We start from the raw sequence: 72,089 nt of genomic DNA, 5'->3' as shown, positions 1-72,089 counted from the left end.
TGAGAACAATTTTAAATCAGTGCCACTAATTACAAAACTATCAACTTTGTTTCTATTCAAGTACTATTTGAACATGTTTTTGTGAAATGCAATGCCCCTGAAGAAAATGTGCAGCACTTGATGTTAAAAAATTCCCTCCTGCCTTCTTTTAATTCAATTCACACCCTTCACCCTGGGGACCGTTTAGTGCCACACCCCAAAAAATGCTATAAAAAATTTATATATTCATATATAATGTGAAACGTCAAATGTGAAACAAGGGCGCCACTTGGTGGACAAATAAAAAATTTACAACTCAAGGCCCCTAGTCCCAAACGAAACCTAAAATGAAATCATGACGATCACTTGAACGGTAATTATTTTGCCGTGAAAAATAGCGTTTATAATGGAAGTAAATTGGCACAAAACGGTCCCTAGGAAGGAGGGTGTGGGGATTTTTGCTGCTCAGCCATTTTAGATTGATTTAAGATATTCACCCTGAAATATTAAAATTGACAGTAAAAAACTATCTTTTGGCAAGTTCGGTTATATTCCACTGAACACAGTGGAAATGGCAGCCATTTAAAACATAAAAGTGGCACAAAAAGGTCCCAAGAAGGCAGGGTTTTTTATAAGCCATAGCCTGTTAGCAACAGATGTGCCTGTTATAGAACACGTGTTAATTAATTTCTGCGGTATGCTACAACTTTCCCTGAGTCCTGTGCGCAAATCTTTTTTTGTTTTTGCTCATAGCGAAGCCTGTTATCGAAAAAAACCCCAGTAATAATATGGTGAAATAAATGTAAGATTAAGTGTTACACATAAGAAAAAAGACATTTTTACAATCAGAAATAAACTAGCTAATATCTTAGGCTAGGCTACAAGACTTGATCACTCAATTACATGTAATTGGAGATGAACTACTTAGTTAGCAAATTTTAAAAGTTAATATTTAAAGTTTATACGTAAAAAACGAACTCACCCCTTCTCCTTCTTCGGCATTTTTTCTGCACAAGACTGTTATGTTCAAAATGACATGTTTTCACCTCTAGTTTTTGGAATGTCGACAGAGTCAGACACTCAAAGCACGCATGTCCAGTAGTGTGCGGTATAGGCTCTCCAACAGATTTTGTTTTTTTTCAAGTGGACCATTATGGCTTTGCAATATTGCTCCACTTGATTAAAAATTTAAAATATCTCTATTTAATCAAACATTTTATTGTAAAATTTAAATTTGCAGTAAAAATCAAAGGAATAAACATAATTGGTTGATAGGAAATATTAAGAGTTAGACAAGAGACGTTCAAAAGACGGGAAAAAACAGAGGGGATGTGGGACGGTGACACAAGACAGTAAATTCCATTGGATTACCTACTGGAAGAAAAATGCAGAAAAGAAAACAAGCAAAAATATAACACAGTACACAACAGCAAGTATCACATCCACAACCTAGATAAGTATAAGTAACAGTAGATAATAAATATTGGTGTCAGCACAGCCCCTGCCAACAAACATTACCATCTACATGTATTTAAAACTGAGACGTGGGCACCGGCAACTTAGGAGAGGTTGAATACACAGACCATCCCTTGGACGCCATTCAGCATGCCCAGCACAAGTGATGTTGATGTATAGATTGTGGAATAAAATTGAGGTACAGGTGGTCAGAAGGGGACACAGCAGGAATGTCTCACACCCACCTCAGTGAAACAACTGTACGCCAAAGCCCTGCATGTGTGACGGTGTGATGGAGTGGGGATGAGGAGGGGAGGAAAGTGAAGGCAAAGTACTCTCTCGTGGGGCCAGGTCCCCCGCTTACCCAAGTAGTCACCCCTGGAAGCCACAGAGGCCCATCCGGACGGGGGCCTACATTAGCACCACCACCAAGCCCCACGGAGCCTTGGGTGGTGGGCGCACATCGTAACCCACCACAGAGGAAACTACATCCACCCAAACATTCAATAATCTCTCTGACTGCATAAGACAAAAGACACCACGGCTGAGTTTATTGTCCACCTCTGTACTAATTTTAAAGTTAAGTATTGGCTTTTTTTTGTGTGTTTTAAATGTGGTTAATACTTGACAAACAAAGTAAAAAGAAAAAACCAAAAAGAGAATTATAAATTAAAGGGCCTTGGAGATGTCATTCAAACTAACACCATTGCACATCAAAACATACATGTGAGTAACAGAAAGAATAAAAAAAAAAACATTTCAGAATAATTATAAAGTGGAATTACCCTTTGGAAACAGCAAAATTCTATTTAAGAGCATTTTGAAATCACTGAAAGTTAGGTCAACTATGGACAATTTGAAAAGTCTTTTATTTTGGAAGGCATAATCAGAATGACTTGATATTGATATGGTGTCACTGTGGGGTTGTATACTGTTGATCTAAGGTGGAATTACCCTGTGGAAACAAGAATTTTTCATTTTATAGCATTTTGAAATCACAGAAAGTTAGGTCAATTATGGACAATTTGAAAGGGCTTTTATTTTTGAAAGCAAAATCAGAATGACTTGATATTGATATGGTATCACTGTGAGGTTGTATACTGTTGATCTAAGGTGGAATTACCCTGTGGAAACAGGAATTTTCCATTTTAGAGCATTTTGAAATCACTGAAAGTTAGGTCAATTGTGGACAATTTGAAAGGGCTTTTATTTTTGAAAGCAAAATCAGAATGACTTGATATTGATATGGTATCACCGTGGGGTTGTATACTGTTGATCTAAAGTGGAATTACCCTGTGGAAACAGCAAAATTCTATTTAAGAGCATTTTGAAATCACTGAAAGTTAGGTCAACTATGGACAATTTGAAAAGTCTTTTATTTTGGAAGGCATAATCAGAATGACTTGATATTGATATGGTGTCACTGTGGGGTTGTATACTGTTGATCTAAGGTGGAATTACCCTGTGGAAACAAGAATTTTTCATTTTATAGCATTTTGAAATCACAGAAAGTTAGGTCAATTATGGACAATTTGAAAGGGCTTTTATTTTTGAAAGCAAAATCAGAATGACTTGATATTGATATGGTATCACTGTGGGGTTGTATACTGTTGATCTAAAGTGGAATTACCCTGTGGAAACAGCAAAATTCTATTTAAGAGCATTTTGAAATCACTGAAAGTTAGGTCAATTGTGGACAATTTGAAAGGGCTTTTATTTTTGAAAGCAAAATCAGAATGACTTGATATTGATATGGTATCACCGTGGGGTTGTATACTGTTGATCTAAAGTGGAATTACCCTGTGGAAACAGCAAAATTCTATTTAAGAGCATTTTGAAATCACTGAAAGTTAGGTCAATTATGGACAATTTGAAAAGGCTTTTAATTTGGAAGGCATAATCAGAATGACTTGATATTGATATGGTATCACTGTGAGGTTGTATACTGTTGATCTAAGGTGGAATTATCCTGTGGAAACAGGAATTTTCCATTTTAGAGCATTTTGAAATCACTGAAAGTTAGGTCAATTGTGGACAATTTGAAAGGGCTTTTATTTTTGAAAGCAAAATCAGAATGACTTGATATTTATATGGTGTCACTGTGGGGTTGTATACTGTTGATCTAAAGTGGAATTACCCTGTGGAAACAGCAAAATTCTATTTAAGAGCATTTTGAAATCACTGAAAGTTAGGTCAATTGTGGACAATTTGAAAAGGCTTTTATTTTTGAAAGCAAAATCAGAATGACTTGATATTGATATGGTATCACCGTGGGGTTGTATACTGTTGATCTAAAGTGGAATTACCCTGTGGAAACAGCAAAATTCTATTTAAGAGCATTTTGAAATCACTGAAAGTTAGGTCAATTATGGACAATTTGAAAAGTCTTTTATTTTGGAAGGCATAATCAGAATGACTTGATATTGATATGGTATCACCGTGGGGTTGTATACTGTTGATCTGGAGTGGAATTACCCTGTGGAAACAAGAATTTTTCATTTTAGAGCATTTTGAAATCACTGAAAGTTAGGTCAATTATGGACAATTTGAAAGGGCTTTTATTTTTGAAAGCAAAATCAGAATGACTTGATATTTATATGGTGTCACTGTGGGGTTGTATACTGTTGATCTAAAGTGGAATTACCCTGTGGAAACAGCAAAATTCTATTTAAGAGCATTTTGAAATCACTGAAAGTTAGGTCAATTGTGGACAATTTGAAAGGGCTTTTATTTTTGAAAGCAAAATCAGAATGACTTGATATTTATCTGGTGTCACTGTGGGGTTGTATACTGTTGATCTAAAGTGGAATTACCCTGTGGAAACAGCAAAATTCTATTTAAGAGCATTTTGAAATCACTGAAAGTTAGGTCAATTGTGGACAATTTGAAAGGGCTTTTATTTTTGAAAGCAAAATCAGAATGACTTGATATTGATATGGTATCACCGTGGGGTTGTATACTGTTGATCTAAAGTGGAATTACCCTGTGGAAACAGCAAAATTCTATTTAAGAGCATTTTGAAATCACTGAAAGTTAGGTCAATTATGGACAATTTGAAAAGGCTTTTAATTTGGAAGGCATAATCAGAATGCCTTGATATTGATATGGTGTCACCGTGGGGTTGTATACTGTTGATCTAAGGTGGAATTATCCTGTGGAAACAGGAATTTTCCATTTTAGAGCATTTTGAAATCACTGAAAGTTAGGTCAATTGTGGACAATTTGAAAGGGCTTTTATTTTTGAAAGCAAAATCAGAATGACTTGATATTGATATGGTATCACTATGGGGCTTTATACTGTAAATACAGAGTGGAATTATCCTGTGGAAACAGGAATTTTCCATTTTAGAGCATTTTGAAATCACTGAAAGTTAGGTCAATTATGGACAATTTGAAAGGGCTTTTATTTTTGAAAACAAAATCAGAATGACTTGATATTGATATGGTATCACTGTGAGGTTGTATACTGTTGATCTAAGGTGGAATTACCCTGTGGAAACAAGAATTTTTCATTTTAGAGCATTTTGAAATCACTGAAAGGTAGGTCAATTATGGACAATTTGAAAAGGCTTTTATTTTTGAAAGCAAAATCAGAATGACTTGATATTGATATGGTATCACTGTGAGGTTGTATACTATTGATCTAAAGTGGAATTACCCTGTGGAAACAAGAATTTTTCATTTTAGAGCATTTTGAAATCACAGAAAGTTAGGTCAATTGTGGACAATTTGAAAGGGCTTTTATTTTTGAAAGCAAAATCAGAATGACTTGATATTGATATGGTATCACTATGGGGCTTTATACTGTAAATACAGAGTGGAATTATCCTGTGGAAACAGGAATTTTCCATTTTAGAGCATTTTGAAATCACTGAAAGTTAGGTCAATTATGGACAATTTGAAAGGGCTTTTATTTTTGAAAACAAAATCAGAATGACTTGATATTGATATGGTATCACTGTGAGGTTGTATACTGTTGATCTAAGGTGGAATTACCCTGTGGAAACAAGAATTTTTCATTTTAGAGCATTTTGAAATCACTGAAAGGTAGGTCAATTATGGACAATTTGAAAAGGCTTTTATTTTTGAAAGCAAAATCAGAATGACTTGATATTGATATGGTATCACTGTGAGGTTGTATACTATTGATCTAAAGTGGAATTACCCTGTGGAAACAAGAATTTTTCATTTTAGAGCATTTTGAAATCACTGAAAGGTAGGTCAATTATGGACAATTTGAAAAGGCTTTTATTTTTGAAAGCAAAATCAGAATGACTTGATATTGATATGGTATCACTGTGAGGTTGTATACTGTTGATCTAAGGTGGAATTACCCTGTGGAAACAGGAATTTTCCATTTTAGAGCATTTTGAAATCACTGAAAGTTAGGTCAATTGTGGACAATTTGAAAGGGCTTTTATTTTTGAAAGCAAAATCAGAATGACTTGATATTGATATGGTATCACTATGGGGCTTTATACTGTAAATACAGAGTGGAATTATCCTGTGGAAACAGGAATTTTCCATTTTAGAGCATTTTGAAATCACTGAAAGTTAGGTCAATTATGGACAATTTGAAAGGGCTTTTATTTTTGAAAACAAAATCAGAATGACTTGATATTGATATGGTATCACTGTGAGGTTGTATACTGTTGATCTAAGGTGGAATTACCCTGTGGAAACAAGAATTTTTCATTTTAGAGCATTTTGAAATCACTGAAAGGTAGGTCAATTATGGACAATTTGAAAAGGCTTTTATTTTTGAAAGCAAAATCAGAATGACTTGATATTGATATGGTATCACTGTGAGGTTGTATACTATTGATCTAAAGTGGAATTACCCTGTGGAAACAAGAATTTTTCATTTTAGAGCATTTTGAAATCACAGAAAGTTAGGTCAATTGTGGACAATTTGAAAGGGCTTTTATTTTTGAAAGCAAAATCAGAATGACTTGATATTGATATGGTATCACTGTGAGGTTGTATACTGTTGATCTAAGGTGGAATTACCCTGTGGAAACAGGAATTTTCCATTTTAGAGCATTTTGAAATCACTGAAAGTTAGGTCAATTGTGGACAATTTGAAAGGGCTTTTATTTTTGAAAGCAAAATCAGAATGACTTGATATTGATATGGTATCACTATGGGGCTTTATACTGTAAATACAGAGTGGAATTATCCTGTGGAAACAGGAATTTTCCATTTTAGAGCATTTTGAAATCACTGAAAGTTAGGTCAATTATGGACAATTTGAAAGGGCTTTTATTTTTGAAAACAAAATCAGAATGACTTGATATTGATATGGTATCACTGTGAGGTTGTATACTGTTGATCTAAGGTGGAATTACCCTGTGGAAACAAGAATTTTTCATTTTAGAGCATTTTGAAATCACTGAAAGGTAGGTCAATTATGGACAATTTGAAAAGGCTTTTATTTTTGAAAGCAAAATCAGAATGACTTGATATTGATATGGTATCACTGTGAGGTTGTATACTATTGATCTAAAGTGGAATTACCCTGTGGAAACAAGAATTTTTCATTTTAGAGCATTTTGAAATCACAGAAAGTTAGGTCAATTGTGGACAATTTGAAAGGGCTTTTATTTTTGAAAGCAAAATCAGAATGACTTGATATTGATATGGTATCACTGTGAGGTTGTATACTGTTGATCTAAGGTGGAATTACCCTGTGGAAACAAGAATTTTCCATTTTAGAGCATTTTGAAATCACTGAAAGGTAGGTCAATTATGGACAATTTGAAAAGGCTTTTATTTTTGAAAGCAAAATCAGAATGACTTGATATTGATATGGTATCACTGTGGGGCTGTATACTGTAAATACAGAGTGGAATTACCCTGTGGAAACAAGAATTTTTCATTTTAGAGCATTTTGAAATCACAGAAAGTTAGGTCAATTGTGGACAATTTGAAAGGGCTTTTATTTTTGAAAGCAAAATCAGAATGACTTGATATTGATATGGTATCACTGTGAGGTTGTATACTGTTGATCTAAAGTGGAATTACCCTGTGGAAACAAGAATTTTTCATTTTAGAGCATTTTGAATCGTTAGAAGATTAAGTCAAATATCGGCAATTTCAAAGGGCCATTACTATGAAAAGCAAAATCAGAATGACTTGATATTGATATGGTATCACTGTGAGGTTGTATACTGTTGATCTAAAGTGGAATTGCCCTGTGGAAACAAGAATTTTTCATTTTAGAGCATTTTGAAATCACAGAAAGTTAGGTCAATTATGGACAATTTGAAAGGGCTTTTATTTTTGAAAGCAAAATCAGAATGACTTGATATTGATATGGTATCACCGTGGGGTTGTATACTGTTGATCTAAAGTGGAATTACCCTGTGGAAACAGCAAAATTCTATTTAAGAGCATTTTGAAATCACTGAAAGTTAGGTCAATTATGGACAATTTGAAAAGGCTTTTATTTTTGAAAGCAAAATCAGAATGACTTGATATTGATATGGTATCACCGTGGGGTTGTATACTGTTGATCTAAAGTGGAATTACCCTGTGTAAACAGGAATTTTCCATTTTAGAGCATTTTGAAATCACTGAAAGGTAGGTCAACTATGGACAATTTGAAAAGTCTTTTATTTTGGAAGGCATAATCAGAATGACTTGATATTGATATGGTATCACCGTGGGGTTGTATACTGTTGATCTAAAGTGGAATTACCCTGTGGAAACAGGAATTTTCCATTTTAGAGCATTTTGAAATCACTGAAAGGTAGGTCAACTATGGACAATTTGAAAAGTCTTTTATTTTGGAAGGCATAATCAGAATGACTTGATATTGATATGGTGTCACTGTGGGGTTGTATACTATTGATCTAAAGTGGAATTACCCTGTGGAAACAAGAATTTTTCATTTTAGAGCATTTTGAAATCAATGAAAGTTAGGTCAATTATGGACAATTTGAAAAGTCTTTTATTTTGGAAGGCATAATCAGAATGACTTGATATTGATATGGTAACATCATGAGGTTGTATACTGTTGATCTAAAGTGGAATTACCCTGTGGAAACAGGAATTTTCCATTTTAGAGCATTTTGAAATCACTGAAAGGTAGGTCAACTATGGACAATTTGAAAAGGCTTTTATTTTTGAAAGCAAAATCAGAATGACTTGATATTGATATGGTAACATCGTGAGGTTGTATACTGTTGATCTAAAGTGGAATTACCCTGTGGAAACAGGAATTTTCCATTTTAGAGCATTTTGAAATCACTGAAAGGTAGGTCAACTATGGACAATTTGAAAAGGCTTTTATTTTTGAAAGCAAAATCAGAATGACTTGATATTGATATGGTATCACTGCGGGGTTGTATACTGTTGATCTAAAGTGGAATTACCCTGTGGAAACAAGAATTTTTCATTTTAGAGCATTTTGAATCGTTAGGAGATTAAGTCAAATATCGGCAATTTCAAAGGGCCATTACTATGAAAAGCAAAATCAGACTGACTTGATATTGATATGGTATTACTGTGAAAAAGACTGCGGTTGGAAAGTGTTGATACAAAGTTCAAATAGTATTTGGAAATACGACTTTTGCTTTTAAGAGCATTATGAATTCATTGAAAGAGTAGTTCAAAAATGAAGATTCACAGGGCTTTTACTTTGAAATCCAAAATAAGATGGCCTTGATAGTGACAGGGCACAATTAGGGTACAAGGCTGTGTCATGTAGATGTAACATTAGAGTTTCTAAAAAAAAAAAAAAGGCCTAAATTATATGTTATTATGTTCTTAACATATCTGTTAATTCACTCGAAGTTGGCTTTTATTTTGAAATCCGGTTTCCACATCCATTCCCGTAATACTTTGAATACACAGGGAACGTAAAATCAACTGGAGGCTGGCTTGACTGCAAGTCTCGAATTGGAGGCTGGCTTGACACAAGTAAAGTGGGGGATGGTTCTTGTGAGAGTTTAGAAGCATCATGGACGAGGAACTTGAAAGTACCAGCTCTCAGGTATGAAGCCTAAAGTTCAAAAATTCCATGAATTAAGGTCTATCCGATTGTTAAGTGATGACGTGATATGGCTTTTGTGTTGTTAACATGTTTAATGTTATGTATTTTCTTCTATTTCATCTCAAAAAGCTCCTAAAACAGTCAGTGATCACTGTTGACCTCCCTCGGCTTTTATTACTGCTAATCATTTATTTAAGCTCAGTTTTTAAAACCTTACGATGTAACTACAGCCCAGCCCATGCAGCAGTATATGAATGACTAACCTCGTATTGTGGATGGATTATCTCAGTTGTTCTCCTGGCTGAAGTTTGGTCCTTTTACAGCATCCTGCCATGCGATTACATTTGTTCCTGACCACCGAGAACACTCACGTTAACTTTTATCGAGTGGAAAAAAGTTAGCTTGTTTATATTATGCTAACATAGCTGTGTCGCTAGCGGTCACGTAGCACATCATTATATACCAGCTAGCCAAACTTCAGTAACCCTACAAACGTCACTGCTGTTTAGCTTTCTGTCTTCATTCATGTTGGAAGTGATAGCGGAGCTGTACGTTTTCATTTGTTTCCAAAACCCCGCAGTCAGGACATGCTATATTGTATTTAGATAGAAGCTAGCGAGCTAACTTCCTGCTAACTTCTAACTCCGTTAAATGTCATAAATTCCGTTTTCATGGATGCCTGGATGTTAAACTCAATTGTTACACCTGGTAGAGCAGAACGCTGATCATTTTATTAAAGATGAAAGACTATAGACAGTTTTTCAACTCTCAGTAATGCCATAGTGATCATTTGATATAGGGCTTTGGAGTTGACGTCACGCCGCAATGCATTGTGGGAGCGCAGCGCCATTTTCGGGGTCTACGAATCAAAACAAACACACTGTGTTGGAACAACGACTACAAGTTCATTTAAAGACAAGAACTATGAGCCAAGGCCGACACAAATGTGTTTTATCTACTTTATCATAAATGTAACAAAGTGTTTAGAAAGTTAGCACATACATGTGATTTTTCATTTCTTTATGTGTCCATCTATAGAACGCTGCAGGTTATATTCTAAATCTGCCCGTTCTGTCAGAAACCTGCCTGCAGAAAATGAACCTAAAGTATGTAATCAGAATCAGAATCAGAATGCAAGGATGTAATCACTTTCAAGATGGAGAAAGCATAAAGTGACAATTATGAATCACTTAAGGAGATTCTGCAGGTCATTAACGTATAAAAGTAAAATAAAATGTATTTTTAGTGACACAGGACACAAACATGGAAGCAAGATGTATAATTAGGATTATTTATAATAAATATGAATAAATTAGTGCAATTTCTTTAACCATAAAGAATAACTAAATCCTTTAGGACAGTGTCTCATCAATGCACTGAACTCACTATGTTATCCACCTAACAGTCTCCACATGTTCTCACTGTAATTTCCCCTCATGAATGAAGTTATGCTGCACTAATCTGAATGTTTGCAGGGAAATCAAACGCATTTCACACGCAGTACTCGAGCTGACTTACCTTTGTTTGAATGGCTGACTCCACAGACAAGGCATGAAAATATGTCAGGCTACGTCAATAGCGGTTGGTCTTCTGGGTTTCTACTCCACGGCCGTATTTCATACGGGTCCACATTTCCAATGCACACTATTTTCTGCAAGTACCGCTGCTTCGCCTCTGGACGCAATCGGTCTCTATACAGTTCATTCTCTTTTGAGAGGCTCTTAAGAATCTTTCTTGTAGTCGTTGTTCCAACACAGTGTGTTTGTTTTGATTCGTAGACCACGAAAATGGCGCTGCGCTCCCACAATGCATTGCGGCGTGACGTCAACTCCAAAGCCCTATATGGACCTGCAGCGGAGTTTAGGTACAGACACGGCTAGTGACGTCAGACTGAACAACCGGATACAGACACGTATACATGTGTGTGTTGATAGGCCACGTAAAACCAGAATTATGATAAAAAAAAAAAAAAATACACCCCATGTTTTTTTTTCTCTTAATAAAACGGTGGTATTTACAGCGGGAAGAAACGGCGTTTTCTGAGGACAGCACGAGCAAACACTCTGCTCTTGCCTTTCCTGTTTGTGTTATGCTCCAGTTTGCATAACTATCTTTAAATCCCAGCAGAAGTGCAACCACATAAGCTAGCGCTTTTTTTTTTTTTTTTACACAGGAAACCAGAGGAGTTGTACTTACATCTTATGCCATCAGCTTGTCCTAGGTCACGGTTATCTTCCACATATGGTTTAGCAAAAATTGCAGAAAAAGCACTTGCAGCAACAAAAACATAAAATTGCAGAAACACGCTTTGCTAATCCGATCAGCTGTTCATAATACTTCCTATGCTAGCTCAAGCGTTCACGGTCTGCAGCCCTAAAGTACGCAGCCTTAACGGCCGGAAGTGCGAGGCTTGTAGGCTTGTGAAATGGGACGGTCTAGCTTCCGTTGCACTGCCCAGGTTGCCTAGCAACCATGATACCAACCGCTGGAAACGTTTCATACAGCTTTGTTTGACAGAAATGAAGGAGAAATTTTGTTCATTTATTTGTTTGTTCATTTGTTTCTACATGAGCTCTGTGTGATTTAATAAGTATCTGAGGCTGAGGCCACAGGATTGTAAAACATGATTATTGGGCTTCATTTCTGTACTGAAGAGTCATTTAAGATTAGCTAGTAAATAATAATTAGCTAATGTTGTTCATGAGACTAAAGTCATCTCACCTTGGTAATGTAACTATAATATGGCCAATATTATAGTTATTATATTAATCATTATTAGTTATTACAGCAGTGAGTTTGAACTCTGTGTCAAACACTGAGCTTCAGTAAAGATTCAAGTTGCAGTCATTTATATTTCCTATCACCTTAAATCTTCACTCAAATACAAGTATCTTTGACAGTGTATATAGATGTATTACAGCAGTGAGACAAATATTGCTCTTTCAGTATGTTGGCATTACTAAATTTGGCTCAATGCTTACATATATGTGTAAAAAGAAAATGTACAAGCTGTAATAACTGTCTGATAGAATGAAGAGTAGACTGATATATGAAATATTCCTTTATTGGGTGAGAAAATCAAACCATGTCATAACTGCTTTAAGTCATACAGAATAGATATCAGAGCCTTAGACAGGCTGACTTGTGCTAAATGGGTCAAACTGGGCAGAAAGTATACAAACATAGAACATCCTCATAGAATATGATGTAACACTATAGATCAACTTACCTCAGAATATATAAAGCATATAAACAATTACAGCAATATGATGCAACAAACACAGCAGTACTACTAATCCAAAATACCCCAAGCTTCATAGAACTGAAACAAACATTTATTTTTAGGTCCATTCTGCCGCTGATACATACTTTAGGTTTCTGAACAGTAAACTTGTTGCTGCCTTTCATAGTGTGTAACTTGAAGGCCCTGAGTACTTTCTCCCACACTGAAAACACTGGAATGATAACATTATTTGAACAGTACCTAATAAGACTGATTCTGGACAGACAATTAGTTATTTTAAACTTTTCTAGCAGTCCTTCACAAACAGGGAACAGTCTGTCTATTCTCTCCATCTGTCAGCTGCTGCTGGCTCTTCCTCCTCCTCTTCCTCACACCCTGCTGAGTTTGTCCTGGTGGATCATCAGGGCTGCAAAGCCTCACAGATGATGTGCAGCAGTGGGTCCCTCAGTCTGTCCTCACTCTGGACACTTGCAGTTGTCACACATGGAAATCAAATGTGTGATAAGCTGCAGGATTCAAACACAAGTGTAACTTATAAACACATGTTCATAATTTTATTCCACAATCAGAGAGAAAGAAAAAGAGAGAGAGTGCAGGACAGACAGACAGGTGACAGTCTCAGGTGTATACACTGCTACAAAACAGCACCAGAGAAGGAGGATTTAGTGTTTGTGTTATTACGAGTGCTAAACAAGAAGAGTTCCCAGATGGTACAGTGGACACATGTGTGACTCCTGTGATTAAAGCATCTTTCTTTCAGCTTAACGAGTGAACCGTCAGCTCGTTCAAACACACGTTAAAGTCCGTTTGGCTCGACACCACCGAACAGAGGCAGCAATATAACATAGCTAACATTAACAGTGCAGTGAATCCTGCTTGTGCCGTGATATTCAGGACTGCAAACCGAGCAGCATTCACTGAGTTTCAGCTTGTTGTGTTTGTGGATATATGACTGACTTTAATTATCCACAAAATCATCACATTCCCTGTAAGATTAAGGTCGACTATTGTATTATTATATGTTAAAGGCTTTAAAACCAAGTTAACGCTGAAAGTACAAACATCGCTAATGTCAGATAACTTTGCCGACATGTGGCCAACAGTAATGTTTTAATGTTCTTCATTATTAAACATTTGCACATAAATAAGTGACATAACATTCAGTACTTACTTTTAACAGTTTACTCTTCGGCCGCTCCGCGTCTGCGGCGAAATGATCCACACCAACTGCCGCGCTATGAATTGTGGGATATGTTGGGCCACGAAGTCTACACCGCCACAGCCTTAAAATTCAGGGAAATGAAGGACGCATTTGAGGGCCGCATTTCGAGCAGCCTTTGAATTGGGACAGCCTTCGGCGCGCCGCTGTGACGTAATCGGCCTTAAAATACAGCCTTCAAGGCTGCAGACCCTGAATTGGGATATAGCCCACATCTGCCGTCACCTGCCGAAACAGGAAGTGACGTCATATCTCGTGGGAAAAGTAGTTTTCCCTCTCAGTGCCTTTATAAACCTATACTGGTATTTTTAAGTCGTGTTTGACGTTGTGCTTTTCTGTATAGCTTCTGGAATGCTTTAAACTCATATTACACTGTTGGAAATAGTTTTGTAGGGGGGTGGGTGTCTTTTATTTTAATGCACATGCTGTTTGGGTTTTTTTGGTTTTGTGCAAATTAGCATTGTAATATTTCTTTTCATTTATGCTGCAGTATATAAAAAAAATGGTGTATCTCAATCTCAAGAATAAAACTATAAGGACACACAACTTTGTAATTACAGTTTTGAGGGATAAACCTCTGAAATTTCTCTAACTAGAAATATTTGTTTCAAAAAAAGTTTCATTTTTTTGTAGTTTATTGCACTTTTCTTCCCGATTTATGTGGTTACTATGGTCTTAATACATACATATTATTAAAACTTAGGATATCACCGTTGTATTGATGTATAGTAACTTCAAATGCCCCCAAAAATGGCACTACAGCACGAAAATAACTTTAAAGATAAGCTCTGGCAGTCTTGGTTCTATGGTAGGTCTTAAAGGGATTAAAGTATACCATGTCGACCAATAAAATATTATATTGCAACATGCGGTATATGGTTGTTTAGGATGAGGGGGAAGCTTTAGGAGTGACGCTGGCGAGGCAGAGTGAGCGAGCGGAAGATAGAGAATGAGCTTTCACATGTGAGAGATTTGTGACGTTTAGCGTATTCTGAGTCTAAATTAGGTTTGGAAACAGGAGGGATACAACTCATGTTGTCATATCTGCAAGGGTTAGGCCTGTCGTGTTTTCCTCTGTCTTATATTGAACAAACAATTTTTTTGGAGTGGCACAAATAATTTGTGTGCCTTCTTACTTGAGACAGAACACCTGATTGTTCTGTAAATAGTTATATAAAAAACGCCTGAGGCCTTGGCTGCATTTTTAGGTAAATAGTATGATATAACTTTGTTGTTTGCAAAACTTATGCATTATTTTTCAGAAATGTATGTATTTCAAGTTGTAAAAATGATTTGTTGAACACGTTTGTGGGTTTTACAGTAAGAAATAAAATCTGAGTAGAAAAAAAGTTATGTTTTTTGTCTGTATTTAGATCACTTGTGCTAATGCAGTATGTCAAAATGAAAAAAATAACTCCAAATTCAGATATGTCAGGTTGTGCTGAAAAGAATGATACCAAACAAGGCAGAATGAACAGTTTTTAAAGGTTAAATATATAGAGGTAAAACCAAAAGTAGGCAGAATTACTAACAGTAGTGCAGATAATTCATTTTTAAGGGCATTTGTAAATATTAAGTAAGAGTAAGACAAAAAATACAACTTTTTTTAGTAGTTGTATGAATCTTGTTTTTGTGTACAGGTGGTGTTTGTGAGCAGCGAAGAGCCAAAGAGTACAGAGGAACAGCAACAGGTTGCTGGCATCTCCAAGACTCAAAGGCAACACTATATCAGAAATGGACACAAGTGTCCCATATGTGGACATGTATATGCTGATATTGTTCAGCACCTAAGAGTCACAGAGAAGGTGGTAAATAAAACTGAGCTGACTCTATTGAGCCAATTTTCTCATCGGCAGTAAGTGTCTTAATAAATTCTAAAAGAGACTAAATTTACATGTATTTGTCCGTACACATGTTTTCGAATCACTGCATTTATTTAATTGCTAACTTTTATATTAACCCAATTTCTATTTCATCCTACTCAGCATTTTATTTTGACTATTTTTACAGCTTTTCTGCAAATCTGGACTGTCCAGTCCGCTTATGTCAGTCAAAACATCTTAATCGGCTTGATAAGCACCTGGAAAAGGTCCACAAATTACAGGTATGTTATTAGTGTGAATGCTTGAAAAGCATTCACAGTATTGTTCTTCTAATCTTTATTATTAGTGTGAATGCTTGAAAAGCATTCACAGTATTGTTCTTCTAATCTTTATTATTCCATTTTATTAGTGTGAATGCTTGAAAAGCATTCACAGTATTGTTCTTCTAATCTTTATTAGTGTGAATGCTTGAAAAGCATTCACAGTATTGTTCTTCAAATCTTTATTATTATATATTCCGTACGTTTTTTGGCATCTAACTCCTTCAAAACCGTTCAACTTAGAAAAACCATTCAAACATCGTTAGATTCCTATTCTTTTGGACATGACTGCTTCTACTTTTCTCATTTTTAACATTTATATTTTTAATTTTATTCAACTTTATTCAACAAAAATTTCCCATGTATTTCAATGGGGAGACCCTTCAAATTCTCATTCAACTTACTCATTTTTAAACTCTTACTACTTCCACATACATTGACATAGAGCCACCATTCAAACTTTAAAACGAAGACAAGACATTCAACTATTCAACTTGTATTTATCTTTTCAATATCTATTAAACTTTTTCTTCAGTTCCAGTTTAAGTTTCATGATGTTTTTTCACCCGTTTCAGAGTTTATAATGGGTGTGTATGGGACGGAATGTTGGGGCTAGAGTGAGACAGCTCAACTGCTAGAGTGAGAGGAGCAAAAAAATTAATCTTAAAATATTTTTTAAAACTGCTGCTGTGTCCGCAGCGTTTGCTCTACAGGTATGATTTTACCCTCAAAACGTAGCCATGGCTGTCCTCTTTCATCCAATGTGTTTACTATTGTACTAGGTGTTATGGTTCTTTCATAAATGTCACCAATGCACAGCCTCCTCCCTCCAACTCTTCCATAGACTCTAATGTTAAAATGGCTCAGAAGGTTCGTTTGAAAATCAGAAGAGCATGGTGTCTTTCCACTGTCACCACGTCCATATAATAAGCTCCACAGGCATGAAAACTGAGAATTAGGTAGACTAGACATTGCTGTCGCTCACAGTGAAAGAATTTTGTCAATACGACTTTTACTTTTCATTTGGGAGCGATTTGTTTCGGCCTGACTTTTCTGTTCATTTTAAGCAGCAAAAGTGAGGTGCATGTCTGTGTACGTGTGTATGGAGCCATTGGGTGCGGTCACTATAGCAACCAGGCTCACACCTGCCTGCTTAACGAGCTCTCTCTGCCACTCTGCCAAAATTCATCTTAAACACTTCTCTTTCAACTGCTGCTGTGTCCACAGTGTTAAAGCCATCATTTTACCCTCAAAACGTCGCCATCGTTGTTCTTTTTCCAACATCTTGTCTTTCAAAGCTCAGAGATGTAAACTTTTTAAACTGTGTGGGTCCAAGTGGAGGGATCACATTTTAGTCATTCAGTGATTCAAAGAATATGACCTTTTAATATTCTTTCAGATGTTTTCTGACTCTAAATGTTCTTTTCTCATTTCTTAGGTTTTTCTAATTTACAATTAAAACATTTTCAGCTTTTTTCCAACTTCTTCTTCTGTGTAACCTTCAGCTTTTAGCAGTTCAGCACTTTTGTTTTTAGGTTAAATTCGGGTTTTTTTTTTATCTCATTCAAGATTTTTAACTTAAATTCAGTAACTAATTCATTTCAGTGCATACATTCAGATTCAAGCATTCACACTGCAGTTTCTTCAGAAAATGCACTTTCTAGTTGACTTGTGGTGTCTCTATGTGGTTTTTGTGTGTTGGTGAGGCAGCCTTGATCTCTGGAATCAGATGTTTATGTTAAAGGGACTTACATTTAGCACCTTGCATTTTACATATTTGTTACTCTGGTGAAATGAAAGTCTTCCAGTTTCCATAGAAGAATACGGTGGTTCTTTCTTTGTCCGTATGCTGTATTTATATAATGTTCCTCGAGCTCTAGAAAGCATGTTGTGTGCATAGATAAAAACATGAAGGATGCCCAAATAAGTAAAATACTGACAGTTTTGATATATGGTTACACAGAAAACTGTTTAAATTTAATCCTAATCACATCTAATACCAACTTTTTCAGAAACCTATGATTAAACTTTACATGCAAAAGGCCAAGGACAGACACGTTGCTAAAGAACTGGCACTTCTGAGGGCATCAAATCCCACACCGCAAATGGTCTCACACATGGATGAAGTGGATGATGCTGTAATTGAGGAGGGCATCTTTAGGGCACTGGAGGAAGGGTCAAAGGTTGCTTCTGCTATAGCCTCTTCCAGCGAGGCTCCCAGTGACCATGATACACTGATCCACCAGCCTGCTCCTCCCTCTGACAGCGAGGCTCACAGTGACCATGCTGCACTGATCCACCAGCCTGCTCCTCCCTCTGACAGCGAGGCTCACAGTGACCATGCTGCACTGATCCACCGGCCTGCTCCTCCCTCTGACAGCGAGGCTCACAGTGACCATGCTGCACTGATCCACCGGCCTGCTCCTCCCTCTGACAGCGAGGCTCACAGTGACCATGATACACTGATCCACCAGCCTGCTCGAGACGATTCCGTTGACTCTGACAGCGAGGCTCCCAGTGACCATGATACACTGAACCATCGGCCTGCTCCTCCCTCTGACAGCGAGGCTCCCAGTGACTCTACCAGACCAAACCTACAGCCTCCTCTCTCTGCCAGTGACACTCTCAGTGACCACACCATCCCAATTATGCAGCCTCCTTCTATCTCCAGCAGCAAGGTTACTTGTCATTCAACAGTGGTATCTCCTGATGTGTTAATCCCAAGCAGTGCACCTTACTATGCAGTACAGCAATGGAGGGGAAGGCCTCTCCTGAGGACACCTGCTCCTGGTTGCAAACACTGTCAGATACTGTTCACTGAGCTACAGGTGGTGAAGCAGTTGCTAGAGTGTGAAATTGAAAGGAATCATGAGCTCAAGCAGATACACTCTTCAACCAAGCGTGCAAATGTGAGTATTGTTTACCTCGTATGATTGTACACCTCATTGTAAAACATTCTTTCATTTACTTTTGATAAACAAATCTGCTTAATGATCCTTTTTATTTCAGGTTAAATATAGCAGATGTAAACGGTTTTCACCCAGCAAAGCCCCTCACTATGGTAAATAATATATCTTATCAAACTTACTACTGTAAAATGTATTAACTGGAGATAATCTTACATAGTATGACTGACCATCCTCGGATAGCAATCCTTACTCAGTTCATTTGTGAAGAGTGAGTTCTTCTAAGAATTGCTCTTCATTGAGGTTTTCTTTATGCATTGAGAAGCTTGAAAAAAGATTTGTCTTTTGTCAATAAAATCCCCCTGATGTAAAAGACCTGAGGCCTAAAAATGAGTGCAATATAACTTTACTTTGATATGATGTCTGTTCTTGCCTCATCAGTAAGACTTGTGGAGGAATTTAGGGCCCATGCAGAAGGTGTGGACCCTAGCAGAAAACTATGTCAAAATGCAAGGCAGCGAGCCACTCATGTCATCCATTTTCTGGAATTCATGGCAGACCCAGAAATTCCAAATGTTGACCTTCTGTTTCTGAGGAACCATGGAAAAGTCCGTGAGTAAGTGCTTAATTTGAATGATTATTAGTTTCTATATACATGTGTGCATATACAGTTTAACACATGAACTAATTTGTATTTTTGACTTTGGAGTTTTCTAGCACACCTGCAAGCAAAAGGGTTTAAACCAACAACTCAGAAAGCTTATCTCATGGATGCTGTTGCTTTCACGAAATATATATTAAACATGTCACCACCACAAGTCAGACTTGGAAAAAAAAGGTTCAACGCCCTTTTGGTCGAACTGAGGGCACGTAACAGAGATGTTGGCCGTGAAGTAGTCGTGCACCAGCTGAATGTGCAGAGATCTAAGTCTAGTATGTCTATAATACATATCTCTACCTCTTTTATTAACATTATGTCTTTAAAGTAGGTAAACTGTCTAAGGGATTGTGCTTACATTTGTTTTCAGACAGACTTGTCCAAGCAGAAAAACATGCTTTGTTCATTGAAGAGGCTCCCCAGAAGATTGCTGCCGCACTGGGTATGGATCACTGCAACGCTTAAATCTGTAAATAGATTGTATAATCCCTCTTAAGTAAAATTGTTTGTGGTCTGGGTTAAGACATAGCCCCTACAGTTCTTTACATCACCGTGATTCAATTCAATTTTATTTATATAGCACCAAATAACAACAAAAGTTGCCTTGATTAGGTGGTCATATGATTGAAAAACCCAACAATCATATGAACCCCTATGAGCAAGCACTTTGGCAACAGTGGGAAGGAAACACTCCCTTTTAACAGGAAGAAACCTCTGGCAGAACCAGGCTGAGGGAGGGGCGGGGCCATCTGCTTCGACCGGTGAGAGAGAGAAGGAAAACAGGATAAAGACATGATGTGGAAGAGAGACAGAGATTAATAACAGATATGATTCAATGCAGAGAAGGGAGTTTTCAGGGTCACCTGGTCCAGCCCTAACTATATGCTTTAGCAAAAAGGAAAGTTTTAAGCCTAATCTTGAAAGTAGAGATAGTGTCTGTCTCCCGAATCCAAACTGGAAGCTGGTTCCATAGAAGAGGGGCCTGAAAACTAAAGGCTCTGCCTTCCATTCTATATTTAAATACTCTAGGAGCAACAAGTAGGCCTGCAGTGTGAGAGTGAAGTGCTCTAAAAGGGTGATATGGTACTACAAGGTCATTAAGATAAGATGGGGCCTGATTATTTAAGACCTTGTATGTGAGGAGCAGGATTTTGAATTCAATTCTGGATTTAACAGGGAGTCGATGAAGGGAAGCCAAAACAGGAGAAATATGCTCTCTCTCTCTAGTCCCTGTCAGGACTCTTGCTGCAGCATTTTGGATTAATTGAAGGCTTTTCAGGCAGTTTTTTTGGACATCCTGATAATAATGAATTACAGTAGACCAGCCTAGAAGTGAACTAGATTTTCAGCGTCACTCTGCCGACAGGATATTTCTAATTTTAGAGATGTTGCGCAAATGGAAGAAAGCAGTCTTACATATTTGTTTAATATGTGTGTTGAAGGACATATCCTGGTCAAAAATTACTTCAAGGTTCCTCACAGTGTTATTGGTGGCCAAGGTAATGCCATCCAGAGTAAGAATCTGGTTAGATGCCATATTTCTAAGATTTTCAGGGTCAAGTACAATAACCTCAGTTTTATCTGAATTAAGAAGCAGAAAGTTAGCGGCCATCCAGGTCTTTATGTCTTTAAGACATTCCTGCAGTTTAACTAATTGGTGTGTGTTATCTGGCTCCATGGATAGATAGAGCTGGGTGTCATCTGCATAGCATAGCATAGACATAGCTATGTCTTCTAATGATACTGCCTAGGGAAGCAGATATAATTCAAACAGAATTGGTCCTAGCACCGAACCCTGTGGAACTCCATAATTGACCTCAGTGTGTGAAGAGGACTCTCCATTTACATGTACAAATTGGAGTCTATTAGACAGATATGATACAAACCACTGCCGTGCAGTACCTGTAATACCTACAGCATGTTCTAATCGCTCTAATAGGATATTATGGTCAACAGTATCAAGCGCTGCACTAAGGTCTAGCAGGACAAGCACAGAGATGAGTCCACTGTCAGAGGCCATAAAAAGATCATTTGTAGCCTTCACTAAAGCTTTTTCTGTGCTGTGATGAACTCTGAAACCTGACTGAAACTCTTCAAATAAACCATTGCTCTGCAGATGATCTCCTAGCGTTTTGACAACTACTCTTTCAAGGATTTTTGATATGAAAGGAAGCTTGGAGATTGTCCTATCATATTTAAGATTGAAGAATTAATTAATGGCAGGACTTCTTTGAGCAGTTTTGTAGGAATGGGGTCTAAAAGACACGTTGATGGTTTGAAGCAAGTAAGTAATTATTGAAGTTAACTCAGAAAGATCAATTGGAGAAATAGAGTCTAACATTCAATGGTACTAAGAGTTGATTATATTCTTAAACATAGTTACAGTGCTTTGAGAAAGACATCTACTGTGATAAAGTCTACTCTCCTCTGCTGTGTAATCAATTATTGTAAATGTAAATGTTATCAGGAAATGATCAGACAGGAGAGGAAACACTGTTAAATGTTCAGTTTCTATGCCAGTGTGATTAAAGTGGTGGGTGGGTTCTTTTACATTTTGAGAGAAGCCAATTGAGTCTAATAACAGATTAAATGCCATGTTGAGGCTGTCATTTTTAGCATCTACATCGATGTTAAAATCACCCACACTAATTATTTTATCGGAGCTCAGCACTAAATCAGATAAAAAGTCTGAGAAATCAGAGAGAAACTGTGTGTAAGGCTCAGGTGGGCGATATATGATAACAAGTAAGACTGGTTTCTGAATTTTACAGCTGGGGTCGACAAGGCTAAGCATCAGGCTTTCAAATGAATTAAAAGTCTGTCTTGGTCTTTGGTTAATTAATAGGCTGATGTGAAAAATTGCTGCCACACCACCCCCTTGGCCTGCGCTTCGAGATTTCTGGTAGCTAGAATAACTCCGGAGTGTTAATTCATTTAAACTAACCTAATCATCTTGCTGCAACAAGGTTTTTATATAAGGCAGAGTAAATCAATTTGTTGATCAATTATTAAGTCATGTACTAACTGAGACTTGGAGGAGAGAGACCTAATATTTAATAATCCACATTTCACTGTTTTACTCTTTGGTTCAGGTATGGATACTGTATTGCTCTTTCTTTGTGATTTTTTTTTTTATGTTTTAGTTGTTTATTGCTGGTTTTTAGTTTGTTTTTTGTCTGTTTGGGAGCTGACACAGTCAATGTGAACCACACATTGAAATGGATTTCATGTCTTTTCTGTCTGATGACTACGTTTCTCTGATGCCCAGTTTAAATTGAAGAATAATGTGCAGCTTGGTCAATGTAATGCACATGAAGCCAGAGCTAAAACACATCACCATCGCAGTGAAATATGTGCAGCTCTGCATTAAGATGGAGCCCTGCACATTTTGATCTTGTTATTTCTGGAATGATTGGAAAGATTATTTTCATTATTATGGCTAGAGCAAAGTGTAAGAGCTATTTGCACTTATAAAGAATAATACTAAGACTTTTACCTTTATTGTTTCATAAAACGTGTCCACAATTTAGACATTAATGGCAGGAAATTTTATTAAAGGCATAAGAGAAAAAAAAATCCCCCCAAAATAATCAGATTACTTAAACTCTACTTATACAACTAAGCTGCTCTGAGGTAATGTTGAGTTTGTTCTTTTCTTTGGTGAGGAGAGGTTGGAGGAAGGATGAGCAAGCAGCTGGGCATCCACTGGAAGTATGATGTAAATCAAAATCCTTCTAAATTAACTGCCTAACACAGCAACAATGAGCAGAAGAAAAGGAATGAATTCACAGGTTGGACAGGTTTTCAACTGTGAACCCCTTCGATCCAATCTTTTGGGCTGCTCATCTTGCAGAAGACAAAAATCTTTTCTTTACCTCACTTTTTCACCTTCTCACCCTTCCTCCCCCCTCTCCTGCCGGACGTCACATCTTCCCACACCTCATCTATCAATGTCTATCTATCTGACAAGATTTAACAAAAAGTAAAAAATGTTTAAACTTGTAAAACACTTCATTACATTTTCATTGTTATTCTTAACATAAGGAATTTACATTCTATCACATCTGGATGTAATGCCCTTTGTTTCATTCAGTTTATGTGATTATACTTCAGTTAGATTTGTCTTTAGGACATTTTCACATGAACATTCATTGTAACATAATCCAATTTTCAATTCAAATGCTTTTTAGAATTCAGTTAATTGCCATTTATTTCTTTACTTTTTATGCAACCTTTTTTTTTATGAAAACATACATTTTGTTTATCAGATATTCTTTGAGATTAGTTGCTCCACTGTGTCACATCATACATCACACACACCAAGGTCAGACACTCTGAGGCCTGTTATTAGAATCACTGTTATTCTATTCTCTGATTCATTACACTGGTTAACTTACACATTTCATTTGTTTTATGTATTCTGGATTATGTGTGTGACGAGGTGGTGGCACAGTTCTTACTTTCCTGTTGTCCTTCAGACACACACACAAAACTGCCTAGCTTGAAGTTGGATCATGTGTACACACACACACACACACACACACACACACACACACACACACACACACACACACACACACACAGAGGACTCAGTCATTATAGCAGCCATTTGTACTACTCAAACACTTTTGCATTTGTTATCTATATATTGATCAGATTTACATTGTGATTTCTCTTAGATTAAGAATAAAACTACTTTATAATTAGGAAAAGTGAGAAAAGCTCTTTTTACCACTCTGATCATTTTTTATTACATATGTTTTATATTTTAAGACCTTTGACCTTTGGTCCTTGAGACATGGTGCTTGTAAAGTCCCTCTATAATCGGCACAAAGGGACTGAACATGTAAATGTAAATGCAGTGTATGTGTTACCATAGCATATTGATACATACAGTATTCTCTTTGTGCTTTTACAGATTACCTCGAGAAGCAACCCCAGAACAGATCAATAGTAAAATTGTTTTTTGGACTGTTGGGCGGATATATTATTGCCATAACTGGCCACCGAAAGGGAGTGATCATCAACATGACTACTGAGGAGGTTGACATGGCAGAAAAAGCTAAGCAGGGTGCCCGCATCATCCGTGTATGTACTAAAACTATATAAATCTAAGTATACATAGACATTTTTTTATTCAGCTGAATAAACATGTTGATAGGTTTGTAGCTTGAACCTATTCTCTGGAACGTTGAAGACAATATAATTACACAGCAAAAGCATTGAACACCAAGTAGGCAAAGTTCTTCGTGTTACTCATGCATGAGGGAGACCTGCCTGGAGTCAAGTGTCGTTCCACCACTTGACCCCCGTCAGACTCTCAGCCAGGTTCCCCATAGCACTCCTTTTATTGTGGTTACATGAATATGCATAGGGTCATTAACATATAACATCTTACATAGGTATACATGTGAACAAAGAATACTGTGTGTGTGTGTGTGTGTGACTTCCCTAAACCTGCTGGTCTGGAAGTCCAACAGTTCATCTAAACAAAAGGCACTTAGCCTAAAACATATATAGCCACGTTTATCCTACCATAAAACAATAAGAGAAGGTACGACCTCTCCCATGCTCCCAGAGTGCTCTCTAATGCACACAAAGTTTGCAGACTATTAAGGATCAAACCTCTACCAATCTAAAACTAATTATAAAACTCTAAGCATACATAAGTAAATATTTCTAAGCATAAATGACAATAAACAATACAAAACCTAACACATGTCTTTTCATGTATTAGGTTAAACAGCACCAAACTCAAAGATACCATGGGCAAGCAGCTGTCCCCCTGTACAAGAATGAGTATACCTGGTTGCAGCGTTACAATCATATCAGAGAGTATGTTGAAGGCGGTTCGGAGGCACCGACTTTTTTCCACAGTTCTAGTGGAGATGTTCTTCATAGACTACCGGTATTTTTCAAGGCAGCCTGGGAGATGATGAATCTGGGGATTGCCCCCACCTTCAACATGCTACGTTCCTCCTGTAGCACTTACGTGAGAAAACCTTTCATTTTTATTTTTTGACACACAATGAAGTAGGTTGAAGTGTCATGGGTTTTATTCATGTGGTTTCTTTTTAAAACATTATTCTTTCAGGCCAAGCGACAGTTGGGACGTAAATCTTATGACAGAGTGGCAACATTTATGTGCCATGCTGCCATCACAGCCAAAAGATTTTATCAAGGTTATTTAAATAAGCTAAAGTGAAGTCATATACTTATCTATACACTTACATTTACTAATATTTAGTGATATTGCTTTGTACAGCTGAGGACCCTGCAGAGGACACACTCCAGAGCCGAGCACTGACCACCAATGCAATTGCAACATATGCAGCAAATAAAAGGAAAAGGAGAGAGGACAGAGGATCTGTGCAGGACGAGGACAGTGAAGGATCTGACAAGGAAGAGCAGCAGTCATCAGGAACAGAGGAGCTTTTAGACAGAACGCTGTTCCAGTGTAGCAGTAACAAGGTATGTGTGCCCTGATTCCCTTGGTAAGAGTTTTGATTGGTTGCACTTCTTTCATATATAATCATTTACTCCATCATGAACAAAACATATTTAATTTGTACCATAAACAGATGGTGAGCCCAGGTCAGGGTGAGGGTGCCGGTAGTGCCGGAGCCACAATAAGAGAAACTAAACAGGATTTGAAAAAGGGGGTGGAGCATCTACAAAAAGTGACATACCAGTTGCGCAAGAGAAAAGTATGTAATGTATGTTCTTGTGCTTGTTTTTAGTGTTTTCACTGATTACTAATCTTTTACCTTTTTACTTTTACTTTTCTAAAATCAGATGGTGGTCTTTTACAAAAATGATAGGACAGATGTGGGGAAACTCACACAAGAAGACAATCCAGAAGAGGAGGAGGAGGATGAAGCGAGGGAATGGGTTCCTAAGGTGGGCAGGAAAAATCCAGCAGAGTTTCTTCTCCTGCAGTTAAAGATGTAAGTGTTTTGTTTCCACACATCCATGAAAAATGAGTAAAATATATTTTTTTCTGTTCTAATAACAGTCTGTGAGCTCATCTGACGATGATGGGACAGATGACTGGAAACCCACACAGGATGAATCTGAAGGCTATTCAGAAGAGGAGGAAGAACAAGAACGTAAAAGGATTCCTAAGTTAGCCAAGAAAAACAAAACTGGGTGTCCTATGCCACAAAGAGAGGTGAAATTCATCCTCAGTTTAAGTGCTTCCACAATCTATCTATCAAAAATGACCAAACATATTGTTGTCTTCTCTGAAAACAGATGGCGGCAGCATCTGAAGAGGATGGGACACATGATAGCAGACCCACACAGGATGAATCTAAAGATGATTCAAAGGATGAAGCAGAACATTTGGGACAAATGATTCACAAAGTGGCCACGGAAAAGGTAAAATTTGTTCTCAGTTTCAATGCATTCAACAAAATATGTCTTTGTATTCTTTGACGTCAGATGGTCAGCTCATATGAAATATGCAAGGAGTAAAGGTATTGAAGGTACATGATTTTAAATACCTGGAGTCAAGCATCCGAAGCAACAAGCAGTGCAAAAGGCCAGGCAGGGGATGGCAGGGCTCAAGCTAGGATTTGTTTGGGAGTGACCAGAATGGAGAAGATTAGAAATGAGTGCATTAGAGAGACAGCTCATGTTGAGCGGTTTGGAGACAAAGTTAGAGAGGCAAAGCTGACATGATTTGGACATATGTAGAAGAGGCATAGTGAATATATTGTTCCATATGGAGCTGCCAGGCAGGAGGGAAAGAGCAAGCCCTTAGAAGAAGTTCGTGAATATAGTGATGGAGGATATAGATAGGGTTGGTATGAACGAGGAGGCGGCTATGGATAGAATAAGATGGAGGCAGATGATCCACTATAGTGACCCCTAAAGGGAGGAGCCAGAAGAAGAAGAAGAACTCAGCTTATTCGAAGAGGATGGAACATGATGGGAAACCTTCACCAGATAAATTCAAAGACAATTCAGAAAAGATGTGTTTGAGGAAGAGGTGAGTTAGCTGCAGTCCATTTTTAGTGAGGTCATGAGGAGGAGTAGAAAGCTGCAGTAAATCTAATGATCGTGCTGGTGTATGTATAATACCAGCAGTGAGTTCTGAGGACTTGGACGGTCCAAAAACTATTTGCTAACAAATCAGCACAGGCACTTATAGTGGTGCACTATTACAAAATGCTTTTACTCACAAATAGTGGGCTAAAGTTCATTCCTTGCAGTTTGATTTGTTTCTAAAACCATAAATACCAACATGAAACTGATTTATAATTTTTTTCTTCTTCTTGCATTTCTGTGTTTTATATGTACAGGACAGGGAAACGGCGATGAGCTCATTACGATTACAACACCAAATTCCAGTTGTTACATAACAAATCTGAACATTACATCTAGATGAGCTAAAGTAACCTTGTTTTTCTTTGTCGATCATCATTTTTCAGATGCAGCAGGCCTATGTAAGCCAAGACAAAGCAATGACTGTGAATAAGAGTTCAGAAAAAAGGGTGATTCACCAAACCAGATGCTTGAAGAGGCTCACTTTTCATCAGTCAACTCTCTTTGAAGACACAATACCAAGATCTGGTAACCGGAAACCAGCAGCTGTAGTAAAAATACACAAGTTCAAAGAACTTTAAGGTGAAGTGGTATTTATTTATTTCTCATATGGTCTTAGATAACAACAAGAAAGACCAAAGTGGAATGTCATCTGCAGCAATAATAACCTCAGGTAAATATTAACATTATATTGCACAATATGAACAATGTTAAGTTAATCAGTAAGTAAATGATTATTTTCTTAAAATAAAGAACAACTGGAGGAGAAAGAGATACAAGAAGAGTCTCTGGAGAAGATGAAGAGTGAAGGCAAAGAAGGGAAGAGAAAAGAAAAAGTACAGCAGGAGCCTCTGGAGAAGATGAGCGGCAAAAGGCAAAGGAAGGAAGAAAAGATACAGGCAGAGCCTCTGGAGAAGATGAGGAGCAAAAGGCAAAGGAAGGAAGAAAAGATACAGGCAGAGCCTCTGGAGAAGATGAAGAGTGAAGCCAAAGTAGAAAAGAGAAAAGAAAAAGTACAGCAGGAGCCTCTGGAGAAGATGAAGAGTGAAGCCAAAGTAGGAAAGAGAAAAGAAAAAGTACAGCAGGAGCCTCTGGAGAAGATGAGGAGCAAAAGGCAAAGGAAGGAAGAAAAGATACAGGCAGAGCCTCAGGAGAAGATGAAGAGTGAAGCCAAAGTAGGAAAGAGAAAAGAAAAAGTACAGCAGGAGCCTCTGGAGAAGATGAGGAGCAAAAGGCAAAGGAAGGAAGAAAAGATACAGGCAGAGCCTCTGGAGAAGATGAAGAGTGAAGCCAAAGTAGAAAAGAGAAAAGAAAAAGTACAGCAGGAGCCTCTGGAGAAGATGAAGAGTGAAGCCAAAGTAGAAAAGAGAAAAGAAAAAGTACAGCAGGAGCCTCTGGAGAAGATGAGGAGCAAAAGGCAAAGGAAGGAAGAAAAGATACAGGCAGAGCCTCTGGAGAAGATGAAGAGTGAAGCCAAAGTAGAAAAGAGAAAAGAAAAAGTACAGCAGGAGCCTCTGGAGAAGATGAAGAGTGAAGCCAAAGTAGAAAAGAGAAAAGAAAAAGTACAGCAGGAGCCTCTGGAGAAGATGAGGAGCAAAAGGCAAAGGAAGGAAGAAAAGATACAGGCAGAGCCTCTGGAGAAGATGAAGAGTGAAGCCAAAGTAGAAAAGAGAAAAGAAAAAGTACAGCAGGAGCCTCTGGAGAAGATGAAGAGTGAAGCCAAAGTAGAAAAGAGAAAAGAAAAAGTACAGCAGGAGCCTCTGGAGAAGATGAGGAGCAAAAGGCAAAGGAAGGAAGAAAAGATACAGGCAGATCCTCAGGAGAAGATGAGCGGCAAAAGGAAAAGGAAGGAAGAAAAGATACAGGCAGAGCCTCTGGGGAAGCGAATTAAGATTATGAAATAAAAGAAGGAAAAATCCACAGAGTCCTCAAAGAAATGGCGAGAGAAAGTCTCAGAAAATAAGGTGCATGAAAGAGTTTTTAATTAAAAGTGATCATCTAATGAGTTACTGTCACCTTTATTTTCTGGAATCACTGGTGCTCTCAGACTTGACATTATATAATTCCACCATATGTGAGATCAGTCAAATTAAGAAAGGAGACATGCTTCTTGAAGAAGTAAAAATCAAAGCTTAAGATATAATGTCAGTATGTAAATGTTGAAGTTTTGGGGTATGTTGTACTATACAGTCAAACCATTTGATGCCATTTGGTCCTATATCTACACAAGTTTCAGTTGTAAAATCATAAGGCTAATAAGTTCACATAAACTTCATAACTTAATCAGAATGTACATAGATGTCCTACCACTGGGGGAAAGACCAAGCACCACAATCTACCACATCTTCTGAACCACTTGCTCTCATCCACATAGGGAGCCGCATTGAACTTGTTAATCTAACAAAAGAAAAAGTGACCTCAATTTTGCAGCGGTTTGCACATTTGTTCTCCCCCCTGCCTGACATTACTTTGCTTATAGAGTGCTATTTTGAAATGCAGCCTGGGGTGATAATGCATTCATAGCCTGACTCGAGCACAACAGGCAAATTGTTCAGAAGAAAATGGGCAAAATGTTGAAACTGGGAGTGATAGAAGAGTAACACATTGTGTAGTGTTTCCTCATAATTCTTGTAGGGAACAAAGATGCGTCTATATAATCTATAATTGTTAATCAGTTCTTGATAATCCCCTTTCTGAAACACAGTGATTACTACCACCTGGACTATTGAGTCTTGTACTAAATTAATCTGGATTAAGTTAAAACCACTAGTGCTAGGGTGACTTAACCAAACTCAGATTGCCTATAAAACATGGGGTGGAATCAAATTAGCTATACCAATGGCTGCAGAAAAGTGACAGTGGTCAAACAACATCATTGAGCATGACAAAACACTTTTGAAGACAGCAGTCTCCAGATACCTCATCATTGAAGACAAACGACACACATCTATTGTGGAGAAAATTCGGTTCAAATCAATTTTATTTATATAGCGGCAAATCACCACAACATTCGCCTTAAGGCACTTTATATTGTAAGGTAGACCCTACAATAATACATACAGATGTAAACCCAACAATCATATGACCCCTATGAGCAAGCACTGTGGCCAAAGTGGGAAGGAAAAACTCTCTTTTGACAGGAAGAAACCTCTGGCTGAACCAGGCTCAGGGAGGGGCGGGGCCATCTTCTGCGACCGGTTGGGCTGAGAGAAGGAAGACAGGATAAAGACAGAAGAGAGAAAGAGATTAATAACAGATATGATTCAATGCAGAGAGGTCTATTAATACATAGTGAGTGAGAAAGGTGACTGAAGAAGAAATGCTCAATGCCTCATTGGAATCCCTCAGCAGCCTACACCTACAGCAGCATGACTAAGGGAGGATTCAGGGTCACCTGATCCAGCCTTAACTATATGCTTTAGCAAAAAGGAAAGTTTTAAGCCTAAACTAAATAAAGTTGAGATAGTGTCTGTCTCCAAAATCCAAACTGGTTCCATAGAAGAGGGGCCTGAAAAGTGAAGGCTCTTCCTCCCATTCTACTTTTAAATACTCTAGGAACAACAAGTAGGCCTGCAGAGTGAGAGCAAAGTGCTCTAAAAGGGTGATATGGTACTACAAGGTCATTAAGATAAGATGAGGGCCTGATTATTTAAGACCTTGTATGTGAGGAGCAGGATTTTCAATTCAATTCTGGATTTAACAGGGAGTCGATGAAGAGAAGCCAGTACTGGAGAAATATGCTCTCTCTTTCTAGTCCCCGTCAGTACTCTTGTGCAGCATTTTGGATTAAATGAAGACTTTTCAGGCAGTTTTTTTGGACATCCTGATAATAAAGAATTACAGTAGACCAGCCTAGAAGTAATGAATGCATGAACTAGTTTTCCAGCGTCGTGCTGAGACAGGATTTCTAGAGATGTTGCGCAAATGAAAGAAAGTAGTCCTACATATTTGTTTAATATGTGCATTGAAGGACATATCCTGGTCAAAAATTACTTCACGGTTCCTCACAGTGTTACTGGAGGCCAAGGTAATGCCATACAGAGTAAGAATCTGGTTAGATACCATATTTCTAAAATGTTCAGGGCTGAATAACCTCAGTTTTATCTGAATTTAAAAAGCAGAAAATTAGAGGTCATCCAGGTCTGCCCTGGGACAAACCTGTTGGACTTACAACAGATAGAGCACCCGCAATGTGTGGTGAAAAAAGAGAAGTATTCGGCAGGATTCGAGTAAAAGATGCAGGATGTGAAACATACGGGTGAGTTAACAGCATATCACTGCATCATACACCAGCAAACGCTGTGTAGTAATGTCCTAAAAATGGAGCATGTAATGAGTACTGTAACGCAAAAGGTCAATTGTATTCTAGCTAAAGGTTTAAATTACCGTAAATTTCAGTCTTTTGTGCAGGAAATAGATTCAGAGTTTGCCGACATTCCTTATCATACAGAGGTCCATTGGCTGAGTTGGGGAAAAGTTCTCTTTTTTTTTTTTTTTTTTCCTGTCCCGTTTGGCTCTTTTTGCCATCAGAATTATTGTCTAAAGGCAAAGAAAGATGCCCAACGGATTTACTTTACCAAATTGACCATCCCAGCCTTGCCATAATGGTCCATTTGATTCACCTTTTATTGTTTATTTTATTTTCACTTGCTGAATACGGGACAGACTTGACTGGAGGAAAGAAGGGGAGAAAGAAAGAGGGAAAGAGAAACAGCTGAGAAGAGGGACGGGGGAGAAGGGCAAAAAACAAAAACCAACAGAATGGGCAGAAGAAAAAAAAAAGAAAAAAAATGCATATATTGATCACCTGGATCACCTGTTGAGAAAGAAAAAAGAAAACAAGCAGAAGAAAACAAGAGTAATAGAATAAACAACATCACAATGATATATGGGAATATGACAGTAAATACTAAATATTAAACATTATTGTGCAGCACATAAGATCAACAGAACACAGTGTGCTTTGAGGTAGGAGCCAAAAAGGGTGTAGTTTGTGTGTGTGAGCACCCGTGTGTACACCTGTGAGCATGGACGCGCTTGTTTTTTTAAAAGGTTCCTTCATGTAATGATCTGCTAGAGGGTGTGGGGGGGCCACAGCCCCGTCCCCCAGGGCATGAAGCAGGTATGGAGGATATCAAAACTCCAGACATCCAGAGGCCCTCAGAACACAAGAGACCAAGGAAGACCAACAGAGGGGCAGCCGCGCCACTGTCCCAGAAAGAGCTGAGGAGAGTCCCAGATGAGGGCTCACTCAGCAGCCGCGGAGCAGAAGCCAGGGGGAGTTGCAGTGACGCGCCCGTGAGCTCCGCCGGCAGCCAGCTGTGCCTCAGTGACCGAGCCCCAGGCCGAGAGGCCGGGGGCACCCCACCTCCGAAGTGGCCCGAGTGAGCCCCAGGCTCCAGGCCCCGACAAGCGGCCACCAAGGAGTGAGCCGGTGTGTACCTGGACGCCCATCCCCAGATACAAAGAACCACCAACGCACCGATGTCTGAGGGAGTCCGCCACTGGCAGGGGAAGTGGTGGTGGGGGGAGATAGGCCTCCAAACCTTGGTGTCTGATACCCAACCTGACATATAGACACAGACATACAGGCACACACAGACACAAACATCCATTCCCCCCCTCATGCTCTCATATACACTCACTCCACACTCAACCAACGTGGAGACAGACATAAAGAGACGCTGTACACACGATCACACTCCCCAAGCGTACTCTACGAACCGGGTCTACGAACCCTGCGGTGGGGAGAGGCAGACCGCCCCGACTCCGCAGCAGCAGGGAGGCCCCACACTCCAGACCGCAGTCGGACGGCCAACTCCTCCTCCTAGCCCCCCTGGGGGCTTTGTTGAGGAAAATAACTCAAAATGTTAGAAATATTCCAGTGTTAGAAAATCAGCACTGCTCAGTGTTAGCCATTGTTAATCTTCAAAACTGACTAGGTTACTTTTAAACATATAACACTGTCAAAAGTGTTAATTTAACACTCAACAGTGTTGTATTTAACACTCAGAGGTGTGGACCCATATAGACACTCTCTAGTGTTAATTTAACACTGGAGATTTTGCTGTGAAACACACACAAAGTAACTCCACCACAGTGCCTATTTCGGGTCACTTTTGCCAGTCCAAGCCCGGGTAAAGGAGCAGGGTTGGAATTGTGACATTAAAAAAAACAATAATTGCTAAAAGAAATTTAATATGTAGTTCTAAATAAACTCTAAATGCATTTAGGACGTTTTTTACTCACATTATGTCTCTTCCATGATGTTATTTCTCTCTCCAACAACATAGGTTACAATTAGATTAGCATGACCAATTATGCAAATTAGACAATGACGTCATTTGACTTCTAGCGACTTTTAGGACAACCAATAGCAATTTTCCTTACTGAGGAGTTGGCAACACTGCCTCTGTCTTTGGTTCAGCTGACTGGAGCTACTTTTACATTTAAAACAGTAAGAGCTAAACTCACCCTCAGCTTTTATGTGAATGGAGATTATTATTAACCACTGTGGTGTAATTTTGTGGTGAAGACTGTATTTCTCTGCATACAGGGAGTACCACATCTTGCTGGTTGATGATTCAAACGCTGATCCAGCAAAAGTCGGCCAGAAAAGGTGAGGTGGCTACAATAAGTGATGAGTAACTCTGAAAATTGTTTTGAGGGAAATATTACTAAAAGATTGGAATGAATCATCAGGACACTAGAAAGACTACAAGAATTGACTTTCTCCTGTTTTTTCTTACAATTTTGTTGTGTTTTGATTAATAAGCTATAATGTTTAGCAAGTTACTCAGGTTTGCTAGCAAGTTCGGTTACCTGGTTGCAGATTTAGTTAGCCGATTATTTTGCAGGATATTACACTGCTGTAATTTCACAAATGTTGTTTGTAATAATTCAAATATTTAAAAAGTGTGTACAATATATTTGGTGACTCCCCCCCCCCCCCCCCAAAAAAAAAAAGAAAACCCTATCTGAAACTTTAATATCTTATTTTAGCATTAGCATAAAGTTAGCATAAATCCCTTACACTCCTGTTAGGAAAATTTTATTTTAGTCTGTATGCAGCGGAAATATTTTCGTTTTCCTGAATAACTCTTTTTTTTTCTAACATGTGGATCTTCTTCAGCAACTAAGAACCAAATTAGTAGTTGGATGAGCATGCTGTGTGGGTCTAAATATTACTATTTTAATTTAAATTCGTTTGTTTAATGAAAGACAGTTTGGTTCTCTGGCTAGGCAAGGCACAGTTATAGGAGCTAAAAACATAAACACAGATATGTGAAAATATTTTTTAAAAAGACTAAAAACCTTTAACTACACTCAACAAAAATATAAACGCAACACCTTTGTTACTGCTCCTATTCCCTATGGGATGGACGTAGAGACCTAAAATTCATTCCAGATACACAATATAACCATCCCTCCCAAACAGTGGTCACAAATCAGTCCAAATGTGTGGTAGTGGGCACATCTGCTATATTGAGATAATCCATCCCACCTCACAGGTGTGCCACATCAGGATGCTGATCTGACATCATGAGTAGTGCACAGGTGTACCTCAGACTGCCCACAACAAAAGGCCACCCTGGAATGTGCAGTTTTTTGCGCTATCGGGGGTCTGGGGACCCAGAACCGGTCAGTATCTGGTGTGACCACCATTTGCCTCATGCAGTGCAACACATCGTCACATGGAGTCTATCAGATTGTCAATTGTGGCCTGTGGAATGTTGGTCCACTCCATTTCAATGGCTGTGCGAGGTTGTTGGATATTCGTGGGAACTGGTACACGCTGTCGTATACGCCGGTCAAGCACATCCCGAACATGCTCAATGGGTGACATGTCCGGTGAGTATGCTGGCCATGCAAGAACTGGGACATTCTCAGCTGCCATCTGCCCTGAACAATGTGAACCATGATTCATCCGTGAAGCGCACACCTCTCCAACGTGCCAGACGCCATCGAATGTGAGCATTTGCCCACACAAGTCTGTTACGGCGACGAGCTGGAGTCAGGTCAAGACCCCGATGAGGACGACGGGCATGCAGTTGAGCGTCCCTGAGACGGTTCCTGACAGTTTGTGCAGAAATTGTTTGGTTGTGCAAACCAATTGTTCCAGCAGCTGTCTGGGTGGCTGGTCTCAGACGATCTTGGAGGTGAACCTGCTGGATGTGGAGGTCCTGGGCTGGTGTGGTTACACGAGGTCTGCGGTTGTGAGGCCGGTGTGATGTGCTGCCATATTCTCTGAAACGCCTGTGGAGACGGCTTATGGTTGAGAAATGAACATTCAATGCACGGGCGACAGATCTGGTTGACATTCCTGCTGTCAGCATGCCAATTGCACGCTCCCTCATTGCTTGTGGCATCTGTGGCATTTTGCTGTGAGACAAAACTGCACATTCCAGGGTGGCCTTTTGTTGTGGGCAGTCTGAGGTACACCTGTGCACTACTCATGATGTCAGATCAGCATCCTGATGTGGCACACCTGTGAGGTGGGATGGATTATCTCAATATAGCAGATGTGCCCACTACCACACATTTGGACTGATTTGTGACCACTGTTTGGGAGGGATGGTTATATTGTGTATCTGGAATGAATTTTAGGTCTCTACGTCCATCCCATAGGGAATGGGAGCAGTAACAAAGGTGTTGCGTTTATATTTTTGTTGAGTGTATATTGGCAACTTATGTTGGGGAGAGAAGTGTGTCATGACTTAAGTCTCAAGAAGAGGTTCCCAAAGTGTGGGGCCCGCCCCCTGGGGAGGGGGGGGGGGGTGCAGAGCCATTGCAGGGGGGGGGCATGGTAGCATAATGGACAGGTTTTTGGCGGGGCTTCCACACATATGCAAAGCAGGGTATGAAGCATCGCCAAATATGTTTCCAAACCAACTGCCTTCCAAGCCAAAGACTAGAAAATATTGTGAAGCATATCTTCCCTTTGGCTTTACCTGCACAAGGCCAAGATAGGCCTCCCCTGCAGAATTGGTTTTCCCTGCGTCGGGAGCACGAACTGGGTTCTCCAAATCACAGACAAACAGTATCCCACATTCTTGATGTTTAGGTCACAAACACTTCTTATAATGACCAACTATATGGGCTCAAATTGTGGTCATAAATATTTTGTATTTGTAAATCAGGATTTGTATGTGTAAAACGAATTCGTATGTGTGTAAAAAAGGTTTGTGTGTGAACTGAGCCAAAAATACACGTGAAACTCTGCACTCAAGTTTCAAGTTACAAGTACGAATTTTGACCCTATTTTTCTTCCTTTCATCTGATTGGCCAATGTCATGTCAATCACAAATTTAACTATCCAATCAGAGAACAGATAGGTTTGGCTATTGGAGGGGTGCTTTATGGAGCTTCAGGTCCTTGAAGGGAATAAATGCCCTTTTACATGCCAGCCCAGCGTTTTCCTTCATCACCACAAGGGAAAACAGTCTGTGGTCGTCCGAGTTTGGTGATTTTTGTGTGACAGGTTTACGTGCTTAATACAGGGACCTCTAGAGCCTTTTCAACAGCGCTGCGGACCTCGGGGTGGGGAGGGGGGCAGTGTTGTGGAAATGACAGTCTTCACTAGTGGGGATAGTTACAAAGCATTCTTCGTTATGAATTAGCATACATGTTTTTACTGAACATTTGAAGGACCAGCAAAAAAAACCCAAACTCTTGTAGAGGACATAAAGTCAGAGATAGAAACGACAAGGAGCAGGTGCATCTAGTACAGGTAGAGCTGCTGCAAAAACCCACAGAGCTCAACAGCCAGCGCAACAAATTCTGGATCCTTGGCCTTTAGTTAGCATTAGCAGCACATGCTGCCGCCGATGTGAAAGGACCTTTAGGCTGCGCACTGTGACTCACAGCAATGCTCCCAGATCAGCACTAACTTTGTGTTAAACTAATCCCAAAGTAATAATGGTATTTATAACCACTGATATACCACAACTTTATCCTTTCAACAGCTACTGAAAGTTAGGGGTAGTGATGTGTGGATCGATCCTGAAATATCGGTTCCTCCAATACCAATCATTTCTGTTCTAGAATCGATTTTCACATTAAAATATCGATATTTTAGTAATTTAGGGTGATAAATGCATTTTACAGTGTTTATTTATCAGATAAAATACGTTAAATGTCACCGTTATTATTGGCCAGCCCGGAAACAGCGGGGGTGTCCAAATTCAGAGGCTGCTTCCACCTGAGAACCCGGCCTTCGCGGTCTAAAGAAAGCCGGGTAGTGACCATCTCCCCCACCAGTTGTAGAGCCCTCCAGGTGGCTCGACGCACCGGCGGCACCCTGCTCCAGGGCTGGGCCCCCATGCACCCACCCGCCCACAACCCCGGCAACACACCAACCAGGACCCAAGCCCCCGAGGCCCGGCCCGGGCCCCAGCCCAGAGACGGAGCGCCCCCAGAACCTCACGCCCGTCCCGGACCCACCCAGGGGCAGCCAGGCTACCAGGTCAGTAACCCACGTCCGTCAGCACAGACCCTCCCCTAGCCCCGCTGCACGCAGCCGCGAGGAAATAGTCACCTGAGAGCCAACAGAGCCCCTAACCGGACATGACCGCTACCCCGGGTTGAGCCCCCCAAGGAAGATGCCTCCGGGGAACCCCCCGACGCCCTAAGCCTGTCCCTACCCCCACACCAATCACAACAGTGAAGGCGGGACCAAACTATGACCCCCCACCCCCACTAGGTGATGGAGCTGATAAAAGGACCCCAGAGCAATTGATCTGATGTGGTGGCAGAGGCTGTATCAAGACTAATATGATCTAATAGATAATTTCTATATTGGTTAGAATTAAGATTATTTTTATTTTTCCAGTTCATGAGGACAGTTTTCTTGGCTATGCATAGGGCAGTGAAAACCATATGGGCTATATTCTTTTCTGAAGTGACATTATCTAAGCTGCCCAACAAACACACTAAGGGGGAAGTTGGAATGTTACATTTCAGACACTTTGATAAGTCTTCACATATCTCGCGCCAAAACTTTTGCACTGGTGGACAGAACCAAAGAGCGTGGATGTAATTGTCTGGTGTATTGCCTTGACAGTGTGAGCAGTTGTTGGAAGATGTAAAGCCCATCTTGAACATCCGATGACCTGTATAGTGCACTCTATGTAGTATTTTGTATTGTATTAATTGCAGACTGGGATTTTTAATTAATTTAAAGGTTTTTAAGCAAATCTGAGACCAGAAGTTTTGGTCTAAGCTGACTGATAAATCTGCTTCCCACTTTGCAATAGGAAGGGATATTGATTCATCTAATTTAGAAAGTGTTCTGTATATTTTAGATAATAATTTGGGGGATTTAAGAGTAAGAAAATGTGCCGCACTTAGTGGTGTTTGTAATTCAACTTGACTGAGGTTAAATTTCTTTTTTACTATGGATTTAATTTGTTGATATTCTAAAAATCTTGTCGATCCCATATTGTGCAACTAGTCTGTCAAATGGAATAAATTCTGTTCCCTCTAATATATGTTCTAAGTATTTAATTCCTTTACAACTCCATTCTGGGAAATTAATCATATTATTGTTTTGTAATATGTCTGGGTTATTCCAGATAGGTGTACGTTTGCATGGGATTAATGAAGATTCCATTATTTTTAGAAACTCCCACCATGCTGTCAGAGAAAAGCTGATGTTGATACTTTTAAAGCATTCATGTCTTTTGATGTTTGAGCTAATAAATGGTAGGTCTGAAATCTCTAGATCCTTGCATAGTGCCTGTTCAACATCTAGCCAGGGCTCATCTAAGAAGGTATATTTTAACCATTCTGAGATGAACTGAAGCCTGTTGGCTAAGAAGTATTGGTAAAAATTAGGCAGATCTAATCCTCCTCTATCCTTGGTTCTTTGTAGCGTTTTTAAGCTGATACGCGGGGGTTTATCTTTCCAAAGGAATTTGGAAATATATGAATCCAGAGATCTGAACCAATCTTGTGATGGTTTGTTAGGGAAATATATGAATCCAGAGATCTGAACCAATCTTGTGATGGTTTGTTAGGGATCATCAAAAATAAGTAATTTATTTTTGGCAAGATCATCATTTTTATAGTGGCGACCCTTCCCATGAGTGATATGGGTAAAGATTTCCATCTAGTCAGATCGCCTTCTACTTTCTTTAGAAGTGGGATGTGGTTTAATTTAGTTAAGTCTGAAAGCTTAGGAGAGACATTAATACCTAAATATTTAATATTTCCGGATTGCAGTGGGGCAGAGGAAGAATTATGGAAGGAGCAGTTAATGGGGAGAACTGTAGATTTTGGCCAGTTAATTGAATAATCTGAAACTCTTGAAAACCAGTTTATTAAAGTAATTACCTCAGAGAGGTTGGTTTGTGTGTTTTGCAGAAAAAGCAACACATCATCCCCATAGAGACTGACTTTATGTTCTATGTTCTTACATTTTGTTTTATGCCCTTAATTGTTGTAGCCTGTCTAAATGTTGCTGCTAGAGGTTCGATAAAAATTGCAAAAAGTGAAGGGGAGAGTGGGCATCCCTGTCTGGTGCCCCTCAGGAGACAGAAGCTGGAGGATGTCTGGTCATTTGTTCTGATACGAGCTGTTGGGGAATTGTATAATATTCTTATCCAGTTTATGAAAGAGTTTCCAAAACCAAATTTGTGTAAAGTTGCGAATAAAAATTTCCAGTTAACTCTGTCAAATGCTTTTTCTGCATCTAGAGATAATATTATGGTTTCGATGTTTTTATCGTATGAGTAGTCTATTAAATTAAGTAATCTACGAGTGTTTGTTGAGGAGTGCCGACCTTTTATGAAACCAGTTTGGTCAGGATGAATTAAGAGGGGGGTCATTTTCTCTAATCTCTTTGAGAGAGCTTTGCAGATTATTTCAAGGTCTACATTTAAAAGAGAAATTGGACGATAGCTTGAGGGAAATAAAGGGTCTTTGCCTGGTTTTAGCAGGAGACTAATGTTGGCAGAATTTATATTTGGTGGTAGTCTGTCATTTTCCTCGATTTCCTGCAACATGCCGTGGAATACTGGTGCCAAAATTGTCCAGAATTCTTTGTAGAATTCTGCAGGGAAGCCGTCTGGACCTGGAGCCTTATTACTGGGCATACCTATCAGGGCTTCCTGGAGTTCACTTGGCGTCAGTGGCGAATCCAGTTCCATTGCTTCACTGTCTAGTAATTTTGGAAGAGTTACGTTGTCAAGAAACAGATCAATTTCATTTTTAGATGGGTTTATTTGTGGTGAGTATAAAGTTTCATAGAAATCCCTAAAAATGTTGTTTATTCTTCCAGGATCATATATTGTGTTCCCCGATAAATCTTTAGCAGCACATATAGTTGTTTTTTCTTTCTTTATTTTTAGCTGGTTAGCTAGAAATCGACCTGATTTGTTACTGTGTTCAAAATTCTGCAAGCGTAGTCTTTGTATAAGGAATTGTGTTTTTTTATTAATAATTTCATTTAATTCTAGTTTTGTTTTGCATATTTTGTTCAATGTTTCCTGATCTTGGTTGCACGCGTAGGCTTCTTCTAGTGATTTGATGGTTTTTTCTAATTCCTGAATATTTTTGTTTTCTTCTTTCTTTTTGTGTGATGAGAAAGAAATTATTTTACCTCTCATCACAGCTTTCCCTGCTTCCCATAGAACAGAAGCAGATATTCCGGGAGTGTCATTAAAGTCTAAATATGAAGTCCATTCCTTTTTAAAATATTTAATAAAGTCTTCATCTTTTAGTAGTGATATATTAAATCTCCAGTTTTTTCTTGGCGTAGTGTTATTCTTGTGCATTAGTGTTAAAGATACAGGAGCATGATCGCTGACAGCTATAGGATGAATCTCAGTGTCTGAAATGTCACACAGCAGTGAGCTGCTGACCAAAAAATAATCCAGACGAGAGTAAGAGTGATGAACATGCGAGAAAAAAGTATATTCCTTACTGGTGGGGTGAAGAGAGCGCCATGCATCGCAAAGACCAAAGTCGCTCATATACTGATTGATTATATTTGTGGACTGCCAATTGCGCTGAGTTCCTGTTGTGTTGAGCCTATCCATGTCTTTATTTAGTCCAAGGTTGAGGTCACCGCCAAGAATGAGTGTGCAATCAAGGTGTTCAGAGAGTGCACTAAAAAATCCGTGGAAGAATGAGGGTTCATCAACATTTGGACCATATATACTTACAATACATAGTTTTTTGTTCAATATTGATAGTTTAATAATTAGAAATCTACCCTCTGGATCTATAACTGTATCGAGTACTGTAAAATTAACATTTTTATGTATTAAAATTGCTACTCCCCGTTGTCTAGAATTATAACAGGCTGCAAACACGTTAGGAAACTCAGGTGTTTTAAGTTCGTTTAAACCTGTGACAGGTTTGTGAGTTTCTTGTAATAAAACAACATCTGTAGTTTTGTAGTAGCCTGTAGTTTTTTAAGCTGGTTAAATATCTTTAACCTCTTTCCTCTGGAGCCAGCTCCATTTACATTCCATGTGACAAACCTCAGCATGCCCATAATTGTGTGTGTATGTCTAATGATGTACGCTGGGTGTTTCGTTTAGACAGGTGGAGAGGATGTGGAAACATCACTTGTTTGTAAAATAGAAAGAGAAAAAGAAGTGTGGTGAGAGGCTCCATAAGTCTGACTATGTGTGTGAATATTCACTAATATGAACAAGCGTGGCTTGTGTTATGTGTCCTGCAAATCTGTGCGTGCTGTGAGGCTGTTGTGAATGTGCTGCCATTGAGCTGATGTGTTTGCGTGATCGTGGTGTGAAAATATGGAGAAATAGAGGGTGTTGTTTGTAGGTGAGTGGGGAAGTGGGTGATCACAGCAGTGAAAGACAAGAGAAAGAAAGAAACCACATGAACTGTGAGCAACACCAAAAAAAAAGAAACGAAACGGAAACATTCCAATTAAAGCAATGACGGAGGGTGACGGTGTTATATCTGCTATGACATCATATTGATATTACTAGGTTAAACTCATGTTAAAGGAGAGAGTGTGAATGAATAAGAAAAGAGTGTAGCGGGTTCTTATCTGGAGTGCAGTCAATATAACCACGGTGTGGTGCCGGGGTCGCTGTAGAGCTGTCCGTCCACGTAGAGCCGGTCCACGGCGATGACAGCACGGGAGCCTTTCTGGATAAAGCTACGTCGAACTGGGAACAGGACCTTGCGTCGTTCCAGGATCTCTTTGGGGAACTGGTCGTTCACGCTGAAGTCAGTTCCTTTCAGCTCTCTGCCGCGACTCTTCACCTGTTCCTTTTGTTTGAATTGACCGAATTTGGCCACAATAGGCCGTGGTCTCCCGGTCCGCGACCGCACGCCCCCCAAGCGATGCACTCTATCGAAATCGATGTTCTTTACGGTGTCCTCCGGCAGCTTCAGGTGGATTTTAATGAAGCTTTTCACCGTTGCCTCTGCGTCCTCTCCGGCAGATTCTGGAATACCAGAAAACACAAGATTATCTCTCATGCTACGGGCTTGTAGATTGATAACGGATTCTTTTATTTTTTTATTTTCAATGTTTAGCTGGGTCACGTTATCGGTGAGAGATTTAACCGACTCCCGTAGCGTGGCATTTTCAGCGGCAAGCGTTTCCACCTGCTGCTGGCTGAATTCCAGGGATTCTCTCAGAGATTTAGATTCCCGGTGTAAGATCTCCACCAGGGCCAGCCTCGCATCGAAACTGGACAATCGCTTGTCGATTGACTCCAGGATGTCTGTGATGTCTTTGCCGGCAGGCGATGATGTACCGGGGGAGTCTGCTGGGCGACATCTCTTCGATGACGGCGTCTCAGTTTTAGCCGGGGAAGATGCACTCAGGGCCTTCTTCATTACTAAATCTTGAAAACAGCGGTCGATGTAATCTTGGAGAGCGTCTAAACTCTCCCCGTTGTCATCCAGGGTGATAAAGGTGATAGGACAGATGATGTTAGTTATATGACAATTGATTAGTATATTTGGTAATACTGAAGCTTGAAAAACCTTTGTTAAACTCTATGCTACCATTTGCTTTTTTTTTCTCCGCCAAAATCTCTGGCGTCTGACGTCACCTACAACATGGGTCGCTTACCTTGTCTGTCACTTCCCTGATGGACAAGGGACTTTCTCTGCAGGAGGGGAAGATACAGGAGAGGTGGAGGAAGATCTCAGCCTGGGCGTTTACTGTCTTATGTAGACTGGAAGATGAGTGGATGGTGGGGTGGGTGCAGTTTTCTCTGTGGTGGGGTTGGGTGGACTGTCCCGGGCTCTGTGGGGCCGGGAGGCGCTGCTGCACTGGGCCCCGGTCTGGATGGGCCTGGGCCCCCTTTCCCTGGCGGGTCGCGGAGTGTGGGAGTGCCTACTGGGGTCAGCGGGGGAGCTGGCCCCAGGGAGGGGTTACCTGCCCCTCCCTTCCTTCCCTCCCCATCTCCAGCTGCCTCCCTCTTCCCGCTCCACCACAACCACCCACACATGTAGGGCCTTGGAGTAGGGGTATGTCACCAGGGTGCAGAGGAGGCTACCCCCCCCCCCCCCCCTCTGTCCCCTTCCGGCTGCCTCTGCCTCAATTTTATCCCACAACTTAGACATTCACATTATTCACACTCTCATTACTCATACATATAGGATCTTGGGGGTGGGCACAATCACGGAGTCCATATTACCATCAGGGTGTACACCTCACCCCTGGCGTCGTTGCCCACCTCTCAATTTTAAATACACTTAGACATTGAGGGCTATCAGGAGGGACTATGCGCTTACCTGCTGCTCCTTGGCAGGTAGCTCCATGCCCTCCTGGGTTTTAATTGCACCTTAGAACACACATGCATCAACACTACAATGAGCGGGTGGAGGGAGGTTTGGAGTCTTCTCCCACCCCCATTCTCTGCGGCCTGCTGGAGCGGGAGGGCTAGGAGGAGTTGGCCGTCCGACTGGGGAGGAGTGGGGCCTCCCTGCTGCTACGGAGTCGGGGTGGTCTGCCTCTCCCCACCTCAGGGAAAAGGGTAACACCACCTGGGTCTGGGTGCAGTTCCCCCCACCAGGGGCAAGGGTACCTAGACCCGGTTTGTAGAGTACGCTTGGGGAGTGTGATCGTGTGTACAGCGTCTCTTTATGTCTGTCTCCACGTTGGTTGAGTGTGGAGTGAGTGTATATGAGAGCATGAGGGGGGGAATGGATGTTTGTGTCTGTGTGTGCCTGTATGTCTGTGTCTATATGTCAGGTTGGGTATCAGACACCACCTCTCTGGGGACACCTCAGGCCCTCCAAGGTTTGGAGGCCTATCTCCACCCACCACCACTTCCCCTGCCAGTGGCGGACTCCCTCAGGTGTCGGTGCGTTGGTGGTTCTTTGTGTCTGGGGGTGGGCATCCAGGTACACACCGGCTCACTCCTTGGCGGCCGCTTATCGGGGCCTGGAACCTGGGGCTCGCTCGGACCACTTCGGAGGTGGGGTGCCCCCGGCCTCTCGGCCCGGGGCTCGGTCACTCAGGCACAGCTGGCTGCCGGCGGAGCTCACGGGCGCGTCACTGCAACTCCCCCTGGCTTCTGCTCCGCGGCTGCTGAGTGAACTTGTATTTGTTTAATTGTTTACTAAACGTAAAAGCAAAAAAAGCTTGGGAACCACTGATATAGGGAGTGATTTGATATCAGGCTGTACATACCTCTATCTCACACTGTTAGTACTTCCAGCTACAGTTGCTAGGAGGTTAAACCTAGTGTCTAATAAATTATTCTAGACAATATTTTTTCTGTTGGTTTTCAATCATACTTTGACTTCTCACCCCCTCCTTTCCAAACAGCTAAGAAACAAGCTGAATCAGGATCATAGTGGCAGGCTGCAGCAGCAGAGAGACAGCTTGAACAAAAGGAACTTGGAAGTAGCTGCGATGGACCGTCGGTTGGTTGAACTCCGGGAACGGCTCTGGAAGAAAAAGGCTGCTTTGCAGCAGAATGAGAACCAGCCAGTGAGTTTATATAGGAAAAAAATATCAGCAAAAGTAGATTTCTACAATTTCAAGGTTTTTTTGTTTGTTTTTTGTACAAAACATTTATTTTTGCTTTGTTGTTGTTTGCTTAATATACAAGTACTGATCGAAAAGGCTGCAGCAGTCAAACATTTCTGCTCACTCTAGGTGGCTTCAGACTGTACAGCCCCACAATATAGCATGGGCTCCAGAGTGGCAGCGGTGGGGCCGTACATCCAGTCATCCTCCACATCAAGCTCTCAGGGGCCACCTGTGCCGGTCCGCCAGGAGATTCTGGTGAAGCCAGCATACCCAGATGGCACTGTCACCCTGCCCATGGCTGATTCATCACTGAAGCCACCTCCTAGGCCTGTCAAACCAGCCTCAGGTACATGTTTCCGTGATGTAAGAAATATATTTTTCTATGTTTTGAGTCTGTCCTAGCATGCTGAAACACTATTTGAGTCTGAGTTAGTCACTTCTATTTCTAGTACCAAAACTCTACTTGATGTAGTTATCTCTGCCTCACAGGTTTCAACACCTTAAAAACAAGCAAGATCTTTGACTGGGAAAGCTCATTTTCCGAATCCAGTAGGGGTTACGAGCATGCCTCCACTCTGCCTCGCATGTCGAGTCTAAGCTGCCGCAACTCAGGTCAGTTAGGTCCTGTTTCTGTTTTACCTTTTGCAGAAAGAGGATTTAAACTTTCTATGCCTTTACAATCATTTGTTACTACATTTCTAATCTGACACATAAACGTTCAGGCACGCTGATTCTTTGAGACATTGAGACATTCACTGAAAACCTAATTTAAGGATGGTCTATCCATGCATTCATAGAATACCATGTACAAATGACAGGCTAATCAACCTGAGAATAGAAGGAATGAGATCTGGGAGATAGAAAATTGTTTAAACAAAGTCCCATGGATGTTAGAGTTACTTTCTCTTTTCTAGGTGGTGAGACCGCCATAGACAAGAGCTACTCTGGGTCCGACATTCCTCCTCCCATCCCCTCACGATCTAATCGTTCCACAGAGAACCTGCTCAGGGACAATCAGGTATCAGTGGGCTTCCATTTAGTCTCTACATCTCATACAGCTAAAATCAGGAGAAAATCCTGTTTTGTACATACATTAGCCGCACCTGACTAAAAGCCGCAGGTGTTTCAATGTTGACTTATCATATGTAAGAGAATATGCACAAAGCGAATTGTCAGGAAAGAGATGGCTGTTTGGAGACACACCCCTTTTATTAATATTTTGAAAAACAAGTTATGGGTACATATTTGCATAACTTTTTAGGTATATGTACAAGTAGCGGTAATTACAAGTACGAAACATATACTGTGCTTCATAAATGAGTAAGAAATGTAGTACATAACAATAACCTACAGCACACCAGAAAAATAGCTTCGGACTACCTTTTAGGCTCAGGTGCAGTGACACGGCTTTAACAAGAAGAAAAGTCAGTCATTCACCACCATCTTTCTCTTCTTCCTGCGCACTAAAACCACCAAAGTCCTCTTCTCCAGTGTCGGAAACGAACAGGCTCAGGGTGGCTTCGTCATCCACTCTCAGCTTCTCTCCTTTGTTGTCACTTTCAAAACCAAACAAATCCTCGTTGTCAGTGTCAGAGTCGAACACCCTCAGAAGGGCCGTGGCGGTGTCCTCCTCTCCATCATGCAGCAGTCCAGCCCTTCGAAATCCGTTGGTGATCGTGGATGTTTTCACACTTTTCCACGCTGTCAGAATCCACCGGTGGAGTTGAGCATAACCTGCTTTTCGCAAGTTTATCGCCGCTCATCATCCACGCCTCCCGCTGAACGCGTAGTGCTACTTTGAAGTTTGTTTTTCGCGCTACTTCGTACGGCACTACGTTGCCTGGCGGACGGACATGTGACCAACATACAACTCTTGAACCCCGATACTGTGTGTCTGATCACATGCCCTTTCGCCAGGCAACGTAGTGCCGTACAACAGCGGAACAAACAAAACAAATCCTCTTACGATATCACAAAAATCATGGACAATCCATAGAAAAGCTGCACCTGACTAAAAGCCACAGGGTTCAAAGCTTGTGCAAAAAGTAGCGGCTTATAGCCCGACAATTACGGTACAATAATTGTAAGGCTAAATATGAAAAGTCAAACTCAAACCGGTTAATAGCTGCTGAGCACTTACAATTTTAATGTAAAGCCATTTTACATTTCAGCTCATTTTGATATTTGATTTATTGCTTCATTTTCTGTATTTTGCAGTTATATCATCAATCTCTGAGTATAACCCTGTGTTTCCACGTTTGCTATATTTTACTTTCAGGTCTCATCCAAAAGTCTTTCCAAGTTGACAGCACCTCCTCCAGTTCCCAGCAAGCCCAAACCATTCCGATCTTCTGGCCTGTCAGCCTTCTCCAAAGCCCCCTATAACACTGGCACCTTCCCAGGTAAGGTGAAGCCAGTTGGGGCCCCCCTCAGGGCTCCAGGAATTCTATCCAGTCATAGCAACACCCTCCCTTTGCCCAACAAGCAGGAGAGTCCTCCAGCTGCTGCTGTGCGACCCTACACCCCAGAACTCTCTGATTGTCCCCCACCTGTGCTTCAGAAACCTCAGACCCTGGCGGCTTCCTCAATCTACTCGATGTACACCCAGCAGGCTACACTGGGGAAGGGATACCAACACAGTGGCCAAGGAACACTGCCTCGGAGCCAGCCCCGAGGTAATCCACTGATACGATTGCCCGTGTATTAGAATACTCTTCCTGTTAAGATAGGGCTGCACAATTATGGCCAAAAGGATTTTTCTGATTATTTTGATCAGTGTAAGATTGGTCCTTGGAAGCACTGGTCCTCCTTATTCACCAAAATGTAGTATATGTCTTAGTAGAAAAATATGAATTTAAAAAATTTCACCAAAACACCAAAATTCAGTCAACAGGGGAGAGGCTTTTGCATTTACATCGTTGCAGAAAAATAAGGTGTGTGCGACAAACTTGCCAACACTTGGTCTTGGGGTAGAGCATCACTTCCTGTTCCTGTTACAGCACACAGTGGTGTTTTCTGTAGCTTATTTCGATTCAAATTTGATCTAAAAACTTATATTATTACATAGTGTAATCCTTAAATGCTTTATCCAAAGCACACTTTCTGTTGAATAACCTGCTAATTATATTCAAAGTATTCATTCATCTTTAGGGACTCACTACCTTAGCTTAGCTCGTAGCCGACTGACTAGTACCTTGGCCTCTCCACTCTTCACACCACCACACCACCAAACTGTCCATGTCTCTAATAATTTCCCCCCCACAAAAAAAGCGTGACTATCGAGAGTTGGGATCAGGAAGCAGAGTCGCAGTCTTACACGCCTCTCCACAGCTTCTCTCCCCCTGTTATCCCCCAAAACCCCTTAGAGACTGTGTCTGTTCCCAAACCAAGAAAAAACAAACCAAAAATCAGCAAAATAATGACTTAAACATAAAAAATAACAACAAAAGAAAAACATAGTATCCACAAATGCACCAAAGAGTAAAATAGTGTCTATTATTAAATAATATAAGTCGGGGTGTGACAGCAATCTTCCACTCCAGCTTATTAATCAACCAAAGACACAGGCAGAGTTGTAATTTATTTGAAATTACAGCCACACAAACAGCTTTATTTGTTATTGTTCACTTGGGCCTCGTGGTTTCTGGCTGTTTTCTCAGAATTTTTATCTGATTTAGTGCTCAGCTCGGATAGGATAATTATTGTAGGTGATTTTATCATCCATGCATTTAATCCGTTGTATTCAAAATGAAAAAATAACCCACCCACCACTTTAATCATACACTAGATCTTGTTATGACATATGGGATCGAAACTGAACAGTTAACAGTATTTCCTGAAAACCCTGTTTTGTCTGATCGTTTACTAATAACATTTCAATCTACAATAATGGATTACACAGCAGTGAGGAATAGATTTCATCACAGCAGATGTCTTTCTGAAAGTGTACAAGGGGAGGAATTATATCCTTAATTTAAGGATATTATTCATCCCGTTGTCTTCTTCAATGTCATGTGCCAACACAGTGCAGATCAGCAGTAAAAAATTACTCATAACAATCTCACAGATGTAACATCATGTACTTTCAGAACCACTGATATTTATTTTGTCTCTTTTTCTCCAATTGATCTTCCTGAGTTAACTTCAATAATTACTTTATAAAAAACCATCAGTGGTCCTTTAGACACCATTTCTACAAAACTGCTCGCAGAAATCCTGTCATTACACTGAGGACACTGAGGTGAGACCAGGCATGAACAGGACCAGATACCAGACAACCTAGGCTAGAAATACAGGGAGTGCAGAATTATTAGGCAAGTTGTATTTTTGAGGAATAATTTTATTATTGAACAACAACCATGTTCTCAATGAACCCAAAAAACTCATTAATATCAAAGCTGAATGTTTTTGGAAGTCGTTTTTAGTTTGTTTTTAGTTTTAGGTATTTTAGGGGGATATCTGTGTGTGCAGGTGACTATTACTGTGCATAATTATTAGGCAACTTAACAAAAAACAAATATATACCCATTTCAATTATTTATTTTTACCAGTGAAACAAATATAACATCTCCACATTCACAAATATACATTTCTGACATTCAAAAACAAAACAAAAACAAATCAGCGACCAATATAGCCACCTTTCTTTGCAAGGACACTCAAAAGCCTGCCATCCATGGATTCTGTCAGTGTTTTGATCTGTTCACCATCAACATTGCGTGCAGCAGCAACCACAGCCTCCCAGACACTGTTCAGAGAGGTGTACTGTTTTCCCTCCTTGTAAATCTCACATTTGATGATGGACCACAGGTTCTCAATGGGGTTCAGATCAGGTGAACAAGGTGGCCATGTCATTAGTTTTTCTTCTTTTATACCCTTTCTTGCCAGCCACTCTGTGGAGTACTTGGACGCGTGTGATGGAGCATTGTCCTGCATGAAAATCATGTTTTTCTTGAAGGATGCAGACTTCTTCCTGTACCACTGCTTGAAGATGGTGTCTTCCAGAAACTGGCAGTAGGACTGGGAGTTGAGCTTGACTCCATCCTCAACCCGAAAAGGCCCCACAAGCTCATCTTTGATGATACCAGCCCAAACCAGTACTCCACCTCCACCTTGCTGCCGTCTGAGTTGGACTGGAGCTCTCTGCCCTTTACCAATCCAGCCACGGGCCCATCCATCTGGCCCATCAAGACTCACTCTCATTTCATCAGTCCATAAAACCTTAGAAAAACCAGTCTTGAGATATTTCTTGGCCCAGTCTTGACGTTTCAGCTTGTGTGTCTTGTTCAGTGGTGGTCGTCTTTCAGCCTTTCTTACCTTGGCCATGTCTCTGAGTATTGCACACCTTGTGCTTTTGGGCACTCCAGTGATGTTACAGCTCTGAAATATGGCCAAACTGGTGGCAAGTGGCATCTTGGCAGCTGCACGCTTGACTTTTCTCAGTTCATGGGCAGTTATTTTGCGCCTTGGTTTTTCCACACCCTTCTTGCGACCCTGTTGACTATTTTGAATGAAACGCTTGATTGTTCGATGATCACGCTTCAGAAGCTTTGCAATTTGAGACTGCTGCATCCCTCTGCAAGATATCTCACTATTTTTGACTTTTCTGAGCCTGTCAAGTCCTTCTTTTGACCCATTTTGCCAAAGGAAAGGACGTTGCCTAATAATTATGCACACATGATATAGGGTGTTGATGTCATTAGACCACACCCCTTCTCATTACAGAGATGCACATCACCTAATATGCTTAATTGGTAGTAGGCTTTCGAGCCTATGCAGCTTGGAGTAAGACAACATGCATGAAGAGGATGATGTGGACAAAATACTCATTTGCCTAATAATTCTGCACTCCCTGTACAGATAACTAAACTAGGAACGATTGACAGAGAAAACTGGTGGTGGTCAGAAGGCCCGGTGGCGCGGTGTCCGGCAGCCTCGCCTGTGTCAGTGCGCCGGGAGTGCGCAGGGTGGCTGTGGCTACAATGTAGCTTGCTATCACCAATATGTGTGAATGTGTGCGTGAATGGGTGGATGACTGAATGTAGTGTAAAGCGCTTTGGGGTCCTTAAGGACTAGTAAAGCACTATACAAATACAGGCCATAAGCCTGTCTCCTAGAAGTAAAATACGGAGTATTTCACTCCATTAATTATACCTGCATGATGGATGTAAATAAAACTTATAGCCCAGTACTTGATAGCATTTCCTCTGTGATGTTGTACTTGTTCAGACTATATTTTGGAAACTTCACCATGTGAGGTGAAGGGAACAGCTGTGACTGGTATTTACTGGCATGTTGTCAGGGACTGATTTAGATACCACTTGATTTGCCTTTGCTTTGTAGTTTATTGGCAAAGCAAGCTTTTTCAGTATCAGTATTTAGGAAAAACAGGTACTTATCTATCAATAATGAAGTTTTTTGGGGGAGTTTTTTTTCCTCTCACCCCAAACAATAATCAAACATGTAATTTGTAATCTGTGCTTTTGTTTAATGGAGGTCAAATAGAGCTTGCTGTGAGAAATGTCTTGTGAATCCATGTATTCTCTTTCTTTTCTTAGTGTATGGAAAACCAGTCCTTCCAGCCAGCAGCAGGCAGCAATCAATCAGCTCAGAAAACCATTCCTTCAATTCTGAATTTTGTGCACCTGACGGAAGTGAAGCTGACAACAGTTGCCCAGGTAACACTGAAGGTATCGGAGGAGAAACAGCGGAACACAGTATCCCTTGCCCGCTCAGACCCACCAAGCTCCTCCCCTTCATATCAAACTCTCACAGGAACCCCAGTGATGCTGACCTGGATAATCTGCGTCGCTGGCTGCAACATGCACCCCGACCCCTGAAGAAACGCAACTCAATCACAGAGCCCGAAGGCCCAGCAGGACCCAACATTCAGAAACTGCTCTACCAGAAAACCACTCTGGTTGCTATGGAAACCATCCCCATGGAGACGGCTAATTCTGCAGGGATCCATATACAGCCTACAGTTCATGAGGACAGGATGGGTGGCATAGATGGAGTAGCCAGGGTTCAGGATGAAAGTGAAACTGACTTGAAAGAGCCACTCCCTGAGAAAAGTTTGACCCCACCCCCACTACCCCCTTGCTCACCCATCTCTGATCCTACTTCCTGCCACTGCATGCTATCACTGCTGGAAGACAAGGACAAGGAGAAAGAGAAATGTCCATCAACCTTAGCTCACCAGGAACCGTTTCTAGAGGAGTTCCCTCCTTACCCACCCCCACCTTACCCCAGCTGCGGGGAGTTGGAAGAGGGAGATGATACTGTTCCCCTGCAGCCACCAGAGGTTGCAGGACAGGTCACAGTTCTGCCGGTGAGTGAGGTGACTCAGATTTTGAGAGGTTATTAAAAATCCAGTTTGCCTAAAATACAAACACAATTTTTTTTCTAATTTATTGCAGTTCTGTTTTCTTCTTAGGGTAAGAAATCAAACCTCCATAAAGCTGGCAAAGAGCGAGCCAACCACAATTTGCGGGTCAAGTTCAACCCTTTGGCCCTGCTACTGGATTCATCTCTGGAGGGCGAATATGATCTTGTCCAGAGGGTTATCTATGATGTGAGTCACACAAAACAAATAGAATAAAATAGCCCATTATTATCATTGTACATGTACCAAAAAATTGTGGGAGCTACACACTGCTATACTTATTTTATAGATCCACTAAAAAGATTTATACTTGCAAATTCCTTAATTGTTCTTCACCCCAGGGTATATGGTCAGTATGTTACTGTGTGTCTTTCAGGTGGATGACCCTAGTATGCCGAACGACGAGGGCATCACAGCTCTGCACAACGCAGTTTGTGCCGGCCACACCGAGATTGTCAAGTTTTTGGTTCAGTTTGGTGTCAATGTTAATGCTGCCGACAGTGACGGCTGGTGAGCCTATGTAGGAAACAGTAGAAAACATGGGCAGTATAAAAGATGGACTTAGCCATGGTGACACCTCCGGACATAACTTCCGGATGTTATGTCTGTCTTTTACATTGTCTATGGTAGGAAGAAAACAAATTAATTTGGCACAGCACCAGTCCTTATTAACTAACTACTCATTCTCCTTCTGTTCGTGTCTCCAGGACGCCCCTTCACTGTGCTGCCTCCTGTAACAACGTTCAGGTCTGTAAGTTCCTTGTCGAGTCTGGAGCAGCTGTATTCGCCACAACATATAGTGACATGCAGACAGCTGCTGACAAGTGCGAAGAGATGGAAGATGGCTATGTCCAGTGCTCCCAGTTCCTCTATGGTGAGACAAAACCTGTTAACATATTAACAAAAGGGGTTCAGGGAGATAAGCCTCATAGTTCATAACACATTTGTTGATTTCAAGGACAATTTCGCAAATCTTTCAAGGGGTTGAGCGTGTTCTGTAGCAACAAGAGATTTACTGATTTATGATGGGTGTCTGTACAGGTTACAGGTGAGTTTGGAATTTGCTTAATTGTTCTTTAGGAGATTTAAAAGATCTTGGGTGCCATAAGGATCTTGTTGTGATCTGCCTGGATTTTGAGGACTGTTGAATAGGTTCATGCATTTTAAGGGGGTTTGGTTCAGACCAGTTATATCAAGGAAGTAAATCAATTTTGTAAAAGTTTTCTAGACTTGTGAGGCTTGTGTTTCAGCAAATGGACTTGGACTTAAAGTAGTTTAAATTTGTCTCAGGTTATTACATTTTCACATAAAAGCTTAAAGAATATCAGACTCATTAACTTTTAATCTATTTTTGTCTTTTTAGGTGTTCAGGAGAAGATGGGTGTGATGAATCACGGTGTAGTGTATGCCCTGTGGGACTATAAGCCTCAGAGTGACGACGAGCTTTGCTTCAGTGAGGGTGACTGCATGACAGTGCTGAGAAGGGAGGATGAGGTGGAAACGGAGTGGTGGTGGGCACAATGCGGTGACCATGAGGGATACATTCCCCGAAACCTTCTGGGGGTGAGCCGCCCATGCCAAATTTAGCAGAGCTTGTATAAACATTTTAGACTGAAGCTACTCATAAGGAAATGTTCAGATTTCTGGGTTTAGGGTCCCATTACATCAGCATTTAAAACTTTCTTGTTAAAGTAAAAAAGCATCCCAGGAGAATATCAGAAAAATGTAATAAAGAATAAGACGGTAAGATTTCCTAATGTGCGGGAATTAAACTGTCTAGTCTGCCAATCTGTTGCTACTTCAGGTTGGCCTTAAATCACATGTTTTAATCAGATTTAAAAACTGCTTTGAGAATCCTGTTACTTAACAGTCTTAAGTTTGACGTTTCAGTATTTAATGTTATCTTAATGGTGTTTTAATGAGAAACTCTATCTTTCATTCCCAGCTATATCTGAGGATTAAGCCCCGGCAAAGAAGCCTGGCCTAAAAGACGGCTTGTGTCTCTTTCAGAGGACTACATGTTTCCACGAGAGAAGTGCATCATGGGAATAAACCTCTGGGTTCTTATAGTAGAGGAAAAAAAGTCAGATGTTGTTGATTTTTAAAAAATAAATGTAAAAAAGGAAATGTTTCTCAATCTTTCATTGAATGTGAAAAGGATTTAACCTCATCTGGATTTCTCAGGAGCTTTTTTGCATATTTGTCACACTTAAACATTTCAGATTTCATGGTTCCAAATTACAGTCGTCCATGTCTTCAAGCAGCAAAACAGCCATAGACCATCACATTACCACCACCATGTTTGACTGTTGATATGGTGTTATATGAAATGCTGCATTATTTTCACAACAGTTGTAATAGGGTTAAATTTAAATTTAAAAAAAAAATGCAATTCTTTTTCTTGGCAGTTCGCATTTCAGCGATTCCTGAGATTAGGGACAAAACAGGTAAAAAAGTCATTTTTTGATTTTTCAAAACATATTTACATATAATTGTTACACAAAGTTTTGGCTGTCTGAGTATGTTTTGGTACAATCTCCCAGGTGTTTTTTAATTTATGTTTTTGCTGGGGAAGTGCAAGGTTTTTGTCAACACCATCAGACACAAAGAAATGTAAGTATATATATATATATATATACACTCAACAAAAATATAAACGCAACACCTTTGTTACTGCTCCCATTCCCCATGGGATGGACGTAGAGACCTAAAACTCATTCCAGATACACAATATAACCATCCCTCCCAAACAGTGGTCACAAATCAGTCCAAATGTGTGGTAGTGGGCACATCTGCCATATTGAGATAATCCATCCCACCTCACAGGTGTGCCACATCAGGATGCTGATTTGACATCATGAGTAGTGCACAGGTGTACCTCAGACTGCCCACAACAAAAGGCCACCCTGGAATGTGCAGTTTTGTCTCACAGCAAAATGCCACAGATGCCACAAGCAATGAGGGAGCGTGCAACTGGCATGCTGACAGCAGGAATGTCAACCAGATCTGTCGCCCGTGCATTGAATGTTCATTTCTCAACCATAAGCCGTCTCCACAGGCGTTTCAGAGAATATGGCAGCACATCCAACCGGCCTCACAACCGCAGACCTCGTGTAACCACACCAGCCCAGGACCTCCACATCCAGCAGGTTCACCTCCAAGATCGTCTGAGACCAGCCACCCAGACAGCTGCTGGAACAATTGGTTTGCACAACCAAACAATTTCTGCACAAACTGTCAGAAACCGTCTCAGGGACGCTCAACTGCATGCCCGTCGTCCTCATCGGGGTCTTGACCTGACTCCAGCTCGTCGCCGTAACAGACTTGTGTGGGCAAATGCTCACATTCGACGGCGTCTGGCACGTTGGAGAGGTGTGCGCTTCATGGATGAATCATGGTTCACATTGTTCAGGGCAGATGGCAGCTGAGAATGTCCCAGTTCTTGCATGGCCAGCATACTCACCGGACATGTCACCCATTGAGCATGTTCGGGATGTGCTTGACCGGCGTATACGACAGCGTGTACCAGTTCCCACGAATATCCAACAACCTCGCACAGCCATTGAAGTGGAGTGGACCAACATTCCACAGGCCACAATTGACAATCTGATAGACTCCATGCGACGATGTGTTGCACTGCATGAGGCAAATGGTGGTCACACCAGATACTGACCGGTTCTGGGTCCCCAGACCCCCAATAGCGCAAAAAACTGCACATTCCAGGGTGGCCTTTTGTTGTGGGCAGTCTGAGGTACACCTGTGCACTACTCATGATGTCAGATCAGCATCCTGATGTGGCACACCTGTGAGGTGGGATGGATTATCTCAATATGGCAGATGTGCCCACTACCACACATTTGGACTGATTTGTGACCACTGTTTGGGAGGGATGGTTATATTGTGTATCTGGAATGAATTTTAGGTCTCTACATCCATCCCATGGGGAATGGGAGCAGTAACAAAGGTGTTGCGTTTATATTTTTGTTGAGTGTATTTAAAGGTGTCAGAATAATCATATTGTGGAGGTAAGCATCAACGATACAGAGCTCTCAGTTCTCACTCCTTCTTTATTCGTCTCCAACATGAACTGCGCATATCGCGCCACAAAACACAGGAACACACTTCCTATACACTGGGTGTGAGTGGAGCCCTCTAGTGGTCCAACACGCTCCACTCACACCCAGTGTATAGGAAGTGTGTTCCTGTGTTTTGTGGCGCGATATGCGCAGTTCATGTTGGAGACGAATAAAGAAGGAGTGAGAACTGAGAGCTCTGTGTCGTTGATGCTTACCTCCACATTGGTGACCCCGACGTGATTGAGGAGCTTTTCGGCTCGTTCAGCGTCGGAGAAGGCGTAGCGCCGAAGAAGCAGCTCTTTGATGGCAGCGTATTTCCCTTGGGCGGGTGGGTCCCGGAGGAGCGCCATCGCGCGACGGGTGGCCAGCGGGTCGAGCGAGGCCACCACATGGTGATACTTCGTGTCGTCAGCCGAGATGCCGCGAAGGGCGAACTGAGCCTCCACGTGTACAAACCATGACGGGGGGTCATGGAGCCAAAAGTCCGGCAGTTTCAGCGCCACAGCGAACGTAGCTGTAACAGGAGGCGGAGGTCCGGCGGCCGCTGATGCATCCATAGCGGAGTCTGTGTTATCTGCGGCCCGTTGCATGCTCGAGTCAGGGGTCACCAATGTGGAGGTAAGCATCAACGACACAGAGCTCTCAGTTCTCACTCCTTCTTTATTCGTCTCCACCATGAACTGCGCATATCGCGCCACAAAACACAGGAACACACTTCCTATACACTGGGTGTGAGTGGAGCCCTCTAGTGGTCCACCACAGTATGATCTTTCCTTGCAGGTGTAACCATGATCATTTTTATACATATTGCAGTTTGTTGCTCATTATAGAGTTGTGCTCAAGTTAATAAGGGTTAAAAGCTACAGTCAGCGCGATGTTTGGCTGATCTATGGACTGGAGTGACTTTGAGCATAGAAGGCCGCACGCGCTTACATAACACTGATATCATGCTTTTCTTTGTGATTTTTTATTCAGTTATATCTTTTAAGTTTTAAGTAGTGGCAGTTAATTAAACAACATTCATTTACAGTGTTGGGACTAACGCGTTATTAAGTAACGCGTTAAAGTAACTACGTTATTATTGTGGTAACGAGCACGGTAACTAGTTATTATGCCAAAATCAGGAACGCGTTAGTCGTTACTGGGATTTAGATAGGGTCGTTACTCGTTATTTCGTGTGGTGGCTATTGTGGAGCTTCCACAGATTCAGTAACATTAGCAAGTGGTGGAGGCCAGCAGGTGGATGAGAGAAAGCAACATGTTCTCGGGCTGGAGAAAGGGGACGCAGAAGGAAAAGAGACCCGAGGCGGCCGCCGGTCCAAGTGTGAACTGAACTTCAGGTAAGAAGTTATGACCTGCAGTCTCTCTGGGTCAGATATGAACCAAGTTTAGGTGGAGTTTATTTTCGTTATTCTGACTTTTTCCGTACTGCGTGCTAGCTAGCATGACGGAGTTTCTATACAGCTGGGTGGGTGCTATGAAGTTAATGATGTTGAACTTACAGGTCATCGGATGTTCAAGATGGGCTTTACATCTTCCAACAACTGCTCACACTGTCAAAGCAATACACCAATTACATTCACGCTCTTTGGTTCTGTCCACCAGTGCAGAAGTTTTGGCGCAAGATATGTGAAGACTTATCAAAGTGTCTGAAATGTAACATTCCAACTTCCCCCTTAGTGTGTTTGTTGGGCAGCTTAGATAATGTCACTTCAGAAAAGAATATAGCCCATATGGTTTTCACTGCCCTATGCATAGCCAAGAAAACTGTCCTCATGAACTGGAAAAATAAAAACAATCTTAATTCTAACCAATATAGAAATTATCTATTAGATTACATTAGTTTTGATACAGCCTCGGCCACCACATCAGATCAACTGCTCTGGGCTCCTTTGATCAGCTCCATCACCTAGTGGGGGTGGGGGGGTCATAGTTTGGTCCCGCCTTCAATGTTGTGATTGGTGTGGGGATAGGGACAGGCTTAGGGCGTCGGGGGGTTCCCCGGAGGCATCTTCCTTGGGGGGCTCAACCCGGGGTAGTGGTCATGTCCGGTTGGGGGCTCATTTCTGACTATTTCCTCGTGGCTGCGTGCAGCGGGGCTAGGGGAGGGTCTGTGCTGATGGACGTGGGTTACTGAGCTGGTAGCCTGTCTGCCCCTGGGTGGGTCCGGGATGGGCGTGGGGGTCTGGGGGCGCTCCGTCTCTGGGCCGGGGCCCTGGCCGGGCCTCGGGGCCTTGGGTCCTGGTTTGTGTGTTGCCGGGGTTTTGGGCGGGTGGGTGCATGGGGGCCCATCCCTGGTGCAGGGTGCCGCCGATGTGTCGAGCCGTCTGTGGGGCTCTTCAACCGGTGGGGGGGATTGTCACACCTTGCAGGAGCTTTCCTCTCCTCAGGAACTCTCTGCAGGAGGGGGAGATACAGGAGAGGTGGAGGAAGATCTCAGCCTGGGCGTCTATTGTCTCATGTAGTCTGGAAGATGAGTGGATGGTGGGGTGGGTGCAGTTTTCTCTGTGGTGGGGCTGGTGGACTGTCCCGGGCTCTGTGGGGCCGGGGGGCGCTGCTGCGCTGGGCCCCGGTCTGGATGGGCCTGAGCCCCCTTTCCCTGGCGGGTCGCGGAGTATGGGAGTGCCTACTGGGGTCAGTGGGGGAGCTGGCCCCAGGGAGGGGTCACCTGCCCCTCCCTTCCTTCCCTCCCCATCTCCAGCTGCCTCCCTCTTCCCGCTCCACCACAACCACCCACACATGCAGGGCCTTGGAGTAGGGGTATGTCACCAGGGTGCAGAGGAGGCTACCCTCCCCCTCTGTCCCCTTCTGGCTGCCTCTGCCTCAATTTTATCCCACAACTTAGACATTCACATTACTCACACCCTCATTACACATACATATAGGATCTTGGGGGTGGGCATGATACACGGAGTCCAAGTTACCATCAGGGTGTACACCTCACCCCTGGCATCGTTGCCCACCTCTCAATTTTAAATACACGTAGACATTGAGGGCTAGCAGGAGGGACTATGCGCTTACCTGCTGCTCTCTGGCAGGTAGCTCCATGCCCTCCTGGGTTTTAATTGCACCTTAGAACACACATGCATCAACACTACAATGAGCGGGTGGAGGGAGGTTTGGAGTCTTCTCTCACCCCCGTTCTCTGCGGCCTGCTGGAGCGGGGGGCTGGGAGGTGTCGGCCGTCCGACTGCGGTCTGGGGTGTGGGGCCTCCCTGCTGCTGCGGAGTCGGGGCGGTCTGCCTCTCCCCACCGCAGGGAAAAGGGTAACACCACCTGGGTCTGGGTGCACTTTCCCCCTCCAGGGGCAAGGGTACCTAGACCCGGTTCGTAGAGTACGCTTGGGGAGTGTGATCGTGTGTACAGCGTCTCTTTATGTCTGTCTCCACGTCGATTGAGTGTGAAGTGCACATGAGAGCACGAGGGTGGGAATGGATGTTTGTGTCTGTGTGTGCCTGTGTGTCTGTGTCTATATGTCAGGTTGGGTATCAGACGCCACCTCTCTGGGGACATCTCGGGCCCTCCAAGGTTTGGAGGCCCATCTCCACCCACCACCACTTCCCCTGCTGGTGGCGGACTCCCTCAGGTGTCGGTGCGTTGGTGGTTCTTTGTATCTGGGGGTGGGTGTCCGGGTACACACCGGCTCACTCCTTGGCGGCCACTTATTGGGGCTCGCTCGGGCCACTTCGGAGGTGGGGTGCCCCCGGCCTCTCGGCCTGGGGCTCGGTCACTCAGGCACAGCTGGCTGCCGGCGGAGCTCACGGGCGCGTCACATGCAACTCCCCCTGGCTTCTGCTCCGCGGCTGCTGAATGAGCCCTCATCTGGGACTCTCAGCTCCTACTGGGACAGTGATGCGGCTGCCCCTCTGTGGGTCTTCCTTGGTCTCTTGTGTTCTGGGGGCCTCTGGATGTCTGGAGTTTTGATCTCCTCCATACCTGCTTGATACCATAGAGGACAGGGCTGTGGCTCCCCACACTCCCTAGCAGATCATTACATGGAGAAACCTTTGGAATGCAATCTACAGCAGGCGGTGCTGGACCAAGGCCAGGAAGATCGTGAAGGACCTCAGCCATCCCAACAACAGACTGTTCTCTCTGTTGAGGTCAGGAAAGCGATTCCGGTCCCTGAAGACCAACACAGAGAGACTGAGGAGGAGCTTCTTCCCGCAGGCGATACGGTCTCTCAATCACACCACCACACAGTACTGACCCACACATATGGTTCTTACACACACACTGGACATTCTGGACATTGTTTTCACTTCATCACTTTAAGCATATTTGCACTGCACAAGACACTTACAAATGTGGATTGCACAACATGGACATTATATTCTTCATTTCCATTTAATACTTGTACAGCTGCTGTTATTGTGTATATATATTTATATTTCTCATACATTCTTATATATTTCTATACTGTGTATTGTGTATTTTGTTGTACAGTTATTTTATTTTCAACTTTAATTTATATATTTTTATTTTATTCCTTCCTAGTTAAATTTACCCTTTTCATATTTATTTCCTATCTTATTCATAGCCTTTTCATTTTTCTTTAGGTCACGAGCAGTTGTGTAAGCATTTCACTGCATATCGTACTGTGTATGACTGTGTATGTGACAAATAAAAATTTGAATTTGAAATAGAATTTGACGGTCCAGGCGTGGGATTTCTCTCGTGGAAATATGAACATTATCTTTTCCTTTCTATTGGTAGGTGGCACAGTGCACTTGTGGCAAGTAAGCAAGCTAGAAGACTGGCAAAGTTATGGAAGCAACACATTAACAAGAGAATTCTGAGTAAAACCAAAGTTACTTTCCCTAGTAACTAGTTACTTTGAAAGTAACGAGTAACTTGAAGTAACTGAGTTACTTTTGAGAGAAGTAACTAGTAATGTAACTAAGTTACTATTTTAAAGTAACTTACCCAACACTGTTCATTTAATATTACATACCTGATTCAGAGCATTACACACAGATCAACTTAACAATCTGCAGAACCTTGTAGCTGCAATGTTGTGTCTCCATAAGGGACAGTTGGCTCCGGGAGATAAGTGGGAGTCAGTGCCTGTCTTCGAGGAGGAGAGAATCTTCCTTTGCCGTGTCAAAAGTAGTCAACAGGTTCATATTGAAGTGAATTTCATATTAATACAGGTTTTGTTTCTTGGCAATTCTGCGGACGCAGGCTCTGGGCGGAGCCAGGAGTTGAACAGATCTAACATGACAATTAAATTGATTTCATTCCCTGGCACAGGATGACAGGACTGGAGCAACGACACTGGATAGGAGAATGTCTGATACTTTCTGAGGTATGAGGTCACTAACCTTTTCCTTTAATTTTCTAGCTCCGTTGAATTGACACATGGGAATGTGTCAGAAGGGGGGGAGTTGAGTTTTAACATCAAACAAGGGTTATATGAACATTTTTATGACTTCATTTGTGTTTTTAATAACTTAGGTATGGTAAAACTTAAGCCAATAATGACCCAAAAGGTTTCCAGACTTTTTAGAGAACCAGGGAGAAGCATAAATCATTATTTCCATGTTTAAGCATTAATCATTAAAATGAACTGAATAGCGTTTAGAAGATAAAATGCCTGTGTTCATGAGAAGCTGAGTACCACACCGAGGAAACCGTGGAACGGTAGGCGGAAGGAAACACATGATTTTTGTGAAAGGGGGGGGGGCAAATGTTAGAATTAAAAATGGCTAATTTGTTTTTTATGTCTTTTGTTAAAATGAGTGGTTTTAATAATTTTCATACACACCCTGCAAATGTGCTTATAATGAGTTGGCACTCGGTCTTTTGAAGGTCATAAGCTTCGTTCGGCGTGATGGTCCGGACTGATATATTGCAGTTATTGACTTTGAGTGCAGAGGGCTAAATGCAAACACGCTTACACACACTTAAATTGTGATTAGAATAAGTTACTGGTCAGGGGGTCCTGAACATGATGTGCTAAACCGATTTTGAATCACTAGAGGAACAATGGATAACAACATTAGATTATTGGAGCTAGGAAGAGAGGTGTTTTGGTTTTCTGTCTCTTACAGAGAAAGGAACAGACACCAGATGAGGTCACAGATATACGAGGATCCTTGGCAGCAGAGATAGACGTGGAGACTGCCGAGACACCAACTGGGTTCAAGTGTCATGGCATTTTGGGCTCCAGCTAGTCACCTCAAAAGGATGGATCCCATTAACACAGCAATAACCATGAAGGGGTTGGTGGAAATCCAGGAACACCAGACCGACGAGGTTCGAGAGGCTCTTGGTCAAAAGGGGGACACGTTCCTGTTCTTTTCTCTGGGGGACACAGCTGTGACCCCAGAATACACAGATCGTTGTTTAAAATCGGGGCAGAATAATCCCCTGATCTGTGCAACGACTGAAGGGTTGTCTAACCCCTGAGGTTGAAAAAGAAGAGCAGAGGATCACCCGATTGGAAGACACTGGTGGCTGCAGCAATAAAATAAAGGCTAAAAGCTCCTCGGACAGAGGTTCTAGTCTGAGTACGTCTGAAGGGTATAAGGTAGCACCAAAATAAAGCTGTGGGAGAACTGGGGAGTGACGGGAGTGTCATCTGTACCTGCTATTGTTGTTGTAATAATAGTTTTTCTTGCATCTGAACTGCGCAAACACAGAGGTCATCTCACATATGGTTCACCCAACAGGGGGACAAAGGGCCTCAGGAGTGAGAAGAAATGAACCCGGCAACTCTGGATTGCAGGGTGTAGGTGATCTCTTTATTCTAAAGAGCTCATCAGGGGGAGTGTGGGATTATAATATTACTTTATGCCATGTTAGACCCCTAATTAAAAATTGTGAATTATTATGTAGTTTTAGTTTGCATTATTCTCCTGAATTAGAAGGTGATAACTATTGCATTTGTTAAACTGATTTGCATTACATTAGACTGCTGATTTATTGTGAATGAATGATATTGTTTTATGATGCATTATACTGCTGAGTTATAAGAAATACTGTTCGCAGAAAGTCATCGCCTTATTTATCTAATTAGAAGAGAACCGAACATGCTGGAGTTTTCTGCCCCATCTCAGCAGGAGCAGGTAAACAGGGAGCCAAGGTCGTAGCTTAGGCGCTGTGTGAGAGAAAGAATGTGAATGTTTAGGCTTTTATGATTAGGTGGGGGCCACTAGAGGCTATAAGAGTTTGATCAATGCTCCACCATTTTGAGATCTGATGCTGTCTGCGTACGGTGTCCATCTCCTATGCGTGTGATCATTAAAATCATCGTTTGACTCAACCCGGCCGGACCAGTGTTGTTATTGTCAAGTCAAGTCAACTTTATTTGTCAATTCTGCCACATGTACAGGACATACAGAGAATAGAAATTTCGTTACTCTCAAACCCTAAATGAAATAGCAAATGAACATTTAAATATAACAGAATGATTAAAAAATGCAAGTAAAATAATTAAAAAGTAAAAAATTTAAATAAATACAATACAATTTTACATATAACAAGAAAGCTATACAATATACAATATACAATGTTCAAGTAAGGGTAAATGAAATTGAGTGTAAACCAGGCAGAGTAGTGCAAATAGGCAAATAGTGCAAATGGAGATTTAGTAATGTACGGTAAAAGATAGTGTAACAACAAAGTCTTATGAGGTAATGGCAGTCCAATGCTCCACAAAGTGACTTGTAACTGGTGCAGGCCAGTGAGTGAGTCAGAGAGAGAGAGTGTGTGTGTGTGTGTGTGTGTGTGTGTGTGTGTGTGTGTGTGTGTGTGTGTGTGTGACAGAGTTCAGTGAGACCATGGAGGAGAAGAGGGGAGAGGGGGCAGAATCGGGAGGGAGTTTAGCTTCCTGACAGCCTGATGGATGAAGCTGTCCTTCAGTCTGCTGGTCCTGGCCTGGAGACTCCGCAGTCTCCTCCCTGACGGCAGCAGCTTGAAGAAGCTTTGAATTGGGTGCATGGGATCAGCCGCTATGCAAAGGGCTTTTTTTAGTGAGACGGGTGCTGTAAATGTCCTGGAGGGAGGGGAGAGAGACACCAATGATCCTCTCTGCAGCTCTCACTATGCGTTGGAGGGTTCTATGACAGGACGCATTGCAGGCTCCAAAACACACAGTGATGCAGCTCGACAGGATGCTCTCGATGGTGCCTCTGTAAAAAGTGTACATGATGGGGGCTGGTGCTCCTGCTCTTCTTACACTCAACAAAAATATAAACGCAACACCTTTGTTACTGCTCCCATTCCCCATGGGATGGACGTAGAGACCTAAAATTCATTCCAGATACACAATATAACCATCCCTCCCAAACAGTGGTCACAAATCAGTCCAAATGTGTGGTAGTGGGCACATCTGCCATATTGAGATAATCCATCCCACCTCACAGGTGTGCCACATCAGGATGCTGATCTGACATCATGAGTAGTGCACAGGTGTACCTCAGACTGCCCACAACAAAAGGCCACCCTGGAATGTGCAGTTTTGTCTCACAGCAAAATGCCACAGATGCCACAAGCAATGAGGGAGCGTGCAATTGGCATGCTGACAGCAGGAATGTCAACCAGATCTGTCGCCCGTGCATTGAATGTTCATTTCTCAACCATAAGCCGTCTCCACAGGCGTTTCAGAGAATATGGCAGCACATCCAACCGGCCTCACAACCGCAGACCTCGTGTAACCACACCAGCCCAGGACCTCCACATCCAGCAGGTTCACCTCCAAGATCGTCTGAGACCAGCCACCCAGACAGCTGCTGGAGCAATTGGTTTGCACAACCAAACAATTTCTGCACAAACTGTCAGAAACCGTCTCAGGGACGCTCAACTGCATGCCCGTCGTCCTCATCGGGGTCTTGACCTGACTCCAGCTCGTCGCCGTAACAGACTTGTGTGGGCAAATGCTCACATCCGATGGCGTCTGGCACGTTGGAGAGGTGTGCGCTTCACGGATGAATCATGGTTCACATTGTTCAGGGCAGATGGCAGCTGAGAATGTCCCAGTTCTTGCATGGCCAGCATACTCACCGGACATGTCACCCATTGAGCATGTTCGGGATGTGCTTGACCGGCGTATACGACAGCGTGTACCAGTTCCCACGAATATCCAACAACCTCGCACAGCCATTGAAGTGGAGTGGACCAACATTCCACAGGCCACAATTGACAATCTGATAGACTCCATGCGACGATGTGTTGCACTGCATGAGGCAAATGGTGGTCACACCAGATACTGACCGGTTCTGGGTCCCCAGACCCCCAATAGCGCAAAAAACTGCACATTCCAGGGTGGCCTTTTGTTGTGGGCAGTCTGAGGTACACCTGTGCACTACTCATGATGTCAGATCAGCATCCTGATGTGGCACACCTGTGAGGTGGGATGGATTATCTCAATATGGCAGATGTGCCCACTACCACACATTTGGACTGATTTGTGACCACTGTTTGGGAGGGATGGTTATATTGTGTATCTGGAATGAATTTTAGGTCTCTACGTCCATCCCATGGGGAATGGGAGCAGTTTATATTTTTGTTGAGTGTAGTTTGCGGAGAAAGAAGAGACGCTGCTGTGATTTCTTGGCCAGTGCTGTGGTGTTGTACGTCCAGGAGAGATCCTCTGTGATGTGCACACCCAAGAACTTGGTGCTGCTCACTCTCTTCACAGACGCTCCGTCAATGGTCAGAGGAGCATGTTGGGTGTGCATTCTCCTGAAGTCCACAACAATCTCCTTCATCTTCTCCACATTCAGAGAGAGATTGTTGTCAACACACCACGTGGCCAGGCGTCTCACCTCATTTCTGTAGTCGGTCTCATCCCTGTTGCTAATGAGACCCTCCACCGTTGTGTCGTCCGCAAACTTGATGAAGAGGTTGGAGCTATATGATGGAGTGCAGTCATGGGTCAGCATGTGGTTTTTCCTCTTGTATCCATCCCCAATATTTGAATCCGTAACAGTTGCTAACCAAATTTGACATGTCCCCTGAGACGTATCAGCAGAAGTTCCGGTCCAATACAGTTCCACCTGGTGAGAGCCCCACTGAGACCTATTATCGCCTGAAGGGCCTCTATCGGTGCTGGATCCGACCAGAGTAGCATACTAAAGAAGAGATGGGAGAAGCTATCATCTTGGAGCAGTTAATCCGGGTACTTCCAGGGGAGGTGAGGGAGCATGAGCCAGCAGATGGACTGACCGCTGCTAAGCTGGTGTCACAGTACTTCAATGTGCGTAAAGGAGCACCACCTGCACGCTCATGTGGGACGCCACAGCGACCACCACTCCCATCATCGGGTCTTCTGAAGAGGGAGAGCATCCCAGAGCCACCAGAAAACCCCAAGGCATCAAACTTACGAGCAGCGGGTAAGGACTTTCTTTGTTATTATTGTTACAGGTCATAAAGCCTCGGTATGCCCTATCCGGAAGGCTACAGTCACTGGTGCCTGCTATGCACCCCGGCTGGAGATGGAGCCCACAAGGGTCCAGCCAGTGGATGTGCAACGCTATAAAAAAGTAAAGGTCAATGGTCAGCAAGCTACTGCTTTGCTGGACACTGGTAGTTTTATGTCTTTTGTAGCAGTCCCTTGGACCAAGGAAGAAATAGAGAGAGCCTCGACGGGTGCAGTAATTTTTACTTTGAGATTCATTCAGAATCTAACAGTGCTGAGGTGCACCAATGCACCGTGAAAACTAAACAGAAACACAAAATACATTTTCTTAGACGCTTATTACAAATATGAACTCAAATAAAGCAGAAAATACAACAAAATATCAGTTAAGCAAAGAAATACAACTTAAAACATGTACCTCGCTCCGCATTCCAAGGGCTGCAAATTGTTAATTTCGCTAGAGTCCGGTATCACGCTGCTTCACGCTTCATTGAGAGCTGCCTACTGGGACATGTGCTCCACAAAAACCGGTCTGACCTGGAAGTGCAGCTTGCCGCTAACTAAACAACAGAGCCCTCTACTGGACACTACGCGTAGCTGTTCAGGCTTAGATCAATAAACAAAACTGGACATTTACATCTTTAATTAAGCATAGTTTCGTACCAGTGAACAGTGTGGACTATAGCAGATAGGAAGAAGTTTTGTGTGTGCATGGTGATAAACATCCATACCCAAAAGTGGCGGTAACAGTGACTATTAATGAACAGCCCTACCTGTTGTCAGTTGGGGTGGTGCAGAACTTGCCTGTAGAGGTTATTCTGGGGATGGACTTGCCTGTACTCATGGACTTGCTGCAATAAAAAGAAGAACAGTGGACAGAGACTGATGTGGGGGATAAGGGGAATGCTAAATTAAATGTGTCTGGCCCAGTGGTCACTAGAGCCAAGGCGAAGGCTGAATGCCAACCCTTGCCAGACTTTGACAGTAGTCTGTGTGAGGGTGGCACTAATGGGCCAAGAAAATCCCGCCGCCAACGCCGCTTTGAGAAGCAGCTATGGTCAAATGGGCCGGACACTAAGAGCATGAAAAGGGATGTACCAGAAAATATCACTTTGTTGCCAAGGGAGGATGAAACGTTGAAAGTTTCGTTTGCTAATGTGACTGAAGGGAGAACTGGAAAATGGGGAGGGAAAGAGAAGTTCATTGTTGACAAAAATGTGTTGTATGCAGTTGACGGTGACCACCAACAGCTTGTGATACCTTCTAGTTGTAGACCCCTCATTATGCACCTAGCACATACCCTCCCCTGGGCAGGTCATCTGGGTCGCCAAAAAACCTATATGCGAGTTAGCTCACGTTTCTTTTGGCCGTCAATGTACACAGACATACAAAAATATTGCCGTACATGCCCTACCTGCCAGAAAACTTGTCCAGCTCGCAAGTCTGACAGGGCCCTGCTACAGCCACTTCCGGTCATCTCCACCCCCTTCCGTAGGATAACTATGGACATTGTGGGTCCTCTGGTAAAAAGTAATCGGGGTCATCAGTACATCTTGGTGGTGTGTGATTATGCGACTCGTTTCCCAGAAGCTTTCCCTCTGCGTGCGCTCACGGCACCCAATGTTCTGCGTGCACTGGTACAGCTGTTCTCCCGGGTGGGGATACTAGATGAGATTTTGACTGACCAAGGGACTAACTTTGCCTAGAAGTCGGCACTCAAAGTGTGGCTTCAATCCCGCAGCGATGGCGACTACCAGCAATACAGGGCCCTACGATCGGCCGCAAAGAAGGCGGTAGCAGCGGCAAAGGCATCGCACTATGACCAACTGTATGAAGAGTTGGACACACCCGGAGGAGCGAACAAAATCTACCGCCTTGCCAGTAGCCGCCATCGAGCAACACAGGATATTGGCCAGGTCAAACACATCAAGGATGCTAACCATCAAACCCTCCGCGACCCACCCGCCATCCTCAATCGCTGGAGCGAGTATTTCTCCGATATCTGCAACGTGGAGTTCCCTCACCAGCCAATCCACAGTGCCCCGCCCGTCCCAGGACCTGTCCCGCCAATCACCGTCAAGGAAGTGGAAACAGCCGTTAAAAATATGAAGAATGGCAAAGCGACCGGACCAGACGACATACCAGCCGATGTCTGGAAACTGCTCGGGCGCCAAGGCGCCTTAGTCCTCGCCATCCTGTTCAATAGCATCATCAGAGACGGGACCGTCCCAGCAGCCTGGTCAACCAGCATAACGGTGCCCATCTGGAAAGGGAAAGGCGATGTGGCTGAATGCTCCAACTACCGCCCGATCCGACTCCTAAGCCATACCATGAAGGTTTACGAACGGATCATCGACGCCAGGATGCGAGAAATCGTCAACTTAACGCCCAACCAATGTGGCTTCATCAGGGGGCGTGGCACGACAGACGCCATCCATGCTGCCCGCCTGCTTTTGGAGAAGCACCGAGAGAAGTCCAAGACCATCCACATGGCCTTCCTCGACTTGGAAAAGGCGTTTGACCGTGTCCCACACGACCTCATCTGGCACTCCCTGCGATCACATGGAGTTCCTGAAGCCTACGTCAACTGGACAAAGCTCCTCTACCGACAAGTCACCAGCGTGGTCAGAAGCCCAGTGGGAACATCGTCGCCCTTTAACATCAATGTGGGCGTCCACCAAGGTTCGGCACTCTCCCTGCTGCTCTTCATCCTTTGCATGGACACTGTGATGGCGGATCTCCAGTCACCCCATCCCTGGACACTTCTCTACGCCGACGATGTCTTCCTGGCTGATGAATCGCGAATAGAACTGCAATATCAAACGCAGCAGTGGAAGACTCGCCTAGCTGACTTCGGCCTGAGGCTTAACACCAACAAGACCGAATACTTAGAGGCTGGCCCCCAGACCGACGGCACGGTCAACGTCGATGGAGAAGATCTGGCGAAAGTACCTCATTTCAAATACCTCGGATCGATGATCAGCAATGACGGCGATATCCTACTAGATGTACGAGCCAGGATCAACGCAGCGTGGATGAAATGGCGCCAAGTCACTGGCGTCCTGTGTGACCGAAGAATGCCCAATCGCCTCAAGTCAAAGATCTACAAGAGTGTAGTGCGCCCTGTCGCCCTCTATGGATCCGAGTGCTGGCCAGCCACCACAAAGCACGAACAAGCCCTCCACACGATGGAAATGCGGATGCTGCGATGGTGCCTAGGCTTGACACGATGGGACCACGTCATGAACACCGACGTTAGAAAGAGGATGGGAGTCGCGCCAATCACAGATAAGATGCAAGAAGCGAGGTTGCGGTGGTACGGACATGTGGTTCGGAGCGATGAGAACTCAGTGGTGAGAACAGCACTGCGGCTCAGCCCCCAAGGACGTCGACCTAGAGGCAGACCAAAGCGGAGATGGATGGACCGAATCAAGGACAACGTGAAGAAGATCGAAGTCGATCTGACCGACGCCCTTGACCGACCCAAGTGGAGACGACTTTGCAGAAAAGCGGACCCTGCAACCAAGCGGGAAAAACGCTAGGAGGAAGAAGAAGAAGAAGAAGGGACTAACTTTACCTCTAGGTTGATGCAGCTCTTCCACAACCAGCTAGGCATCTCTGCCATCAGGACGTCACCCTACTATCCACAGACAGATGGGTTGGTGGAGAGGTTCAACCAAACTCTGAAGAGGATGCTGCAGAAGTTTGTGTCAGCCACTGGGAAAGACTGGGACCAGTGGCTACCCTTCCTGTTGTTTGTGTACAGAGAAGTTCCCCAGGCTTCCACTGGTTTCTCACCATTCGAGCTACTCTATTGTTGGGATGTGCAGGGGCCGTTGGATCTCCTCCGGAAGGGTTGGGAGTCTCCTGCTTCTGCTCCAAATGATAAAGGAGTGGTGCAATTTGTGCTGGAAATGAGAGATCGGTTGGGGAGATACCATGAAGAGGCCGAGGTCAACCTACGAGATGCTCAACGAAGCCAGAAGACCTGGTATGACCAACAGGCCTGGCAACGTGAATTTCAACCTGGTCAAAAGGTGTTGTTACTTCTCCCCTCAGCCAACAGTAAACTTCTGGCAAAATGGCAAGGGCCATACACAGTTCTTCGCAGAATGGGGCCAGTGACCTATGAGATTCATCATCCTGAAAAGAGGAAACCGAAGCAGACTTACCATGTGAATCTCCTGAAAGAATGGGAAGAGCGTGCCCACCAGGCCCCTGCGAAAGCTCTGGTGGCAAGAGAATGGCCAAGAGAAGGGAAGACAGAACCCGAGCAGGGATCCGATCCAAGGACCACCCTTGTCAAACATGTGATACGCCTAAAGGATGGACATCCCATCCGCCAACGTCCATACCGGATTCAACAACACTTAGTGGATAAACTGCGACAGGAGGTGGAGAAGATGCTGGAGCTTGGGGTGATAGAGCCGTCCTGCTCAGAGTGGTGTAGCCCGGTGGTCATCATCTTCAAGAAAGATGGCTCCCTACGCATCTGCATTGATTTCCGGAAGCTTAATTCCATTTCAGATTTTGATGCCTACCCCATGCCTCGAATCGAGGATTTGCTGGAGAAGATCGGAGCAGCCAGGTACAACACCACCCTGAATTGCACTAATTTTTTTTCAATGTTGAGATGAAAT

The 72,089-nt window shown here is 42.2% G+C and overlaps 2 protein-coding genes across 2 annotated transcripts; one reads left to right on the top strand and one right to left on the bottom strand.

Annotated features, from left to right (window-relative positions):
* Positions 1-21,950: 21,950 nt before the first annotated feature.
* On the bottom strand, positions 21,951-24,400 carry LOC146693310 (uncharacterized). Its single transcript, XM_085429621.1, is given in 3 exon segments — positions 21,951-22,574; positions 22,577-22,681; positions 24,383-24,400. Coding segments are annotated over 3 exon segments (747 nt in total).
* Positions 24,401-28,749: 4,349 nt separating this feature from the next.
* Positions 28,750-54,906, top strand: LOC146693309 (apoptosis-stimulating of p53 protein 2-like). Its single transcript, XM_085429620.1, has 11 exons — positions 28,750-28,824; positions 45,357-45,584; positions 45,753-45,972; positions 46,116-46,238; positions 46,541-46,644; positions 47,905-48,301; positions 52,184-52,956; positions 53,062-53,199; positions 53,387-53,520; positions 53,718-53,884; positions 54,374-54,906. Exons 1-11 carry the CDS (start codon positions 28,750-28,752, stop codon positions 54,595-54,597), a joined length of 2,583 nt encoding a protein of 860 aa, XP_085285746.1. The 3' UTR covers positions 54,598-54,906.
* The last annotated feature ends 17,183 nt before the right edge of the window (positions 54,907-72,089 follow it).

Source organism: Copadichromis virginalis, linkage group LG14 (assembly GCF_057382275.1).
Source record: "Copadichromis virginalis isolate Kocher_CV1m ecotype Utaka linkage group LG14, C_Virginalis_male_GT1.1, whole genome shotgun sequence".
Lineage (NCBI taxonomy): Eukaryota > Metazoa > Chordata > Actinopteri > Cichliformes > Cichlidae > Copadichromis > Copadichromis virginalis.
The sequence above is the reverse complement of the archived record's forward strand: the minus strand, read 5'-3'. Positions and strand labels throughout refer to the sequence as shown.

Coding starts and splice junctions, on each gene's coding strand:
- LOC146693309 (XM_085429620.1), top strand. CDS start 28,750: ATGAGGAGCAAAAGGCAAAGGAAGGAAGAAAAGATACAGGCAGAGCCT. Junction 52,957..53,061: donor GACAGGTCACAGTTCTGCCG/GTGAGTGAGGTG, acceptor TTTTCTTCTTAG/GGTAAGAAATCAAACCTCCA. Junction 53,885..54,373: donor GTGCTCCCAGTTCCTCTATG/GTGAGACAAAAC, acceptor TTGTCTTTTTAG/GTGTTCAGGAGAAGATGGGT.